Source organism: Centruroides vittatus, unplaced genomic scaffold (assembly GCF_030686945.1).
Source record: "Centruroides vittatus isolate TY-2023 unplaced genomic scaffold, ASM3068694v2 scaffold_1478, whole genome shotgun sequence".
In the NCBI taxonomy this organism is placed as follows: Eukaryota; Metazoa; Arthropoda; class Arachnida; order Scorpiones; family Buthidae; genus Centruroides; species Centruroides vittatus.
In genome coordinates, this window is record NW_027122680.1 from 314,593 (window position 1) to 386,681 (window position 72,089).

The 72,089-nt window shown below is 32.6% G+C and overlaps 3 protein-coding genes and 1 non-coding gene across 5 annotated transcripts in view; 2 read left to right on the top strand and 2 right to left on the bottom strand.

The window, feature by feature from the left end:
* The first annotated feature begins 11,407 nt into the window (after positions 1–11,407).
* Positions 11,408–42,103, top strand: LOC136987175 (legumain-like). The gene is made up of 13 exons (XM_067284864.1): positions 11,408–11,590; positions 21,831–21,928; positions 24,535–24,616; positions 27,910–27,995; positions 28,134–28,233; positions 28,323–28,388; positions 28,736–28,802; positions 32,051–32,169; positions 34,107–34,196; positions 37,468–37,542; positions 38,164–38,280; positions 38,408–38,572; positions 41,884–42,103. The coding sequence occupies exons 1-13, from the start codon at positions 11,435–11,437 to the stop codon at positions 42,007–42,009; spliced, it is 1,347 nt and encodes a 448-aa protein (XP_067140965.1). The 5' UTR covers positions 11,408–11,434; the 3' UTR covers positions 42,010–42,103.
* Positions 42,104–42,414: 311 nt separating this feature from the next.
* TRNAL-UAA (transfer RNA leucine (anticodon UAA)) lies at positions 42,415–42,498 on the top strand. The gene has a single exon. It is a non-coding gene; the product is annotated as a tRNA-Leu (tRNA).
* A 4,000-nt stretch (positions 42,499–46,498) lies between these two features.
* On the bottom strand, positions 46,499–53,528 carry LOC136987140 (cubilin-like). 2 transcript variants are annotated; one of them, XM_067284815.1, is made up of 16 exons: positions 53,412–53,528; positions 51,427–51,451; positions 51,105–51,356; positions 50,788–51,039; positions 50,474–50,716; positions 50,236–50,385; positions 49,930–50,166; positions 49,375–49,503; positions 49,068–49,298; positions 48,822–48,956; positions 48,512–48,754; positions 48,055–48,177; positions 47,730–47,975; positions 47,531–47,662; positions 47,222–47,458; positions 46,499–47,144 (listed from the first exon to the last, which is right to left on the bottom strand). In XM_067284815.1, the coding sequence occupies exons 1-16, from the start codon at positions 53,502–53,504 to the stop codon at positions 47,041–47,043; spliced, it is 2,832 nt and encodes a 943-aa protein (XP_067140916.1). In that variant the 5' UTR covers positions 53,505–53,528; the 3' UTR covers positions 46,499–47,040. The 2 variants fall into 2 exon arrangements, with proteins under 2 accessions (XP_067140916.1, XP_067140915.1); XM_067284814.1 differs by having other exon boundaries at positions 50,788–51,051.
* Positions 53,529–66,213: 12,685 nt separating this feature from the next.
* LOC136987142 (nose resistant to fluoxetine protein 6-like) overlaps positions 66,214–72,089 on the bottom strand; it is a 6,472-nt gene continuing 596 nt past the window's right edge. The window contains exons 2-15 of the mRNA XM_067284818.1: positions 71,443–71,609; positions 71,263–71,374; positions 69,942–70,038; positions 69,691–69,869; positions 69,433–69,609; positions 69,237–69,330; positions 68,605–68,694; positions 68,372–68,540; positions 67,306–67,385; positions 67,099–67,215; positions 66,890–67,022; positions 66,629–66,815; positions 66,410–66,552; positions 66,214–66,335 (exon numbers count right to left, since the gene is read on the bottom strand). Of these exons, the coding sequence (XP_067140919.1) occupies positions 66,219–66,335; positions 66,410–66,552; positions 66,629–66,815; positions 66,890–67,022; positions 67,099–67,215; positions 67,306–67,385; positions 68,372–68,540; positions 68,605–68,694; positions 69,237–69,330; positions 69,433–69,609; positions 69,691–69,869; positions 69,942–70,038; positions 71,263–71,374; positions 71,443–71,609 (1,862 nt within the window). The 3' untranslated portion in view covers positions 66,214–66,218. The remainder of the gene's footprint in view (positions 66,336–66,409; positions 66,553–66,628; positions 66,816–66,889; positions 67,023–67,098; positions 67,216–67,305; positions 67,386–68,371; positions 68,541–68,604; positions 68,695–69,236; positions 69,331–69,432; positions 69,610–69,690; positions 69,870–69,941; positions 70,039–71,262; positions 71,375–71,442; positions 71,610–72,089) is intronic.

The following is a 72,089-nucleotide window of genomic DNA, read 5'->3' on the forward strand; positions in this document are numbered from 1 at the left end:
AATTCGAGGAAAAATGTAAACTGGGTATAAATTTACGTAAGAAAAATATTCGGCGAGGACATAAAAGACTTCACAATGGCGGATAAAAGTTACGTTGCCATCACTAAATTGAACAACAACAACTATCACATTTGGAAATATATGATGGAATTGCTGTTGAAAAGACGAGTTATGGGACGTAATACAAAAAGAAATACCCTCGGATCCTGACTCAACTTGGTTAATAACAAAGGACGGAAAGGCGCGCGCCATGATAGGCCTCTTGATAGGCCCCCACCGTATTTGTGTCCACGGGCCTCTGATTGTTAAATCCGGCCCTGGTCATTTAACAGGTAACCCAGTGAGAACTGCTTGCCTATCATGCTAGTTCAAAGCACAAGAAGTTTTATATTAAAATGATAGGCAAGCAATTCTGTTAAGAGCACTCGCACGGAACGTTTTGCTTCATGCCGTCTATTTTGCAACTTTTTTAAAATAATGTCAATCCTTTTACAACTGACAAGATTATCTTTCAAATTATAAACAGACTCGATCCCAAGCGGTCTTTTGATGGTCGGACATACAAAGAGAATGAACAGATGGCGCCTAACTCAAGCGCGGTTTGCAATAACGAATATGATTAATCTTAACATTTTCATCTTAAAACATCTTAACAAAATTCTACATCCATCGCAAACCAGATGGCTTTCAGTTCATGATGTAGTAATTCGAATCTTAGAACAGTATGCTGCTCTAAAACTATATTTTACTGATGCTGTCAACAGTTATGGTGTCCTTGCTGCCAATAATATATTGCAAATATTGAATGATCCGGTTTCAAAATTATTTCTAGAATTTTTGGATTATGTGTTGCCTCTATTCAATCATCTAAATGTAGAAATGCAATCCGAGTCCACAAAATTGCATGTTTTGTATGACAATGTTTGCTTCGTTTTGAAAACAATTTATGATTGCTTCCTTCAAAGAAATTATATACCAACCACTCCAATCGAAAATATTGATTTTAAAAATCCAAGAAATTATTTAGCTATAGAAAACATGTATTTTGGAGCAAAAGTCGTCGCTTCAATGACGCAACTGAACCTTACAGATGAACGGATTAAATTTTTTCGACTACGTTGTTTGGATTTTTACATTGAAGGCTGCACCCAAATTACTGTTAGATTTCCTCTTAAAAACAACTCTATAAAAAAATGTAGTTGTTTGAACCCAACCGTTGTTAAAAGTGGGACTATACATACAATTACAGATGTTGCTTTGTTATTTCCTAATCTCATAACTGATCGCGAGCTTCAAAGTTTAGATTCCGAATGGAGACTATTAAGAAATAATCAAGAAATACAGTCGTTTAGCAATGATGTTCAAGTTTTCTGGCGAAGTATTAAAACTATTACTCTGGGCGATGAAACTCTTGCTTTTCCAGTGTTGTCTCGTTTTGTTGAGAATATCTTGTGTCTGCCTCATTATTCAGCTAATGTGGAAAGAATATTTTCGTCAATAAATATGTTGAAAACAAAGAAATAAACTGAGCTCTGAAACAATCACTGCCTTACTTCTCACTAAACAATTAGTTTGAAAAAATTACTGTTACGATTTTCCTGTGAAAGTTAATTTAATTTCAAAAATAACAAACAGAGTGTCAATTAAAAATAAAAATAACAAAAAACTTAGTTAATTTACAAAAAACGCGCGTGTAGGTAAAAGCTACATAGGCCCGAAATGCATTTGTAATTTCCGATAAAGGAGTACCTAACCTGATAGCTGTAAGGAAGTCTACCGGATTTATTCATTCGGATTAAAGAGACAAACATTCACATTAGTAAATTATTATTTTTTTACGTAAGTGTTCTGTGTTAGTTTTTTGTTTTTTATTGTTTTATAGTTTATAATAGAATAAATGACAAAAAAACACGTCATTGTTTATGCGCAGCCCTTTTTCTGCCACAAAAAGTCGATCTACCGAAAATTACCGAAAATTGCCTAAGGAATCTACCGATGGAAAGCTAATCGGCCTGGCAACAGTGATCTAGACGCTAGTGTATTTTCATTGGCTGAACTAAAGATTCGCCACAACTTCACGAATGTTCAGCTGATTTTGTACTAAACTAGTTAAGTAACGCTACATCAGCGTGTAGTCGGAACGAAGCTGCTCGCACCTTTATTTTCTAGATTATGAGGAAAAAAGAAACAAAGAATCATTCGTTCTCAACAATATATATGATTTCTATTGGATCATTTAAAGGTACAAATATAAGGTCAGAATAAGCCATTAATTAATTGCTATGCCAATGTCTCATGAAATTCTGTCTATCACTATAGGCCTTGGACTTACAGATTGACTCGTTGCGATCTTTATTGTAACTCTTTAAAAATACTATGTCAGTTATTTTTTCACTGTACTCAATGTAACACAGATAAGACCGATAGCTGTCTCTTTTTTCCCTATATCTGTTTTGATTTTTGGAAGAGTTAATCCCTCTGATTTATGTATAGTCATCGAGTATGCTAAGGTAAGGGGAAACTGTCTACGAGATGGCAATATACTGCCATCGTTCGAAGTGCGTGTTATGGGGATTATTGGAAACAGATTTCCAATGTTAACTCAGGATATCATTTCTTCTAAATATGAAGTTAAGACTATTTACAAAAATTTTTACATTTTCGAGTCTATTTTTTAATCCTTTATTCTACTCCAGAAGTAACAGTCACTATGGTTAAAGAACGAACTTCTTTTACAAAGGTAAAAATAGGTATATATTTACCTATTTTTACCTTTGTAAAAGAAGTTCGTTCTTTAACCATAGGAAACAGATTATCATAGATGAAAGGTCCCTGACAGCTATCGAATTCCACTAAAATAAACAGAGGAAGAGCTGATGGGCGAGCATTAGAAACATATATAATGTCGCGTACAGTTCCTAGTGAACCATTGACGAGACCTCCTTGCACTCATAAGTTGACTCTCAGCATGATTCTGGCATTAACTGAGAGATTCAAAAACTTGGAGGGACCGAGAGACCAAGAGCTTGAGTCATCTTTGGACGAAGGCAGGGCAATATCTGGAGTGTTTTCAGATGATATATAACAGGCATGGGCAAGTGCGGCTCTTTTTGAGCTACACGCGGCTCTTGCTGAAAGTGCTATCCTTTCCGGCCTTACCATACTATCCACCACGATAGTACAGAACTGCGGCTCCCATGCATTTTGCAAAACCTACATTTCGGCTCCCACTGAACTCTTGCTTGCCCACCCCTGCTATATAAGCAAAAGGGCATCCAGTTGACTGCAAGTAGTCTTCATTGCTTTGTTTAACTTGCTCGTTTGTTGGATATAGCTCTACTGCCGTTTGGAACTGATCGAGTTCATTTCTGGACAAATAGGCTCGATTTCTTGTCGTCAGAATGTTCAGATCTGTATCAGAGAAATCACCCGAAGCTAGATGTTGTAAGACATCTGTGAAGGAACTATCTGCGCTATTTTGTCTATGAGAATTACTAAGTTCAATGAACTTCTCAAAAGAATCAAATGCGAATCTACCTTGTTGGGACATTACATCGTAAAAACACTCGAGTAGAGAGGAGTATCTTTAACAGGAGGAAGCTGACGAAAATCACCAAACAAATAGATAAAGAATCCACCAAAAGGCTCATCTTTCTCGGGGTTTATCTCTCTCAATCTTCTCTCGATCATGTAAAGCATTCTTGCACCAATCATTGACATTTCATCAATGACGATGAATTTGAGCGACTTCATCTCAATCTGGAATCTCTGTGCAGCTTCTCCATTTAGAGATCGAAATTTCGTACTAACGATAAGAAGACGAAGGAGAGAATGGATCGTAAAGCCATCAATATTGACTGCTGCTGTTTCATGTTTTAAAAAGAATACTTTTTTAAACTTATTATTCTATAAAGATTCTTTATATTTGTTGTGTGTCCAGTTAGCGACAACGTTTACCTTTCAAAATTACCGTTTTAATGCTTGTCATATTTTCCGACCACCAGATGGCGCTTCTACACGTGCGTGCAGGAAGCGACTAACACTTGACTTCATGCATTCCTTGTCAACAAAATAACTCTAGAATGAGTTGTCCGATCTTGATGAAATTTTCCACGACGACTCAGCATCACTCAAGGATGAACTGATTAAAATTTAAACTCTCAAAAATGATCCATACTGAAAAAAACACCTATATCCAGTTCTACAAAAACGGATCATTTTTGAAAGTTGAAATTTTAATCATTTCATCCTTGAGTGATGCTGAGTCGTCGTAGAAAATTTCATCAAGATCGGACAACTCATTCCAGAGTTATTCTGCGGACAAGGAATGCACGAAGTCAAGTATTAGTCGTCACTACGTTCCGACAATTAAGCACATAAAAACTAACGGAATTATAGCACGACTTTCCTGGTGACATTAAGCATCAGTTTAATTAATTAATATTGAAGTTGCCGACTAAATAGTTATTCGGCGGGTGTGATTCATCGGGTCCACGTTACAATGCACGCGCAGTTCACCTTTCTTTTATAATTATATACAATCGTTTCTAGAAATGATAATTTAAGTGCCATTAAATAATCATCTCTCCCGATATTACGGTAAAAATATGGAGTTGTTCTTGTATTTTCGCCACGTATTTGCTTGAATTTCGTTTTATATTTCTGGTCTTGGTTAACGCGAAATGCTTATATTTACGTGTTCGTATTTCACGTGAGTAAGCACCACCACGTGCATTTATCGAACCGGCCCTATTCTAACTCCTAGCCCCACACCGGTGTGTCTTTTTAATCGTCGTTATACACGCGTGAGAATTTGAAATTATAATTTAAAAAAAAATCAAAAATTGTTGATAAAAATTCCCTTCTTCTCGGTTTAACGCGTAACAAACGAATCCAACAATTGAACTTGTTGTTGTTGCGTTTTGTTCTTGTTACGAAGAGTGCGTTTTGGAAAGCGATTCGAAGATGTTTTTTGATGGTGGAGAGTATCGATCCCTGCCCCATCCTCCTGGGTATGAGACTTTTTACATTTTATTATTATTTATTCGGATAAGAAATTCGTTTTAGAGATTAAAAGCTTTATAGAAAAACTTTCATCTACAATATATAATTAGGCCTAATTAAATGAAATGTAAAGATTCCGACTCTGGTTTATACCTGAAGTAGACTTTACGATTTTTGTGTCTTCCTGTAATACGGGGCTTTATAAGGCATAGCTTAGGGCTTTTCAATATACAGTTATTTGAACGAGTAATCGGGCCTCTTTTATATTACAGATCGTGTCTAACTCTGGTACGGAATATGACGAAATTTACTAAAATTTTAATCCGAATTCCGTTTAATAAATATAAACTATAACTTTTTAAATTTTAATATGCGTTGTATTAAAAGAACAGAAAAAAGATTTAAACTAGTCGAGTCTTAAGCTACAATTCGTAAAAGGCTGATCCCCTGTCGCGAATAAATTTAAAAGCACCAGGATCTAAACTCTAGTTTGAGAGTAGAATTAAATAGTTATTGTCTTTGTATATTTAGGGAGGGATCGGATAAACATGTGGATGTGAGAAGATTCGTCAGTCCACACAATTTGGATGATTTTAAATTTCGAGGCAGCAAGATGAAGAAAGGCTTCTTGAAGCAGTTCGAACCGTCGACGGGTGCTTTCGAAGGTTTGGACGTTTTTGAAAATAACATCAAGCCTGCTTATAGACAAGTTTTGATGAGGGTTCGACCAATCTGTCAGACGGCTTGCCAACGTTTTAACAGGTAAATTACATTACTGTTTGTACTGTACATAATAAAGTTATGTATATTATAACATAAAACGGGTACGAGCTGCTTAACGTTCTGAGATACACGGCGTAAAGGAATCATCATAGAGTGTAGTTATGCAAATTTTATATAGTTTCATTTGTGTAGGGCTTTACGTACACGTTAGCCATACGTAACGCAGTGATAATAGGTAGTTGTGTATCTACTCACATCTAAACGTAGAAATGCTGCCAATTTTTTGGTTCCGTTGTAATCCTCCATCACGATCTTGTTGGATTCGTATGTAAGCGGCGCATACTCGTATATATAATCAAACTTCGTTACTTTGTGCGAATGGCATTAAATCGAATGTTTTCCAAGTGCTATAATTTCTCTTTAACATTTTTTAAATATTCATGGTTAAAGTTTCGTAATTCAATTTCAAGATTATATATTTATTGTATTACAAGTTCTTTTTTTCTTATTTAGTGAGAGATTGGTCGAGGATGTGGAGGATGAAGAAGTGGACAATAGAGAGAGCGCGGTTGCTCCACGAAACGAAGACCCGGCAGAGCACGAAGATTGCGTGCAAGATAATCCTGGCCGTGAATATCGGGATAGAAATACATTGAAGAAGGTCGGGTCGTTCTTTAAGAGCATGTGGAAACCCGTTAAGAGGTGAGATTTTGTACGCGATTTAGCCTGTTCTGAAATTGGCAGTAAATCGAGTGCGGTGCTCAGCACAAGTATCGATTACACCAAAAATGTTTATAGTATTAAAATCTGAATACAAATTCGAGTTAGAAATGTTTGAGAATCGCATAACTTTGCCGTGTTGTACGGCGCTGTATCGAAAATTGGCGGTGTATTCGTCTGCCACGCCCTTGCCATTACTAATGTAATGAAAAGTTAAGATAAAATTGAAAAATTAAGCTATTTTCAATGAAAAATTGAATTCTAAACATCACCGAACCAAGGAATTAGTAGATTTCATTATCACTCATTGTAGGCTAATCGATAGAAATACGGCGGAACCTCGACATAGCGCCGCAATATCTTTTAATGAAATTCAAATCGAGTTAGACGTTTTCCATGAATAATTATACTTGATTTTCTACATTTAGATCCGTGCAGAGAGTGTGTAAAATGGCCAAAGGTGGAGAATGCGAGTACGTTCAGTTCGAGTGAGGATCTCTTGGTTTCCATCTTTCCATCGAGAATAAGATCTGCTCTATAATTTGCTATAAATTATTTGCTGGATTTGGGCCGAGTTGGCTTTGGGTAAGTGTCTATGGCAACTTTATTGTGTTTTACACCAAACACTTAGGAAATTTTACGGTCTCAGATTATAAATTAACACGATTTCATACTAACACGCAATTAATGGCGGACAACAGGAAATCATTTATCATTTCTACAATCATTTATACTATTGCTTTCTCTGTGTCTGGAGACACAGAGAAAGCAATAGTATAAATAATTGTAGAAATTAAATTATCCAGTAATCTTACGTGATTACGAGGACGAGAACATGCTAAAATAATCGAATTAACAATGACATATTTGATATAAGTTAGAAAGAAATAAAGTTATTAATGTAAAAATTAATTAAATATTAAATTAATTAATTAAATAAATATTCATGTTGAATATTTTATTAGAAAATCTTGATTATTTTCTTTTTATTTTCACAGAATTCGGAAGAAATTTAGAGATTTTCGTCTCTATTTTCTTAAATTTATAAGTAAAAATTAAAGTATTGGTTCTCCATTCACATTTGGATATACAGTAGTCCTTTGTGAAAATCATCGATGACTCGAATTCCTCTTCTGATTTTGACATCTCGATTGCGTCAATATTAATTTCGATTATGACTTCCCGATTTTGACTTCGTCCCGGCTGTGTCTTATTATTATCTTCTAATGAATTACCATTTTTCCAAATTGGACTCTCGAATTATGTCTACCCTAGAATTTGACTTCTGAATCGTGTCTACACACGAATTTGGACTCTCCTGAATAATGTCTACCCTGGGATTTGACTCCGGAATCGTGTCTGTACTCGAATTTGGACTCTCTTGAATTTGTTGGTGCTTAAATTTGTCTCCTGAGATGTGTTATTTCTCGAATTTGGACTTTTTAAATCGTGTTTCTTGGAATTGTATGCATTGCTTACTTCGTCATATTAACGCTTCCAGGATCGTAAAGTTTAATGAAGATGAATTTGGAGAATTCCATAGAATTGTGATTTACATAAAACAGATTCTGACCTAATCGAATTAAACCCGGAAGCAACACAGTCGCAGAAGAATTCAAATTAATTTAGGATTTCTACAAGATATTCTGTGGCAAAGCTTGGTGTTGGATCAATTCGAGAATTTCTAAATTTATCGTTTCCGTATGAAGATTAATTGGTGAATAATATAAATGTAATTACCAAGAAACGTCGTAACAATTGAATTGTTACTGTAAACTATTTTATCTCTGTAATAAAGTCCTTCGTTTGAATTGGCATCGAGTTATTTCAAAATCACTAGAAATTGCCACCTTTTAAATTGTGCCCAACTGGCAGACCGGATTAACCTACTTTGGAGCCCTAGACATTTTCTTATCACCGGACCCCCTCCCTCTCCCACAAGAAATAGAGCACACAAAAAATATAAAACAATAAATAAAGAAACCGAGCCCTAGACATTTGTCTCATTCGTCTATGCCAGTGATTCTTAACAGGGGGCCGCGGCCCCCTGGGATCCATAAGAAGTTTGCCTTGGGGCCGCTAAATTATGCAAAATTTCCTTCAGAATATAATAAAGTTATGATTTACATTTATTATATAAAAAAATTAAGCAATAATAAAAATATCAATTTATTATAGATAATTTAACAAATATAAATTATTATTTAAAAAATGGGGGTTACAAAAAATTATGAAATATTTGGTGGGCCGCGAGTATAAAAAGGTTAAGAACCACTGGTCTATGCGATGCTCCGGCCCTGCCTGAACCTGTTGGATCGCTGCAATTTTATCCGGTGTGGGTCGAATGCCCTGAGCATCTATCAAATATCCTAAAAATTTAGGTTGATTTGTCTTGAATAGGCATTTGCTTTCGTTCAGTTTTAGTACAGCTTCTGAAATCCGGTTAAGAATTTTCCTCAACTTTTGATGTATGGCTTCTTCATTGAGTCCCATGACAAGTATATCAGCTATCATCACAATTGTCCCTGGAATACCTCATATGATTTTTTCCATCTCTCTCTGGCAAATAACTGGACAACTACTCACTTCAAATGGTAATCTTTTTGATCTATATAAACACTTGCATGTGTTGATAGTCAGTATCTCAGATGATTCCTGGTCCACGGGAAATTAGAAGTAAGCCTCCTTGAAATCAAGCTTGGCAAATACCTTTCACCAGATTTCGAAGCAAGTATATCGTTAATGGCCGGCAATGGGTATATATCTACTTTTATTGCCTCTCTGTTTACAGTGCAGCGGTAATCTCCACATAAACGTAAACTTCCATCTGGTTTTGCAACGGGTACCACAGGAGTAGCCCGCTTAGAAGTTCTAACTGGTTCTATAACTCCTAACTGATGAAGTCAATTCAATTCTTGTTCTACCTTTGTTCTCAATGCAAAAGGAACCTGTCTAGCACCGCATAAAAATAGGTTTAGTTTCTTTATTTATCGCTAAACTGACTGCCTCGCCTCTAAATAGACCCATTTCTGAATTATTGAATAAATGCTGGAATTCTTGTATCGGATCGTCTGCATCATGCTATCCTGATTCCTAATGGTTCAAACCAATTTCTTCCAACAAGTCCTGGTCCATTTCCTTTAATCACTAACAATGGCAGATTCATAACTTTTCCTTTAAATTGTACCCTCACCATTGTAGTGCCCACTACCTCCAGATTCTGATCCGCCCATGTCTGTAATTTGACTTCTTCCGGTTCTAATTTGTCTCGATTTGTCTGGATTTTAATTTCTTTTAAGGTCCGTTCGCTCACTGTGGTGTATCCAGCCCCAGAAGCAATTTCCATTATGACTCGTATATTTTCAATATTGAATAAAATTTTTAAGGGTGTTATCCTACTTCCACGTATTTTGAATAGAGATGTATATTCCTTTACCTGATTCAATGCCAAATTTTTGTTTCTCAATTCGGTGTACTTTGGCTCTCCGACTGGATACCTTTTTCCGTTGTGCCCCAATTTTGTTTCTTCCCTGATTTGGAATTTTTCTTCGTCCACTCGTTTGTTTCGTGATACATGCTTTTCTTCTCACTATGTGCCCCTTGTTTCCGCAGAATTTACAAATTACCTGAGCAAATCGGCAATTATTCGGGTTAAGACTTCCGGTGCACCGAAAACAGCGTAATATGGCCGGCTGATTCTTTCTTTTGTAGTCCGGACTGCCTTTAAGTTATACACTTCGGTGTTGTTTCCGTCTGACTCAAGCTGGCTAACATCTTTATATGTTAGCCAGCTTAGATGCTGCCTCTGCTGCCAATGCTGCATCAAAATGGTTTTATAAGTAGTGTCCGTTTATGCCAATAACACGTGTTGTATTACTTTATCCCTTGAACCAGCCACTAGCCTTTCTCTTAACATACGCTCTGGCGAGGCACCGAAGTTGCAATTCATTGCAATTTTCCGTAGTTCTGCGACACAGTCGTCGATACTCTCTCTTGGTTTCTGCAACCTCTGGTTAAATTTAAACGATTCGACGATTTCACTAGGTTTCGGGTTAAATGGCTATCAAGAGCGTTAAGTACTTCATTGAAGTTAGCTTGTGTCGTTTCTTTCGGGGCTATGAGTGTCACTACAAGTTCATATAGAGTTTCACTGCACACAGTAAAAAATAAAGCACACTTATATTGGACATTTTCAATCTGGTTTACCTTCAAGCAAAAATTAAAGCAGCCCTTGTAAGTTTTCCACTGGCTGTCCATCTTGAATGGTTCGAAACGAACTCCACTGGTTGATGTTCCTGGGTTCGACATTTCTGGCTTTTTATCTCGAATTGTAATTTTCACTGGCAAGTCTCTATTTTAATCCTCGTCGCCAATTTTATATCGATTTTGTTTTCGACATTGTTTCACATAAAAACACGTAGTTAATTAACAATTAATTTTATTCACTCTCGGATACAACTGACTGGAATGACAACTACTCAAAGACTCTCTCTCACTTGTCAGACAAACGAAAGTATGTAGGAATTTCCACCTTTGACTTGACATTCAGATCAAGTTACACAGACCCGTTATAACAATCGTCATTTTACATTCTCCCTAATAGTTTTATTCGATTCCTAAGTATTGTTCCTTGTATTGCCGATCATTCGATAGAAAAATATATTTGACCTTTTATATTTAGCTTATAAGAAATTTGTAGATAAAAATCTTCTATACAAGATCTTGTATAGAATATTTTTATTTGTTTACTCTTCCTACTCAACATGTGATTGATACAATTGTGTTAAATATAGCATGACTTATAACTGATAATTTGCCTGCTCATAATCACATGAGAAACTAATTCATCTGAGGTAAATATTGATTAATAACAAAATGTTATTGGCTGTAGGCTCTTGACCAATGATTTTATCTACTTAAACAACTTATATATAAACCGATTGTACATTATGATTAGTAGAGTTATTCTTTTGAGAACAAAAGAAAAATGATGCGATCTCTGTTCTTTATTCTATTGATTAAAGTCGTTGTTTCTTTGACACCCGAAGAAGTAAGAAGTTTCGCATCTTCTGTCCCCGAGGGTGGAAAATTATGGGCTCTTCTTGTGGCTGGCTCCAATACTTGGTTCAATTATAGACATCAAGTGAGTTTATTGTAGTTATGTTAAATGCGCTTTATATAAAGATATAGTTAAATACTTATTATTTATTATCATTTGTTTATTGATAGTTGTATAAAATAGATATTAAACTAAAATTTCTTACAGAACAAGACAAAATTAATCACTTGCTTACGTACAGTAATATATAAAAAAATCTACTCCTACACAAATGATCTCATTTATACATAATATAATCTTAGATATTAAATATTTTATTTTTACTTTAAAATCAATAACTTTTAGCTGTTTTTAAAGGCCATCATTAGGTTCCTCCATATTAGTTTATGCTAAAAATACTTTAAATATTTAAAGGTCTACATTATATCAATGACAATGATGTAAATTTGTTCTGTAAGAAATTTTAGTTTAATTTCTTAAAGTTCAAAATACAAACCTTTTATTATAGATTATAATTGTCTATCTTCCACCCAAAAACACAAGAGAACATTGACTGATTATAACTCAAAACTAAGGCATCAAGAGGGGTGAAGGCAGGAATTTTTCCCTAGAGCACCAACAGTGGTTCCAGGGAACACCCCTATACAAAATTAATGTTATTTTTACTAACAAAAAATAAAATCTTCAAAACTGCTCAGAATCAGATTAATTTGTTTATATTCATATCTAAAAATCCAACCACACTGTTTGTAAGATGACACTATACCATGTGTTTATATTGTATCTAAAGCAGTTAATTCTTATCTTATTTTGTTTTCTGGTGCTTGTACTTTGAATAGTTTTATTCGTATAATAGCGAAGTAAGTTTATTTCAAAATCCATCTTTATATTATCAGTTATACTAATAATGTTGTAATTCAAAAATGTAAAAGGAATACCTAAATAAAAGTCTCTTAGTATACAGTATATTAATTAACCTTGAGTTATCGTGAAAAACGGTAGTTTTTGATTTACAGAACAAGAGAGATTTTTTTAAATTCTCACATTTTCTTAAATTAAACCTAACAGTTTTCAAGATATTGGCGAGTTTTATCTAAGAAATTGATTTCTCTCTTTGCCCAAAGTTTCTATTGTAGGAAGTTTATCGGTTTTCATTCATAATCTTATCAAACAGTTGAACAAACAGGCTTTGAATAAACTGAATTGTTACTTTTTCACAGGCATGAGTGTCTTTTGAAATGATCTTTCCCACTTTTGTGTATTTACTTGTTTCCTCTGTTTTCGTGAAAATGAGTTATTTGTATGGAGAAGCATTTGATACGTTTCTTCATTTGAATTGCTCTATAGGTTCATGTCACCTGGATATTCCTGTACATACTGTATACAGTAGTGTTGTGATAACCGCCAGCGAATGAAAAGTTAATAGTTTCGTTTTTCGCGAACAAAACGAAGATTAACAAACACTTCCTTGTTAAATTTACAAACTATTCTTTAATTCGCTAATATTTTACCAGGTTCTTTATACATTGGATCCCAACATGTAGGCGGCGAGGATACAAAATTCGGTATACATAGAACAACTCGATTATTATTATAAGTGCCTATATCTATACTTGACCTACTTACACACTGTAAGAAGGAAGGAAAGGAATGATACAAGGATAGAATAGGAGGAAGGTGGAAATACCCGGGTTTTACTCTCGATGCTCCGTGATACTGGACGGGGTTACTGTTGTCTCTGATCATTTACTCCTATCGTCGAGGCTTTTCTTGGCTCTTTTTTCTCTCTTTTAATAAATCTCTCCCGTTCACTTCGTCGATAATCCACTTTCCTCAATATCGTCGGTGTCGAATCCGTCCAATAAAATTGACAGTCCAGTAGGAAGTTCTTGGCTTCCTTTAACGGACCGGATGGCTTCTTCTCCTCGACCTCCATCGTCGAGTTTCACTTTTCAACCTTTTCGTTTCAATTCAGAGCTCGTTTCCCTCTTGACCTTTCCCGTCGAGAGCCCAGATCCTTCTCCCTGACTTTTCTCTCTTCTTCTCCCCCTTTTTTTTATTACTCTGCTTTTTATAACATTGTTTTTCTTGTCGGAGGCATCACTCCCAACCAGATAGTAAAGCAATTAAGAAGGAAGTCTTTTTCTTAGTCAACAGGAAAGGGGGAGAGACAAAGGAAACCTTAAGCATAACTTAAATTTATAGAATTATAGAATTATAAATACAATAATGTGGCCAACGGCCACAGTGTCTCGTACTTCGAATTTAATTCATTCCAGAAAGCCGTTTGGACTGAACCGTTCGAAATCCGAATCAATTTTAGTAACGACTAATGTACTAATAATAAATTAAAACACAAAAACAATGAATAAAATATGTAAAAACCGTATAATTAAAATAAAAACTGGTCGCAAACCGTCGACTTCTGCATCATAAACAATGGCCGCCAGATCCACACGTGGGCCGTATTTAAGATCTCGTGATTCATGATTAATTTATTTTTCGTCTCAAAGGTCGATATTACAAACTTCCTCTCAGACCACGTTGCTTTCACACACCTCTCGAATGCTTAATTGTGATCCTAAAGATACACGCCACTCCTTTATCTCCCCACTTCTTGATCTTTAATCACCAAAATTTAATAGCATCAATCCCCTAATTCACATATCTCCCTGCAAAACTTCAGAAATTTTCGACAAAAAGCACAGGAGTTATTAAGTTTCAAATAGATCCGTATAATATAACGGATGAGTCAGATGTGTCAAAATTCATTTAGAACCACATTTCGTTTTATGCGGTGTACTGCAGACATGTTTCACAACGTCTTTGTATTTGGCCTTGAGTGGTAGGGAGTAGTTGTATGCTAGCAGATGCTTCTTTAGTCTCAAAGAGGTCCCATCTTAGGGAATAAACATCCTCGCCGTTTTAGACGTGGCCAGTGTAACTCTGTGTAAATGTTTCCTTTGTCAATTTGGGCCTTTCATAAGTGAAAATTTTGTATTTGGTATTAAAACCTTTCCCTTATCATGTAAAGTTTTCTTAAAAAGTTTCAAATAGTCAACAATGCCCGCTTTTCACTGCGTAAAATAGGTAAGTTACTACGTTAAACGCGTGATTTTTATTCCTCGGCACACAATTACTTATACAATACCTTGATATCTTCACTAAGAAAGAAGGTAATTTAATGGTGTAAGGAACCGAATGATTTGTTGGGTGACTTTTTTCTATCGATTCATCGTAAACATAAAAGACTTCTCTGATAAGACACTGAGGTTATAGAATCAATACCGTCTCTTGCAAAATTCGTCACCCGATGTCACTTTGGGCAATGACATATTTTGTTGATAATCAAAACACATCATTTCAACGTCATGATTTCCTTCAGCTAATGCTTTCTTGTCATTTGGTGTTGTCAAAGAATGACTACACCTTAGCTCGATGTAGTAGTTTCTTCATGACATCCAACTTCTTGCTTCTCTCCTCAGAAATGGCCGGGAAGCGAAGTCTTTTTTCAAGATTGTCGCACTTTCGTGATTTATCCGACTTAGGGTGATTTAATAAGAGGTTGAAATTCATCTTGAAATACCGGAAGAAGAAATCACATGAAACGGGAGATTCTGGGTCCTTTTTCAGATACAGATGATGCATTTTAGTTATATTTAGATCAGCAAGCAAATACTTTCTTTCAACATTGTCTTTCTGGCTGAAATGAAATTCTCTTGTTGGAAAGCTGTCAATGTGGTCATGAATATTTTCCATTGTTTCTTTGGGTCAATTTGGTTGAGAATTGTTTTTTCTCGATCATCCGGGTTCGATATGACAGTTTTATTGTGAGAAGTATGATTTGCAATGTTTGCAATCTCTTTGCAGGAAATGCCTCGCAGAGAGACAAATACAGTCAAACCTGTTTTTATGCGGGGGATAGGGACCGCATTAAAAAAAACGCATTAAAAAAAATCTCACGAAACTTCACGAATGGCTGTAAATAATAGTTTTCGCGACACAATTAAAAAATATTTTTTTTATGCGGTCAACAGGGACCGCATAAAAAAAGTCTCACATAGAGAATAACTCAAAACCGTACGAAATAGAATTTATTGACAACAGATGTCAGCACTTGACTGCATCGTCTGGTCTATCGTCTGTTTTACATATTTTTGTCCAGGTGGTGTTTTGTTGACTTAAAAAGTAAATTATTTCATTTTTCGCATATTCATGCAATAATATTACTATAATAAGTGCATTTATGCTATAATAAGTTTATTTAGCTATAATAAGTCAACGTAAGACATGACGAATCGCACGAGACTAGTCGCCAACTATACCGCACAAATTAAAAATTCGCATTAAAAAAATCGCACAAATTAAAAATTCGCACTAAAAAATCGCACAAATAAAAATCGCACATAAAAAGAGCGCATAAAAACAGGTTTGACTGTACTTGTTTGCAAACTCATACTTTTTTTTACTGACCCGAACACCATACATACTTGAAAATGCCCAAGCTTTTCCTTGTGTTTTTTTTTTTTTTTTTTAAATCTGAACTGGATTAATAGTTAGGCCTATAAGCCACCAAATACACATCTTGAGCTGGCTTACATCCCCGTTTATTAAAAGGATCAAATAGCCTAGATGTACAGTACAGTACCTTCCAGTGGCGTGCCGTCATTGGAAGCGATGGAAGCGCCGATTCCACCTTCCAATGACCTTCCCTTGTATTTTATAAAATATAAATTTTCATATTTTAACGTACTTTGCATTAATTAAAATTAATATTTTATTATAACTGCATTATGTATCTTTTACAAATTTCTATACTACATGTGAAAAAAACGATAAGATTGCTATTGTATATTCGAATGATTCGGTGGCGGAAGGAGTGTCGAAACCGGGTCAGTTTCCAATTAGCCAGATTATATAGGCATTGTCACATGCGGTTTACAGAGCACCAACCTCACCCGGTTTAGCTGGTAGAAGCGACACACGCGTAAAGAGTCCGACTTTATATCCCGGAGCGGTTGTGGGCTGTTAGCCGCCTGCTAGATATTCGGCCGCCCTCCCCTAATTATGTGAATCATGAGCAGACTAGATCAACGGCGGACAACCCCCGGCCCGCGGGCCAGCTACGGCTGGCGAAAAGTTTCTATCCGGCCCGCGAGATCTTTAATAGATTATTAAATTGGAAAAATAACTAATTAATAGTTATTTTTCCAATTCTTTGTAATTTTCGAAAACGATAAGAGAAATAAATGTAGTAATTAACTTTTTATTTATTTATTTCATATTTGCAGACTAAAAAAATTACGAGTCACAAGAAAGCGTCAATTAACTACTACGGCCCGCGGAAAAAAAACAAAATTTATTCTGGCCCACGTTATAAAAAAGGTTACCCACCGTAGACTAGATTTATAACTTAACCCAACCGATAGGAGTTTACTGGCATGTTTTTTATTTTATGATAGTTCTGTATAGTTGACAGGAGTTTTAAAAAAAATCCATTAAAATATTTGATACATTTATTCCGCGTTTATTCCGCTCTTCCATCTTATATTACTTACGGATTTCAATGTTAAACCGGTGATATTACGATTTAGTATGTCCCATCTGTAAGGGGATGCAGAAAAAACGTGTACAATTCTAGTACAGTGTTAAAAAATTAACTGTTACTTTGGCAGCATCATTTACAACCAAATTTAATGAATGAGACGTACAATGGTACAAAAAAAGCTGTAGAATTTATTTTCCTCAAATTTACGATTTATGTATCTGTTGTCATAAAAATTTCTTTCCACTTCTTTCCCAAGACTACAGATATTCGAGTACAAAGTAACCGGTTTCGACTTATTTCTATTTAAGAAGTAGTTAAATAATTAAGCGATTAGGGAATTAGAAACATAAATAAAACCCCGATGAAAGAGCCGAAATTTTACTTAAACAGAAGCTTAACCGAACCAATCTCTTGCCGAGTACAGTGGGGTCTGATCTCTTCGTAATATTAGATGTAATAAAGACAGAAATTTCTCCAGTTCAATGAGAGTGACCGAAAAGTTGTAAATTTTGGAAATTTCCGTGAACACTCGATCCTAAAACGAATTAGTTAGAAAACGAACGACGGACAATCTGTTAAGTTTAACATATTTAGATTCTTACAGCTATGGTGAGAAACGTTTAAAATCTACAACAACGCTGTCGCGTCCTTTGATATATACTAGTGACGCGACAAAAGAGGCACTTGACATTGACCGGTATCGGCACCCTCGGGATTTGGCACGGACACACCTACCTGGACCGTCTCCGATTCCATTCATTAGCCACTCGTAGGGAGCTATTTCACTAAGTGGATTGTTTTAAGATTTAAAAAGTAAAGAATATTTTGTTATTTTTATGTACGTTTCTTCACAAAGTTATATTTAATTATAAGTTTCATTAGAAGTATATTCATACAATTGAAGAATTTTTTTTACTAGGTATGTATATTCGTCACACATTTTGTTTTACCAAGTAAGTTTTTCTGATAATTTTAATTTTAGCCCTTATATCGTGGCTAGTGATTCAAAAATTTATTTAAAAAAAGTTTTGGCTCAAGACCATATAATGAAAAAGAAAACATTATTAAAAGAGAAAGACCAATGCCTAAATTAAATATAAATACGTCGACAAAAAATTTTGACATTTTGACGATAAAATTTATGACGAATGACGATTCTTTCGTAAAATTTAAGCAATTTGGAAATCAAAATAGAATAGAATTTAACATTGGTAGACAATATAAAATAAATATTGAAAATTATAAGGAGATAATTACGATTAATAGATATATCTAAATTAATAGATGTTATATGTTTTTTCTCAAAGCGAGAATTGGCATTTAGAGGGCGTAGGGAATTTATTGAATCTAATAACGGAGGTAATTATATTGAACTTTTATTTATTAAGTACGTCAGATAATCTATTAAAAATACATTTAAAGAAGTATACGGTTTTTACTGGCTTATCGAACAAACGAATAAGAACGGGCCCTGACGCGCAATTAATCGATTGCCCCTGAAAGTCGGCTTCTTACAGAAACACAGCTTCCCTATCATCAAATGTCACGGCACGCCACTGGTACCTTCTCATCATCATCACATTTACCAAAGCATTTACTATTACGGTCAGTAACTCTTTTCCACTTGCAATTTTGTTGAAATGAATGGTTGAAGGTAATTCAACCATTCATTTTTTTACTTTTCGTTTCCATTCACACTTAAACGAAATTTTTCTGTTGTTTTTTCTGAACAGGAACACGATTATTGTTTACATAATCTACACTGGAATTACTTTCCTCTCCTTCAGAGTTATACAGATCAGAGGAAACCGAACTAAACACCTTTTCAGAATAATTTGTGGTTAATATAGTTTACTATATAAATTATTTCTAAAATTAATTATCTATACTAAAATCAGTATGATACAGTAATATACATGCTTTTCTCTTAACACAGTAATTAACGCAATACAATACAATAAACACAATAACATAAAATAATAAGTGGTTTCTAACCAGGGGTTAGAAACCACTGTTCCAGACTGTAACATTCGTGTCAATACACTATCTCAGTCATTTAGCGTAAAGAGGCTCCTGGGGCAAGAAAGACAGTCAGTCCCATCTGTTGGATAACTCGGGAACTAATGCTTGAGGATACCTCCTTGCTCCAATTCAGAGTTTTTTTCTTTGCTCAAAATAGGATGTATGACTCAAAACACAAAAACTGGAGCTACCTTCTGTTTGCAGCAATCTTTCAATTCTTATAATATTAAATGACTGATAACAATATCTGTGATTACAATAAGTGATCGCTACTCTCCACTGTGTATGTATATACTGTAGAATTATATAATAATAATAATTATTATTGTTGTTTTTTTGAATAACAAATTTTAATATAGAGGTATGTCCAGTGGCACATTATCCACAATTTCCCTGTATTGGCAAAATGGCAATTGCCTGGGACTACAGCTAACAAGCCAAGCACAAATCAATCTTTTATAAGAAAATATTTTCCCTAAAACATTCTTCCGAAGAAAATTGCCCAAAGTCAGCGCCGTACATGGGGGCACCCTAATTCACATTCACCTGGGTCCCACGAAGCTATAATGCACCACTGGGCATGTCAGTATGATGATGATTACAAGTTTATTATTGATATAATTGTAATTATTAACAACTGCAACAGATAACTATAACATTTTATACTAAACAGTTTTATAACAATTTCTAAGAAGTCTTTTAAATCTTGGAAAATTTATTGTCGGAACGAAGTGACGACTAATACTTGACTTCATGCATTCCTTGTCAACATAACTCTGGAATGAGTTGTCCGATCTTGATGAAATTTTCTAGGACGACTCATCATCACTCAAGGATGAACTGATTAAAATTTCAACTCTCAAAAATGATCCAGTTTTGTAGAACTGGAGTTAGGGGTCAAAACGAAGATCGCGTTTTTCTTCAGTATGGATCATTTTTGAAAGTTGAAATTTTAATCAGTTCATCCTTGAGTGACGATGAGTCGTCCTAGAAAATTTCATCACGGTCGGACAACTCATTCTAGAGTTACAATGTTGACAAGGAATGCGTGAAGTCGAGTATTAGTCGCTTCCTGCACGCTCGTGTAGAAGTGTCATCTAGTGGTCGGAAAATATGACAAGCATTAAAACGGTAATTTTGAAAGGTAAATGTTATCGTTAACTGGATACACAACAACAAATATAAAGAATCTTTATAGAATAATAAGTTTTAAAAAGTATTCTTTTTAAAACATGGAACAGCAGCAGTCACTATTGATGGCTTTACGATCCATTGTCTTTTTCGTCTTCCTATCGTTAGTACGAAATTTCGATCTCTAAATGGAGAAGCTGCACAGAGATTCCAGATTGAGATGAAGTCGCTAAAATTCGTCATCATCGATGAAATGTCAATGATTGGTGCAAGAATGCTTTACATGATTGAGAGACGATTGAGGGAGATAAACCCCGAGAAAGATGAGCCGTTTGGTGGATTCTTTATCTATTTGTTTGGTGATTTTCGTCAGCTTCCTCCTGTTAAAGATACTCCTCGCTACTCGAGTGTTTTTTACAATGTAATGTTCCAACAAGATAGGGAGCTTGTTGAGACATTACATTTGCATTTGATTCTTTTGAGAAGTTCATTGAACTTAGTAATTCTCATAGACAAAATAGCGCAGATAGTTCCTTCACAGATGTCTTACAACATCTAGCTTCGGGTGATTTCTCTGATACAGATCTGAACATTCTGACGACAAGAAATCGAGCCTATGTGTCCAGAAATGAACTCGATCAGTTCTAAACGGTAGTAGAGCTATATCCAACAAATGAGCGAGTTAAACAAAGCAACGAAGACTACTTGCAGTCAACTGGATGCCCTCTTGCTTATATAGCATCTGAAAACACTCCAGATATTGCCTTGCTTTCGTCCAAAGATGATTCAGCTCTTGGTCTCTTCAAGTATTCAGTTAATGGCAGAACCATGCTAAGAGTCAACTTATGGGTGCAAGGAGGACTTGTCAATGGTTCACTAGAAACTATACGCTACATTATATATGCTTGTAATGCTCGCTCTCCAGCTCTTCCTCTGTTTATTTTAGTGGAATTTGATAACTATCGGGGACCTTTCATCTATGGTAATCTGTTTTCAATAATCCCATAACACGCTCTTCAAATGATGGCAGTATATTGCCATCTCGTGGACAGTTTCTCCTTACCTTAGCATACTCGATGACTGTACATAAATAACAGGGATTAACTCTTCCAAAAATCAAAATAGATATAGGGAAAAAAGTCGGGCTTACCCATGTTACATTGAGTCGAGTGAAAAAAAATAACTGACTCTGTATTTTTAGAGTTACAATAAAGATCGCTACGAGTCAATCTGTAAGTCCAAGGCCCATAGTGATAGACAGAATGTCGTGAGACGTTGGCATAGCAATTAATTAATGGCTTATTCTGACCTTATATTTGTACCTTTAAATGATCCAATAGAAATCAAATATATTGTTGAGAACGAATGATTCTTTGTTTCTTTTTTCCCTCATAATCTAGAAAATAACGGTGCAAGCAGCTTTGTTCCGACTACACGCTGATACAGCGTTACTTAACTAGTTTATTTTATTATTATTTTTTTTTTGGTATACTGTAATTCTAGATTTATTTTTTTGTGAAAAAACGTGTTTATTTATAAATAAATATATCAATGTTTAAAATTTAAAATAATTATTCCATTTTCTTTCTTTAATATAATAAAAATTATCTTTAATGATTCCAGGCAGATGTTTGTCATGCGTATCATGTTTTACATAATCATGGTATCCCTGATGAACAGATTGTTGTCATGATGTATAATGACATAGCATACAATCCACTGTAAGTTGTAATCTTTTTAATCAATATATAAAATTATAACAAAGTCTATGCATTGTGGCCATCAGCCATATTTTAGTTTTATATAGTTCATAAGTTCTTTATTTCTTTTTTATTTTTTTCTTTCGTTTCTACTTTCTCACTTCCTTTCCATTGTCTCCAAGCAAGTTCTAAGTAAGCCATTACTGCCTGAGGGGGTTACCCTTTCTAAGAACCAAGAGTTGAACAAAGGAGAAGGAGATTAAGACTCCCCCGAATTTGGGGAAACAGAAAAAGGGAGGAAGAGCCCAAGGCAATATGAGAGACGGGTAGTAGGTCACTTTTTGGCTGGACTTCTGAGGGAACAGATGTTGTAAGCAGTGCTCCGGACTCGAGAGAAGGTGGAAGAAAGGGGACTGCGGCCGAGAGAGAGAGAACCTACCAAGACCAGAGAAAGAAAGAGGTACAAGGGTCTATAGGACACTGGGAGATTTGGAGGACTCTGGACATTGAACTGCTGGTTAATATAGAGACTGAGATGAAATCACGATTGTAAGAGCCCTTATCATTAAGGATATCAACTAAACGACTTGGACCTGGGTACTTTCTACCTGCCTTTCTAGCTTGTCTTTACTTTCCTAAGTCTATCCGTTTCCTTTCCTTATTAGTTTTAAGATAGCTATAAGATTAGTTTTAAGTTAGTCACTAAGTCTTTCTTTTGTCTTGTGTTACGTGCACATGTAGTATATACTTGTAAAGTAATAGGAAGTGATACACATCCCTGTGTAGATATTAAAGTGAAAATCTGTCGAGTTGGGATCCATGCCATGTAATAAAAGAACTGTGTTCAGAGAGAATTAAAGTTATATTTTTCGTGTTCAATTTGTTTCTGTGTTGTTATTTGTAACGTTACTCACAGCCTTACAAATCTCTCTTTCTGAATAACCATAGCGTACTAGTTTGAAGTTATCTGCATGCTCTACATTAGAGGCACTCATGCATTGGGGCATTTGGGGTACATGCTCTCCTTTCCTTAATCCTCAAGGGAGCTCTAAGGTTTCATTTTATTTTTAAATTAGTTATCATAGAAAACTTTTTATAGATGACAAAATTTAAATAAAAGTATTTGTTACTAGCGGATCCAGCCACGCGTTGCTGTGGCTCAAAATGTATCTATTATAAATGTACAGTCAAACCTGCTTTTATGAGATGGATAGGGACCGCATAAAAAAACGCATAAAAAAAATCGCACGAAACTTCACGAATGGCTGTAAAAAATAGTTTTCGCAACACAATTAAAAAATATTTTTTTTATGCGGTCAACAGGGACCGCATAAAAAAAAGTCTCACATAGAAAATAACTCAAAACCGTACGAAATAGAATTTATTGACAACAGATGTCAGCACTTGACTGCATCGTCTGGTCTATCGTCTGTTTTACATATTTTTGTCCAGGTGGTGTTTTGTTGACTTAAAAAGTAAATTATTTCATTTTTCGCATATTCATGCAATAATATTACTATAATTATGCTATAATAAGTTTATTTAGCTATAATAAGTCAACGTGAGACATGACAAATCGCACGAGACTAGTCGCCAACTATACCGCACAAATAAAAAATCGCACAAAAAAGACCGCATAAAAACAGGTTTGACTGTATAACGCTTCCTCCGTGAGGGAGGAATTTCGAAAAATGCCTTCTCGGTGTACATTCTCTTGATGTATCCTATTAAAACGCATAAAACCGTATGTAAAATAGTATAATAGAAGCCGAGTTCTTCACGGTAAGCCTTAATGTTGTCCCTCTCTCCTGCAGGGGCAAATTTTGACATCTATATTATAAAAAACGCGCGTATTCGAATGCAACGTTGTGTCAAAATTTCAAATCAATCGGTGAAGAACTTTCGGAGAATACCTGTTAGGCACAAATGAACATTACATTTTTATTTATATAGATTAGCCGAATATTTGTTCTAATGGGTCATGAAAACTTTTTTATGGATTACAAAATTAAAATATTTGTTCTAATAGGTCATGATTGTTCAGTCAAGTATGAAATACAACTGAATTTGATTAATGCTATTTTGATATAAATGGTAGCATGAATGAAGAGTGAATATGCTATTCATCCATAAAATATTGAAAATCTTAAGAAAAAAATTTATCATGCAATCAGTGTCATACCTGAGAATATGTCATTCAGTTTTATGCATGAGTCATGCATAGAATTGCATGACATATTCTCATGTATGTCATTCTAATTATGTCACACAGCATGATATACTTTGAAAATTTGTAGAGTGTCTGCCCATGAATGAGGATCACTTGTGCAATGTCATATTTAAAATTTGTGCCCATGGATGAGGGTCATTTGTGCAATGTCATCTTTAAAAAGAGTCTAAAAAAGGTGCCATTTTAGCATATAATGCTGGAATGGCACCTTTTTTGGACTCTTAAACTGCATACATTTTTCCTAAATAGATGTGCTAATTGAATTAAAGACTTATTTTTATTTATAGATTTTTTTATGATTGTGTTTTAAAACTTTACATTTTATTAAATATCTAAGTAACATATTAAAAACTAATTCCTTTAGCAAACATTTATTTTAAAAGTTATTCTGTTTTAGCAATTTGAATCATGGAGTTATAATAAATCACCTTAATGGACCAAATGTTTACAAAGGTGTACCATTGGATTATACAAAAGATGTAAGTTTTTACAAATCAATAAAAATTTAATTATTTAATTTAAATAATAAAATAGAACCAGAAAATAAAACCAGAAAATTTGTATGAATGTTTCCAGGCTATAAAAATACCCAGGATGTTTTATTGAATATTTCATTAAAAAACACAAGTTTATGCAGGCTGTATAAATACAACAATAGCATAGTATTGTTTTGTTGCAATTTAACCGTCTAGGACAGTTTGTTACTATTTCAGTGCATGATACTGACAGTGATAATGACACCACATTGGTACTGTACGTAGACAATTTTATAAAAGGAAGAGTTATTGGAGAGCTAGAAGTAGGTCAATTGCATAGAGACATAGGGATGTCTCCATAATTCTGAATATGCTGTACAGCATGATATCCAGGCTGAGAATTTTGGCCGGATTTCAAAGTACATCAAATGTTGGATGTAAACTAGGAAGTGGATCCAAGAGCTATAACTCAATTATTTGATGTTAACAGGATGTTGTAATAGAAGAATGTTTGATAGACAATTGTCTGTTTCCATTGGTGTTAGAATTTCACACTGTGTTCCTCTCAACAGCCAAAGGGCATTTTTTTTTCTTCTGTGCACTCTTCCTGTTTTGTAGAACTGTAAGCTCGCCGAAATGGGGGGAGTTTTTATTCCCAACTGTCAGGATGACTAAGGTCTATACGTATGTGGGTGGCGGTTTTGAGGAGGCAGAAAAGACGTGTTTCAAAAAGAAACCGTTTATTTTTGTTGAAAGATGCTTACATATAATTGACCAGGTTCTTAAAGGCACCATCCAGTCCGTTAGATGTCTTCAGATGTTTTCTTTTGTCCAGAGATGGCAGATCCTGAGGTGGCGGCGAATTAAAGTTCGGCACAGATAAGTAACACAAGACAGTGACAAGCAGAAGCACAGAGAGAAGATGGCAACGATCCCAAAGGATATATTATGGAGAAAGTCTTTCAGCAAGGAAGCTCTCTTCTGTCCTTGAAGTCGGGGTTTTTATAAGTTTTTCAAACTTGACTTGGAGCTAATTGGACAGATTATTCTTCTGGTCTTATTATTAGATTATTCTTCAGCTTCCTAATTGGTCTCCCATCTGTCTCCAGGTGTAAACGGAGCTCCGTTTAGGGCACGGGAAAGGTTGGCTAGAGATGGTTTACCCAACATCGTCTTTTAGACTCTGCTTGCATTTAATTGTTGACTATGATACCTACACTCATTTTGAAATTTTTTTCTGGTTTCGTTTTGCTTTCCAAACTGCGTCTTAAATTTTTCATATTTTCCTTTTTAAATTTTCTTTACCTAAAATTTTGTTTTTCCCGTTATTCTTTATGAGTGTTGACATCAAAGTTCGGTGTCACCAACTCAACACTTATATAATTTATTACCTTAAGGTTTAACTTAACAAAATTGTACATATCCTTTTTTGGGGGGCTATTTCCAGGCCTCATAGAACAGAAGGCTTATGCTGTCCTTCCTATATTTGTTCCTATATTAAACACAGTGTTTTGGTAGAGCAATGTACATTGTATAATCTTTCTTTACTTTTAACAGGTTATGGACTCAGAGCTTTCATTAAGTTTCTTAAATTTCATCTAGTATAACTTTATTTAGTCTAATAGTTAAAAATAATGAGAGTTGCAACAGTTGTGCTAGAATTAGAAGGAAATAATTTCAACAACTAAAAGTTTACAGTTTTATCTAGTCTAGAAAGAGAACAGTGTGAGGACATGATTTATAGTGATCCACCAGATGTGGAAGCTGAAAAGAAAATCCCATTAAGAAAATAACTCATACCTGGAAAACAACAAAGTTTCAAGGCAAACAGCAGAGGCTGCTGCTACATATCTAAGAGTAAATCATATTTTCAGGCACAATGCCTAATGCATTTTCATTACAGGCCAGGACAAAGAATACGATTTGGAGTTCAAAGTAACAAACGACAAATCTGTGGTAAAGAGAAGCAAATTTCACTATATGCAGTAAACATCTGTAACCAGAAATGCAATTCTAGTAGTATTATCTTTGTTCTGGATTCAGGAATAAGTAATCATATTGTAAAACAAGAATTAGAACATTTTGCCATTGGATAATGAAGTGACTATTTATGTTGCTAATGGCGAAGTTTTAAAGGCAATCAAAAGTGATGAGTTGCGGGCAAAGTGTCAAGGACATACTATAACCATTGAGGCACTCATAGTTTCCAATATGAAGTACAGCTCACTGTCAGTCTCAAAAGTGATCTCAAAAGGACATTGAATTGTGGTGGAGAAGGAATACACAACAATTTGTGGAAATAATTTCATGTTGGAATGTAATAGAGTGCATTGGTTCTATATTTTGGAAGTGGAATGTTTTTGATCTTTTCAAGAGATCATCATCAGTTTGACATTCTAAAATAGAGTGCAAGGAATAGGAACAATTATGAAATTTGAAGAAAGAATTGCAATACAAAATATGAATTAGTATAAGGCATTAATACAAATAAAATGAAATAAAAGTACACAATGATTTACAGTAATAATACATGTAAAAATCTGTTAATGAGTAACAATTTCATAACACTCTGAGCTGGTGTAAGATTGGACAGATCTTAATTGAATATTTTGAAGTGCATGCATCTTGCCCTTGGTTGTCACGTAGAGGTTGCCAAGCATGTAGGATAAATGTTAATTCTTTGAAATCCTTTTTTATTACATTTGAATATCTTGAGGGCCTTCTAATGTGGTCATATTGTTGAGAACATCTGATAAGGGTAGTCTTGTTGAGTTGGATTATATACTGTACATTATTCTCAGAGTGCTAGGACTAGGACAATAGAGTGTTTTTTTATCAATATCGTGTTTTTCTTCAGCAAGTCTAATTCAGAGGGATTGTGTGGTGGAACCAATGCACTCCCAAGTCATAACTGAAACAGTTGTCTTTCACTGTTTTCCTGTATATCCTTGAAACTGTGTCTGCTAATGTTGTCTTTTCCATTCCCGAGTATCTTATAGATAGTAGGATAGTGTTTGAAAATTAACAGTTTCCGTTAGACAGGCTCATGTTGTGATTATAATCTACAATGATATGCTAAGGGTTGCATGTGTTGGTTGATATGGTTTTTATCAGATGTTCCACTGTTGTTAGGGTAAGAATCTTGTATACTTCTATTGGAACAGCTGTGCATGTTAGATACAAGTACACACTTTACTTGTGTTAAAATTGTACTGGAATTGTTTATAGTTCCTAGTGTGTTATTATTATTGTACTTTATTATTTGATTATAATTTTGGTTTTTTACATTTTTAAAGGATGTTCTACCAAAAAATTTTTTCAACATTTTATGGGGAAATGAAACCGCTTTGAAAAATGTCGGTTCGGGAAAGGTTATTAAAAGGTATTTCAATTTTATATGAATTGGAAAAAAATTTAATTTACAGATCATCAAAATAATGAATTTTACTTGAAATAAAGCAATAATTTTTATTGTTACATATCTAAAAAGTTATACATAAATAGTTTGAATACATTTCAGTAATCCTAATGACCATGTATTTATTTATTTTGCTGATCATGGAGGATATGGTTTAATTTGTTTTCCTGGTTATGATGGAGAAAATGACTATGACAATGGGGTAAGTTATTTAGAAAATTATTTCACAAATTAATTTTTTAACTTTTGTAAATCAATTTTCAAATCAAATTAATTTTTGACATTTTTCAGGAGATTACAAATGATCAATTAGTTTCATTTTTAAAAAAGTATAATGCTGCTAAAAAATTTTCAAAGGTGAGATTTTGTATAATAAAATCAATTAAAAATTAATTGTTTGCTAAGAATGATTCATTATATTTGAATCCAAATAATTTATTAAATAAGCTACTCAATTTTAAACCTAAATTGTTTTTTATAATTCTAGGAAAAATGCATGATATCACTTCATTTTGTATACATAATAACTTAATTATTGTGTATTATGAATATTGTGAACTTGCTTTTTATTTAATGGATATAATTAAAACAAAGTATTTGTTGTTATCATTTAATTAACTAATGCATTTAATCTTTTTGAAAGTTATTTTGTTAAAACCAATTTATAAAAAGTAAAGTTTAAATTGTTTGTACATTGATTTTAGATGGTGCTTTACATAGAAGCTTGTGAATCAGGGTCAATGTTTATTGATTTACCTAAAGATATTAATGGTGAGCATAAAAATAAACATATTAATCACCTCTGCACATTATTAGTTTGAACATTAATCATTATTGAGGTTGACGCCAATGTTTTCAATGCGAAAACGTGTATGTTGGACATTCAGCACCACCTTCCTGTAAGCATCAAAGTTTGACAATGGCATTTGAAACATCAAGCATGATTCCACTGACATTCCAAATGCCATTGTCAAATTTCTAGGCTTACAGGAAGGCAGCGCTGAACGTCCGACGTTCACGTTTTTTCGTTGAAAACATCGGCCTCAACCTTGTTATGAAAACAGAAATTTTGCTTCGGTTTTAACATGATTATTAATCAATGTAAGAAAATATCCAGGTGATATCTATTAATACCTGTTCAGAAAGCTTTTTAAATTATTTTGAAGACAATTTTAACACAAAGAATCAGCCAGGTTAATTAAACATCATTAACTTAACACCAGAGTATATTAACAAATTCTTCAAACCTGTTATCGGTGCGTTCTCCCACATCTACAAAACCACAACAAACGTAAATAGTTAATTACTAAAGTTTACGAACCAAAACAAAGGTTTTTCTTCAGGTAACTTTGAGTCTCTGATGGAATGCCAAATGAAGAAAACCAAATTAGAAATTTGAATGCACGCTTCACAATTACATCTTCTTAGGCATGCGCAATCAAGTGCACGACAGCGATCATAGATTACTGTTCGTAATTGCCTGCCACGCTACTGATAGCGTTATCTCATCTTTATGATTGATGCAGTTATTACCACTAAGGCTAGCTAAGTATATGCTGGCAGCCTCTAACCACCTGATGTGTTGTATGTGCTGTGTGGTGCAGATAATTCTGGCTTTCTTAAAATCCAGCTCTATGTCCACATAAATTGCCAGAGCAGTGGTGTTCCTTTGATTTTGTATATCCGCTGTGTGTTCTTTCAATCTAACTCCTAAGGATCGTTTTGTACAGCCTACATAGACAAAGTTTCTATTGCATCTGTGATGTTTAATCAGTATGTTGTACACCCTGGGTAGTCTTTCCCGTTCAGGCTCATCCGTTCCGTTACTTAGGATGTTAAATACCGAAGCACATCTTCTGTACGCGATGCGGATGTGGTTCTTTTTAGCTCTTTCAGAATATAGCGATCTGAGATAAGGGTTATAAGTGACCAGAATGATTTTATCCATCTTGTGTCATTCTTTGCCTTGGGGAAGGACTTGAGCTAGATTTTGGTATCGGTGGAACTTGTCAATCAACCTGCATGTGAGCTTGCAGTATCCATGTTCATAGGCTATGTGATGTGTAAGCCTTAGCTCAGTCTGGAGAGCTTGCTGCATGGATGAGTGTGTGTGTGCTCTCTTAATTAAGGTTTTAAAGGCTGCAACTTTATACTGTGGTGGGTCACATGACCCCACAGGTATGTAGATGCCCTTTGATCTTGATTTACCGTACACCCTGTATGGATTGTCGTTCTTTCAATCTTGATGTCAATATCAAGGAAATGTACCTTCGTCTGGTACGCTTGCTTTATTTCAATGGTCAATCCATATGTGTTATCATTTACGGAGTCAACAAAGGCAAAGATGTGCGGAATTTCTTTTCACAATATGATAATGTCATCGACGTACCTCTTATATAAAATGATGTTGTGAAGGTGGTGTGGGAGGACTTTGGATTCCAGTTGCCTAATCACCATCTCACATGTCTCCAGAGACGGGACTGCCCATAGGGACTCCTCTTCCTTGCATGTGCACCGTACCCTTGAATTGGAAAAAGAATTATAACACAATAGATGCACCATCTCCAGGAACTTGCTGGTGTAACGTGTTATCATTAATGTCACTAGTTATTGATTCACAGTAGTTCTTGAACAAAGTAAAAAAAAAAGGAAATGTCTACTAAAAATATAATTAATGTAATGGAAACGAAACGAACCTAACCAAACTGCTGCCATCTTGGCACCAAGGGTAACATTAACCAAAGATATGTAATGTAATTACAGTTACATGTAAATTACATTATATTATCTTCAGTTTCACTTGGAAATTTTATACTATCTCTGAGAGTATTTATATAATCCTGTATTTCTTCTGATATTATTTTTGATGCATTGTAAAATGTTGTGTAATCATTTACATTATCCTCATACAATTCCATTAATTCTTAATATCTGTTTATCAATATTACATATTTCATCAAGTTTTAGTTCAATTGCTGATTCCATTGCAACTCATACAAAAAGAAATTGCTTTTACGAACAAAATTCATTTAGAATTTCATTAACACTATTTCAATTCAACTTTTTCATTATATTTGAGTGGAATGTGGATTGATACATACTACATCTAGACACATTTAATGTAGTATGACAATCAATTGGGATGTCAGTTAAGTTTTTTTAATTCATTCATCTGAATTTTTAGTACTATATTCTTAATTATCTAGTCCATCAAATTTTTTAATATAATTTAAAGGTTATATATCAATAAGACAGAATTTGTAAAATCATGCAGGAGTGACATTTCCTCTCAGTTTGTGTCTTTTATACCTAATTTAAGACTTCCATTTATCCATTCATTTTTATAGATTCTAATTCTTTTAATATTAAAACAATTTTCTATTTTATTACATTTCATAGTTCATCTAAATTATCAATTATGTTATTTTTTATGAAACTTTTTCCCATCTCTTTACTTGGTAATACAAGTATTTAAATTTGGAATACAATCATAGGTTTTTTTGTATCTATGAGAAATGTTTGGGCTTTAAATTTATTATAAGCAGTTAAATTAGTGTTTTTTGATTTAATAAATCAAGTCTTTATATGTCAAGCAATTGGTTTAGTATTATTATATTCTAGTGCATATCAATAATATCAGTTTTGGCTAAATTCTAAAAAAATGTTGGTCTGAGTAAAGATATTCATTTGTTTTTAGAAAAATAAAATTAAGCATATAAATTATCAATAATTTAATAGTCAACTGAAGATTGTAAAAAGTACTGATTGACTTTTAAAACTCTAATAAAATTATTTGAATGATTATTTTAATAACAAATATATATTAATCATCTGATTATTATTCTTAAATGCAGCTATGTAACTCAGAAACAAAATACAATTTGGCAAATTAATTTTATTTATAAGATTGAATTTCCTGCATTTTTTACATATACTGTATGTTTTCACATATTTCACACTTATTCTTGTAATTATAAAAATATATTAATGCTTAAACATTAAAATATTTCATTTTTCAGTCTTTGCTACAACTGCAGCGAATAAAGATGAACCTTCACATTCTTGTTATTATGATGATAAACTAGTAACTTTTTTAGGTGATGTGTATAGTGTTAATTGGATGGAAGATTCAGACAAAGTAAGATTTAATAATTGTATTGTTGAATATACTGTATATACTTCTTGTACATATATACATGATACAACGTTAAAAGAGAATCATTCTGATTCCATTTTAACATTCTTATAAATGGGTTACCACTGCGAAACACATTTTTCTAATTTCTTCAGAGATTAAAGAAGTGTTAGTAACAAATGTAAATTCATTACACAAAATGTAAATTTTCAAATATATTCAAAAGTATTTATAAATTCTTGTCTTTCCAGCATATTATTTATAGCTCTCTCCAAAAATTCAGAACTAGTTCATACAACATTTAATTTTTCATAAATAGTGTAAATAAAACTTTATTATGTAAGGAATTCAAAGCTATTTTTACCTTGTATTCTTTACTATATTTTTAAAAGTTATAAATGAAAGAAATTGGAAGATACTTTTGCATCTTGCATACATACTTATTTTTTGATTTAAGTTTGTATAATACACACACACACACACACACACACACACACACACACCACACACACATATATATATATATATATATATATATATTTAATATCAACACACTGAAAAAGTATAACGAAAAATATAAATCATTTTCTTTATAAAAAAGATTTAAAATTAAAAAATATATAAATTTAATTTTTAAAAAATTAACTAGGACATTGTATGAGTTTGTTGTATTATGATAGAATTTAGGCCCAGCTGGAAAGAAAGAGCCAATTGTTGCACTTGCTGCCAAGAACAGACTATTCATGCACCTGCCAGCAATGGAGAAGTGATCCTTGCACTCGCCATCATAAAAGAGGGGATCCTTGCAATTGCCAACATAGAAGAGGAGTATGTTGGACTTTCTGACATGGAGAGACAATTCAAGAACAAAGCAATTGGCATTGATTGCTTTGTTCCTGTGTTTTATTTGTTTTTTGTGTCTATTTTCCATTAAACATACTGAATGCTGTTTTTTTATATTTTTGTCCCTAAATTCCATTAGGCATGCTCAATTATATCAGGAAGCATGGACATTGTCATTGTATCTCAAAAACAAAGTCATGGATCCCATTTTTTATTACATTTTTGAGAACAAACTCAATTCTACTGTATAAGATACTTAGAAGACAACCTTGGGACATCACATGACAAAATTTGCATGATTTGCATGATATTACTTTCATGAATCCCATTTTTATTACTTTTTTGACTCCTCGTTGCATTTAATGGAAAATGACAAAGTTTTATCAGAATGAATCGATCATATTTTGAGAATGAAGGCAATTCTGTAAGCCACATAGAAGAGGCTTTGCTAACACTCCACTTCAAAAATTTCAAGTCTTCAATGATGAAAAAAATTTTATACTGCATATATTAAGTAGTCATTCATAAATTGTTTTAATTTTAAACAATAATAAAAATTTTATATCAAAAGAAAAATAATAATTAATATTTTAATAGCCCATACTTGAAAATGTAAAGTAAAACAGTCTATGATATATAATACATGTTACAATATGTTTGTTTATAGTATTTAAAATTATAAGGCTTTAATATAATTATTTCATAAATTTGACTTCTTATTACATAGAAAAATGCAAAAAAATTGTACTTAGTTTCCCTAATTTTGTAAATTATTTCTGTAATAAGGAATATTAATTCATTTGACAATACATTGTCAAAATCTCTTTATTTTAACAAAGCAAGTGTATGGATTGATATTTGGTCTCACACAATAATGTCAAAACAGCAATATATTGCAGTTCTGAAATACAAGTTTTTCTAATTTCAAAATTGTTACAAAATTATAATATTTATATAATATAAATACCATATATAAAAAAACATATTATTGACTAAAATTGTCGTTTTTACAGAAGATTGTATGAAATTATTACATAAGAGTTTATACAAGTGCTTTTTACAACAGACTTACCACTAGATATTGTTTATATTTTCAGGAAGTTCTTTTAAAAGAATCTTTAGAGAAACAGTTTAGAATTGTCAAAGAAGAAACAAATACGAGTCATGTACAACAGTTTGGAGATCTTGTAAGTAATATAATTATCTTTTTAGAGAAATGATCTATTATAATAAATCACATTCATAATTACATATATATATATATATATATAAGATGTTAAAACATTACTATATATATAGCAATGTTTTAGCAGCTTTTGAGATACTTGATTAATTTATGCTTACAAATTTTGCAGAGTTTAGCCATTGTACATATAATGTTGCAGTATTGTTAATTATTTTAATGTTCTACACCAGCGGTTTCCAACCAGTAGACCGCGGACCACCAATGGTTTCCAAGAGCTAAAATATGATCCGCGAAAGATTTAAAACTTTTATTCATTTTAAATTATTCCCAGATCAGGGCCGGATTATCGAATAGGCAAAGTAGATAAATGTCTAGGGCCCGTAATTCGGAGGGGCCCAGCTTCAGTGCAGAATATTTCTCTGTTTCAAAACGAGTTAAAAATTTTTTAAGAAATTCGATAGGACAGAAAAGGCTGTATTTAACAATTCCTACTAAGCTCCGCTCGACTAGCCATTACCTAAAAAAAAAATAAAGGTCAACAGCCACCCGTGCGTCAGAAATAATGTACGCCACGGGATCTCTCGCACCATCTAAAAATATTCCTAGGACCGCCTCTCGTGGTAGTACTGATGTATGGTTATGATTTATTTTCTAAATCTAAACTTATACGTCGCGACATCGCATATTCGATATAGCGTTCAAGTTGCTCGAGTGCGAAGATATTACAATTCAATAGTGTTTTATAAAAGAGTTAAAAAGGGTGACACTACGGTGTGACTTGGGGTGACACCACAATATCCGCACTGGGTGTCACCCATGCTAGCTACGCTAATGTCACATTATATAAGATTTGTTTAGAAGCAACTTATTTAAATGGGGCCCCAATTTAAATTTTGTCTAGGGCCCGCTAGAGGCTTAATCTGGCGCTGTCCCAGATTGATACAAACTGAATTTAATTTTTACTAAAAATGTTATGTTTTATATTATAATAGTACTGTTAAAGCATGTTACTCTTGAGTTTAACGATTACTTATGTTAAAAGTTTTGATTAAAGTTTATATTTAGATTGGCACAATTTATTTTTCTTAAACCTTGTGGTCCCTGCTAACAACAATGAAATCAAAGTGGTCCCTGGTCAAAAAAACTGCTGTTCTACACAAACTTGTAACTGGTGCATGACGCATATATGTAGTATATCACGGTTGACAAACATTTTCAAAAGCAGTTGCTTTGCTCGAAAACGTCAACTGGTTAAGGAATTTTCTGGACGGAGTGTATGCTGTTTGGTGGAATCAGGTGTCATTTCGACGAAGTGGGTCCTTCCTGACATGCTTGGTTGTGCGTTGGAGGAAGTAGTTGCGGGTTGGCATCCAACAGAGATTGCCAGGCCAGAGATAGAGTCAGCTCCTCCTTCCGGTTGATGTACGTGGTTACTTGGCCTGCTTTGTAGATGGCCGTGGCCTCTAGCCACCTGAGATATTCCTGGTGGGGTGTGTTAATGATAACAGTGGCTTCCTCAAATCGTGCCTTAATCTCGGGATCTGATGCATACATGGCAAGGGCTGTGGTTAGTCTCCCGTGTCGGATATCCACTTGGTGTTCCCGTAAACGAGTATTTAAGGAATGCTTGGTCAAACCAATGTACAATAAGTCTTCGTTCCATCTATTGCCTTTGATTGGGCTAGTATAGACTCCGGGGAGTCTGGAGCAATCGGAGGAGGAGGTCTTTTTCATTCCGTTGGATACGAAAATCATAGGACATCTTCTATATGCAATCTATATCTCGTGTTCACTGGCTATCTTCTTATGTATTGTTTTGAGGTATGGGTTGAATGTGACAGGACTCGTGTAGAACCGTCAGGCTGTGAGTCGGCATTAATATTTGCAGCAGAGGCATGTTTCAGGCGTTGGTACCGTTCAACCAAGTGGATTGTCATGGTCGGGAATCCATGCTCAGTTGCTACTTTTTTAATGTGGGCTAATTCGGTTGCCAGGGATTGTTTAGTTGATGAGTGTAAGAACGCCCTTCTAACTAGAGCATTAAAGGTGGCCACCTTGTATGACAATGGGTCGCAAGAATCTGCTGGTATGTATATGGGGGTGGCAGAGGGTTTGTGGTAAACGGATGTGTGGATGCTGTGTCCTACTATTTTTATTCCAATGTCGAGAAAATGGACCTCTTCTGCGCTAGCTTGCTCCATTTCAACTGTCAGAGTGAAGGGACTGTTGTTGATAGTTTGCACGAAGGATGCCATGTCAGGGGCTATCCTCCATATGATAAGAATGTCGTCTATGTATCTTTTATATATCAGGATGTGAAATGAGAGAAGGTGCTGAAGTGAGAGAAGTTTCTGTGTTTATTTTAATGTTATTCCAGTTTATAAGATTGGTTAAAACTAGCAAATGTAGATGGTTATGTACACTGGAACCTCGCTTAACGAGCACCTCTCACAATGAGGATTTTGCATAATGAGCAAAACAAATTGTAAAAATTTGCCTCGCTTAACGAGTGATGTTTTGCATTACGAGTGACGAGGAGAGGGGAAGTCCCAAATTGTGCATATGCTCCATCAGTCTGTGTTTAGCATTCGTTCTGCTAGCATCTTAGTGTCGCTTGTGATCACCTATTTTTCCAAACTTGATTTTTTTTGTGTTCATTACAAAAAAATTCACAGATGTGATTTTTTTTGTCTTCTGCAAGTTGAATTCTCATTCTAGATTGGTTCATTTCACACTAGAAGAAAAGATGATGATTCACGCTCCTTAACAATGTTTATTGTATAAATTTGTTTGAATAAACATTATACATAAAGCACTTAAATATTTTTTTTGGCGTAGAACGCATTATCGTATTTTACATGAATTTCTATGGTAAAAATTGTTTCACTTAACGAGTGTTTCGCATTAAGAGTACAACTCTGGAACGAATTATGCTCATTAACCGAGGTTCCACTGTATCTGTTCTTTCAATAGTAACATTGTTTTGATAGTCAGAAAGTCTAATTTTAATGGTTTTGAAGTGCATCGATGAGAAATATTCTAAATAATTCATTTTTCATTTTAATTCACAGAATCTTTACTAATTTTTAACATATAAATACTTGGTTTTTGTTTTTTATTATTAATAATTTTGGCTGTATTGAATGAAGAAAACTTTATTCATATTGTTATAAGATACAGCTTATTTAAAAAAAGAAAATTAATTTAATAATGATCTAGTTTTATATAGTACTAAAAAGTTATTATTAATTGAATAGTTTTATATATTTTAGACAATTTCAAAGATGCCTGTTAGTGAATTCCAAGGTAGAAAGCAAGCTAAACCAATTACATATCCAAAAATTCCTGTAAGTATTCCTTTATAAATTATACAAATGTATTAATTTGGATTTAATATATTTTAAATATAATTTCATTTTATAACTGATAAAAAGAAATAATTTATGCAAAAATAAAAAATTTTTTTCTTATAATAATTTTCTTTTGATTTATTTACAAGATCGAACAGCCTGTCTTACAATAAACTAATAAATCTAACAATAAGAAGTGTGAATGAAATATAATACGACCATTCAAAACTGGGTATACTTGAATTAAAAATTCTAAAACCTATAATTCGGCAATTTTTCAAAATACGTGCAAATGTTTTTGACGACATCAGATACGCACGTTTTAAGTGAGAACGAAAATTTCTGATTGTGTTAGTCATATCAAACAGTATGAATCCCAATTAGATTTGATTTTAAATCTTCAAAAAACAGTTGATATTAATATAATAATTCAGTATTCTTGAGTCAAAAGCAAATCAAGTTTACATCATATATATGATGTAAACTTCATTTGCTTATAACTCAACTAGATCCACAGTAAGGTTGGCTGGCTTTAGCAAAGAATGGAGAAGAAAATTTGTTTTATGTAATAATAATCAGCTTTTGATTTTAAATTCTCAGAAATTTTTTTACGTTTAGTTTGATGCAGTTCCAAGCAATGAAGTTCCAGTGGAAATTCTAAAAAGGAAAATAGAAAGAACAAATTCAATAAGAGAAAAACATGAACTGAAGAAACAGCTTTACAAATTACTTAAAGTAAATACTTAATGTTTTTTGTTAATTACAGTTAAACATTTCATTTTGGGCATAACTTTTTATGTAATTAAACAAACATATTTATTTGTCATAAGATGAAAATTATAAAATATGATATCTTCCGTAGAATCGAAGATTTGCCGACAACGTGGTGAAAGAAATTGTCTGGTATCTTTCTTTTGGTGATGAGGACACGTACAATCGAATGCATTTGAGACCAAATGGAATCAAACATAACTGTTATAACGAAGCAATTAAATATTTTAGAAAACAATGCTTTAATATTAATAAGGTAAGATATTCATTAATTATATGATTATGATCTTTGATTTTTGCAATTTCTTTTTTAGATAATTATGGAATGCCTAGCTATATGTTTTTTAACTTTCAAAGTATGGTAGTTTATCACATTTGACATCCTATACCCAGAACTGGTTCTTATAGGTGTGCAGTGTGTGCATGCACGTAGGCGGCCAAATTATTAGGGTGACCGATAGTGCACTTTAAAATATAAAATTCAAATATAATTTAATATTTCAATCTAATGGTTGATGATGAAACAGATTGATGTTTGCATGATAACTGATGATTTAAAGTTAGTATAGCTGTGCAGTTAATGCATATAAGTAATGCTGAAGCATGTTAAATGTTTTGCATCAGAAAACTTAAAAGTGAAAGCAACAGGTGATGAAGTATTTATCCATTGAATCGGAGAAAAATTCATTCATATTTAAATTAATTTTTGTACACGCGTTCATAGTATATTGTATTTATATACTAAATAAGAATAATTTCTTTAAATTAATTTCATTTTAATTTGTAAATTCTATTTTATGGCAGTGCTAAAATGTAATTTTGAACAAAGGTACCCTTTATCTACAGGTGTCTTGATTTGAATAAAACGAAAATAAATATAACTTATGTCAAATATTTTAATAGAATCTTTTTACCCCTGTCAACTATATGATTTCATTGTAGGATTTCATTGGTTGGGTTAGGTCAGCAATTCCCAATTCCCAACTTATCACGTACCCCCAGCGTACTCCTGGGGGTACGTGATAAGTTGTTTAGGGGTACAGAAAAAAGTTAGTTATTATGGTAGAAAAAATAATATATTATGTATCACAAATTAATAGTATTAAAAAATTACTAGGTAAAAAATGTTCCTTGCAACAATCATAGACTTTATTATACATTTCAAAATGCAAAAATAGAAATAAAAACTTATGCTGTGAATTGTACAATGCAACAGATCAATAAACATTGTGCAGTCAGTCTGTCATTTTTTGTCAGAACGCACAAGAGATGAGGATATTTTTAATGCTAGTGATTTTACGTCAAAGAAAAGGGGATTGATTGGTCTAACTGCTATGGATTATGTACAGTACCGATGGTGCCAAGACTATGTCAGGTATTTACTCCGGTCTTCGTAGTCGTGTAATGAAAGTAGCCCCGGACATAAATTGGAGCCATTGCTGCATCCGTAGACAAAATTTAGCTTCTAAAAGCCTTCCTCACGAATTGAAACTTGTTCTTGATGAAGCTGTCCAAGTGATTAATTTTATAAAATCGAGGCCCACAAACTCAAGAATTTTCAAAGCTCTATGTGATGACATGATGAGTCTTCATTCTACATTGCTCCTTCATACAGAAGTGATATGACTATCTCGTGGTAAAGTTCTTACCAGACTATTTGAGCTTAGCATGAGGTACAAGTTTTTTTTGAAAACAATTCTTTCAAGCTCTCATCCAAGTTTCATGATGATAAATGGCTTCAGGCTCTCACATATTTATCAGATATTTTTTTTGCATATACATAAGTTAAATTTGGCACTTCAAGATAAACAATGATATTTAGTGTATCTGACAAAATTGAATCTATAATTAAAGAATTTTATTTTTGAAAGTCATGTATTAAAACTAGTCAACCTGAAGTATTTGAAACATTGCACAGTTTCTTATCTGAAAACAAATTACGATTTCTCCGGAATTAAATCAACAAATAATTGAACATTTACAAGGATTAAAATCAGATTTCCAGAAATACTTTCCAAAACTTGACAACACAAACTATTGGATTCTAAATCCATTTGAAGAGGAATACTTTCAGCTAGCTAAATTGTCAAGTAAGGAAAAAGAGAATTTGATTGAAATTTCAACCGATTCAATTTTTTAAAATTGAAATTGGCATTGGCATTGGCATTTAAATTGGCATTAAAATTCCAATTTAAATCAAAATGTCTTTTTAACTTCTGGGCAGACATTAACAAAGAATTTGAGCTACTTTCTGATAAAGCACTTCAATTTGCCATTTACAAGCACTGTGCTTGTGGAAAGAGCTTTTTCTTCCTATCTATATATTAAAAATAAGTATCACAATAAGCTGAAGGCAGCTCCAGATTTGAGATTATACCTCGCATCAGTTGAACCTGACATAAAAAATAATGCGAGAAAAAACAAGAACAAGGCTCACCTTTAATACAAAATTAAATACTTTTGAGTTAGTTTTTTCGTGCAATTTTATTTTTATTATAATTTTTATATATTTTTTAATATTTCTATTGTAAATGTATTTATTTTTACATGTATGAACGTAAATATATTCTCTTTATCAACATTATAAATTAGCTTTTTTTTCTTTAATTTAAAGTGACAACATGTAAAATTAACAATATGGTTACTCACTAAATTTCTTAAATGAGGGGTACAATCTAGAGAAATGACATGTAATGGGGTACGCTAATGATAAAAGGTTTGGAACTGCTGGGTTAGGTTATGAATTTACTTGCAATCAGCATTGATAGGGCAGCCAAATATCTGTAGCCTGCTGGTGACTAACAGTCCAAAATCAACCCTGCCTATACCTATTCTGTTTGTTATATCTGTGTGTTTAGAAATTTCTCTACTTCTTTTATTTCCCTATTTCTAATAACTAATTTGTACTCTCTCTCCCCTTATAAAGTTTATGAATGCTGTTTTTTACTCTGCTAATCTTTAATCCTCTCTAATCTATCTCTAACATTTTATAATTCCTCTAAAGGCTTTTTTATCTTCTCTAGCTAGGACTATATCATCCACAAATAACATGCACCATGGTTCTGCATATTAAAAAAGAAATAAAATAATGAATATAACTCCAGTTTCTTAAATTAATAACAGAAAATTGCCTTGTTAGAGCTCATTTACATTAAAAAATAACAGTTTTTTGAGGCAATTTGGGCAATCAAGTTCATCGGCAGATACAAAAGTGAACTAGTGACGGGGCTTTCTCAGGATGATGCACTTAATTGCCAGCTTTTTTATTTTAGTATCATGAAACATTTGTTATTAGGTTTATCATAAAGAGCATATTCAATACTTGAATGAGGAGCCATAAATATATGTTTTCAATATTTATTTTCTATATTACTTTGAGAAATAATTATCTAGTTCTTTCTACACAACTTTGTGTCTGATTACCCACATATTTTATTGTAAATAATCTTTTATAAACAAAATAAAAAGGCAAAACTAATTACCATTAAAATGTAAATTTAATATGGAATATTATTTGTCGTTTCCTATGTAAAAGATATAATTTTGATAAATATTTATTTTATATAGAATGAATACCTTTTACGTCATCTCTACAAACTGGCAAATATCTGTAATGAAGGAGTGCCCCTTAGTAAAATTGAAGAAGCAATGGATGTGGTATGCACTCATCCCCCTGTATGTGGAATAAAATAAAAGAAAATGCAAGAAAAAGTCATCTGTAATGCATAATGTAGATTTTATGATTTCTATTTTTCTATAAATAAAAATGGCTGAAAAAGATGGTAAATGTATGTTTTGATAAATATAATCTTTCGGTTTAGCTCTAAAATACAATTATTGGTCGAGGGGTTTTACACGAGGGGTTATTGTCTAAAATACAAAAGGGAAAGAGATGCAAACCTAAACGATTTAATCCGATACGTGTAATCGGTAATGTTTTGCCCCTGTAAATCATACTTTACCTGTAGAAACAATCATGCCGGTCATCCATCTAATTGCTTTCAAGGGAAGTATTTGAATTGAAACTCGTAGACAGGATTGATAACAACGATCGCTTTTCGATTTGATAATAAGGCAATTGGGATATTGTTACATCGTGTCAGAATGGCCGAGTGGTCTAAGGCGCCAGACTTAAGATCTGGTCCTCGTATGAGGGCGTGGGTTCGAACCCCACTTCTGACATATTGTTTTTGCTGGAGTGAACATTTATAGGGGTTCAACCTTATCGTCCGATTTGCATTCGGGGTGTTGTACGTTTGCGGTTATTTGGAATATCGTCGGAATGTGCTTTTAGAGTTTAGATGAAAAAATTACCTAACAGAATTTTTGTGTACTTTCAAAACAGTTTTAATTAAAAAACTCAAGCAAGGAGTTGTGTAACTTTCTCGGCAAGAGTTAAAAATTGTGTGCGGTGCCATCTGTTGTAAGATTTTATTTCTAAAAAGTTTTTATATTATAAAAAGTTTTATAATAACCCAGCTATTGCACGCGATAACTACGTCACAACACCAACAAACAAAATGGAAGTTGGTAATGAAGATGTGTTACTGTTAGGACTATATGCAGCAAAGTTATAGAACAGTTATATTTCACTTGCAGTCAAATTCTTTATTTTTGTTTGGCTTTGCGTAAGTCATATACTTTTTCTTGCTATATATCTAACAATAGCCAGATCTCGTTGTTTTATCAAATATCTGTTTTATTACTCTGTTGATAGCCCGACACATGTTCCGCAGCCATCTTGTTTCTTCTTTGGAAATTGTAACCGGTATTACTAGTAATTGTCGGTAGTTACCGAGGCGTTTAGAAAATGTGATCTAAATAACCAACCGCATTTAAAAATCACTGTTATAACGTCACCGGTTGTCCCGCGGTACTTACCGAACAAACCACGGTGACAAGGCGGTTACAGCGCTTCTATTGACTTACAGCGTAGCGGACACATCGTGTCGTGTGACGAATGTGGCCGTAATTTTAAAAATTTAAAAAAAATACATTTCGTTTCCGCCACACAAAGCGACCAAGATTAAAAAGCCGTGCCGTCCCAAATTTCAGATCAGGCAAGACAGCATGGAAAATGGCCAGCAAATGCTACGAAATTATTTTCACAGTATAAACTAAACGAAGATAAATTTTTCTCCGATACTTGTTAAAAAAATTCTACAAGTTCATTTTCATCTTTTGGCGAACTTGTCGAATCATCGTCGTCATACGATTCTGAATCGATACTCGAGAGCAATGATAGAATTAATATCACCTCTTGTCGACTTTCCGCCATGTCGAACACCACACGAAATAAAACTTAGAGAAAATGAGCTGCCAAAAGGTACACAAATTAAAAAGGATTTGGAATCGCTGATTTAGTAAAAGCTTTAGAACGAGATGAACCAAACATATCTTCTGTTTGCTTATGATTATAGCCAATTTCACATTATTAGCAATCAAACGAGCAATTATTAATTGTGACATCGTCACAATGCTGGGCTACAAATTTTTTATCTAATTTTTATTAATTTAATTTATAAAATATATGCTCTCCAACTCAAATTAGTAGTGGCTTGCCCCTGTACATCATACTTTTCCTTTAACAATAGAGTCGTACTGGTCATCCGTCTAATACCTCTCGGAGGAAAATATTTAAATTGAAACATGACTCCCAATTTTCATCGAAAGTTTGTAGGCAGGTGGGGCAGAATGAGGACGTCAAGGTTTTAAAAGTCAGCCACTTTAATGAGAACAATATTTTTTTTTGTTCTCGGCAACTATAACATTTGGTAATATATAATACAAAATTTAATTTTTGATAAACTTTCTAAAAACAAGAAAATTTAATATATGTAAATGCGCCATCTTGCCCCACCCATGGGATAAGATGGGGATATTATTTTTATATAGAAGAAAGACAAATTAAAATGGTTAAACTCGTTTTCTTCAATATTGGCACAAGAACAGTGTGCCCATTTATCACAACGGCTACATTTATTATTATTTTCCGAATAAATAAATAAATAAGTTTGAACTTACTCGTATTTACTTTACCAGACGATACTGTACTTCGCGCATGCTCAGTTTCTCTATTTTGTAAGCAGACGATATTTTTTTCGTGGAAAAAAGTTTTTATTTTGATTGTTATTTCACATTTTATTTCTTGTTAAGAAAGTATTTAAATTAAAAAAATGTTTTCATAAATAAAATAAAACGTAAAAACATAAATAATAAAGTAATACAGCATATACTGTATAAATTTATTACAGTTAGATATGATTTAAAAGTGGAATATTTTATTTTCTATAAAAAGATCATTTTTAAATTTATTATTTTATATATTCGAAAAGGTGATATAGAATTATCAATGGCAACGAATTTAAAGCTAGTTCACTGCACTATATTGCAGTGCCTCTACCCAACTTGCCCCAACGTGCACTTTCATACTGACTGCAAACACGGGTCAACTTTATTTCAAACTAAACAATTTCAGTCTTTAAGGTTACTTCGAATACCATAATATCTTCATTTAAAAGGTAATGTAAAACTTCACAATAATACTTATTTTGTAGAAACTTTGTAGCGGGCGTAAAATTAGATGAAGTATTGCTGAAACATGGAAAACTGTCCTACTTCCAAACAAAGAGAGCGATTCGGACGTTCTCTCGTCCCGTGATCCCTTTTGAGGTTGACATTTAGTTCCTTAAATAACAACTAGTGAAAACACGTTAACCACGAATAAACAGACGTCCCCGTCTTACCCCATGGCTCCATCTTGCACCACCTTCCCCTATATAGTTAATCGGGGTCTCCTGCCCCTAATGTTTCCATATCTCGTCTCATCTTTTGTCTGTGTAATTTCGTTATCAAGATTAAGGAAGACAGACGGACAGACAGACGAACGGAAAACAGTGGGGGAATTTTCAGGTCTACAATTTTTCGGTCTACAAGGTCTACGTTATTTGTGTGTAGTGGTGACGGTACACTTTGCCTTTAATACCGTATATACACAGATAAAAATTATTAAAAATGATATAAAATCTAAAAATAAATCTGTATATCTGTATTGTGTCTGTATACAGGAATAAACAAAGGTTATATTCAAAGATCATACTTAAAGAATACTTGCTACGAGAGCAAACGAAGTCGTCTCTTCAATTCCAAGTCTGATTCAAAAGTGAACTCTTTTTGTGTCTTCTACTCATACGCAAAGAACTTTGTTAATTTAATGTTTTTTAAAAACACTGAAACATAACTATTGAAGGCCGTCATGAAGAAAGTTAGTTTTTAGTCAGGGATTTTCAAAACAAATTTATCAGTTTCATCGAGAAGGAATTTCTTTTCAAAACTTTTGAAAGACAAGAAAGACGTGTTCTAGATATCACATGTTACAAAACTTATTTATTATCAATGTTACGAACTCTATCATATACTAAACCAAGTAACACTGTAGAAATAAATCGAGACTAGGTATCCTAAATAGTTTCCTTAATACGTGCACTTGAATCTTGAAAAGATAGAACATAGTTGCATAATAACCATTCAACATAATACATATAACTATAACGAATTCTATTTTTTTTCTCGTACACAATACAGTGCAATTTAACGATCACTTGGCATCCTTTCATCTTTATTCTAGTTGATCAACTAGAATAAAGATGAAAGGATGCCAAATGATCGTTAAGTTGCACTGTGCTGTGTATGAGAAACAATAGAAACAGAACACGACACGGTTGGCCGAGTGGTATAACTTTACTGAACATTCTCATCTCAGTAGTTCCTCAATAGCAGTGACGTAGCTAGGGGGGTGGGGTAGGTGCGGTCCGCACCGGACCCCTGGAAAGCGATAGAGCCCATGGGGCCCCAAAATCACAAGAAAAAGACCGAAAAAATTTTTTCGGAGGCCCACAAATCTGGTTCCGCAGCGGGCCCGGAGAACCGTAGCTACGCCACTGCTCAATAGATCGCCCATATTGCGATGCCTTATTACTTCAGTTCATTTAACTCCATCCCTCTTGTTATTCATACAAGAAATGCTAAGAAGATTTTCTCTGACATCAAAAAGAAAAATTGTCCATACAATTGACCATAAAAGACAATAATAATAACATCGCAATCAAAACATAATCCTAAAGTTATAACTTTTATAACAGTAATAAACAAAATTTGAATTATTTCAAAGTATAAAAGAAACTGGAATTATTTTAGTTTATTGTAACAAAGAACATTTTCAATTTTAATATACAGTATAATATTAACATTATAAAATGAAATATAAACATCACATTTTATACATGATAAACGAGTATAAAAATCAATTGCTGCATAAAAATGTTACCTATTGACATATTAAAAGAAAGATTAATGTTACCTATGGTTCCAAAATGGCGGCTCGTCTCTGATTCCAGCAAACAGAAGAAAGAAAACAGTGGGGATGCACGTTCTAACCTAACCTAATCTAACCTATTCTAATAATTTGGTTGGTAATAATTATGGTAATTTATTAGAATAGGTTAGGTTAAGTTAGAACGTGCGTCCACACTGTTTCCTTTCTTCTGTTTGCTGGAATCAGAGACGAGCCGCCATTTTGGAACCATAGGTAGCATTAACCAAAAGGAATATATATATATCGATTTAATTATGTTTTATATTCAAAATTTATTTATAAAAATTGATTAGCACACGGTGGCATACATAATTGTTAGCATTTTATATTTACAAAGACAAATTCGTCTTTTAACATTTTATTTGTGTACCAGACAGGAAAAACCCAGCACTATTTCGATGGCTATCCGAATGGAATTGCAAAGTTAATTCGTCTTCTAGAAACTCGTAAGTACCTAAATAATAATAGTAATAATTAAATATTATTTTAGGCGATTTCTTTTTGAATTATAAGCCTATTTAATACACTTACGAATCGAATCGTAGGCTAATTTTCCACATAATTTTACATCACCGATCTGAAAATAATCTTTCTTACAATCTTCCGATTCTTCTAAGTCGAATATATAATATTTAATTTCTAAAGCACAGACGTCGTAGGAAGACTTCTTAACTAAGTATTTACAATCCAAATTAGCTTTATACGTTCCACTTTGGTAACCTGGGCTAACAATTTGGAATGTTTCGCTCGTATACGTTCCACCGCATTCTAAAAAAAGGAAATATTTAATTTATTTTCTTTTTAATTTTGAATATTTATTATATTAAAGAATAACTGTACCGTCATCTGCTGCTTTCTCGCATCCTTCTGTAATCTGGCTAACTTCAATACGAAATCCTGATCTCTCTCTATATGCATCAGTGGAGAATCTCAAAGAAATATCATTTTTGTCCGAAGGAAAACCAACCACAACTAAAAGAATAATTAGGAAAGAGCATTATTAAGTTTCTTACGCAGAATACGAGATAATAATACTAACCATTTTCTCCTCTCCTGACACCACAATAGCGTGTTCCTTGGATTTCTAAGTAGTCTTCGACACACGTGGCATCGTTTTCTGAACCGACAACGAAGTCTGAGAAGTGTAGATTAGCTTGGCAAACTGCACTGTTATATTTAATGATTTGATAATAACAATCTGTTTCTGGGTTATACGGTAGAGGATAATTATCGCTAGTAAATGTACCAGTTTTTTCTGTTATAGTAGCGCAAATTTTTGGATCCTCTGAAAGTTATTTTTGTATTCGATAATTATATAATTAGAAAAGTTAAAATAGATATAAATTAAACAAATTCTCACTCACCTACGGGTCTATAACAAGAATTTGCTAGTTGAACCATTTTAATTTGAAAACCAGATCTTGTAGTTTGACCATCAGACTTGAAAACCAGTTCAAGAGTATCAGAACCAGTTGGAAATGTAACGGCTGCGAGATTATAATTAACAAAAATAAGCAATAATAAAACAGAAATTTCTATACCACTTATTAAAATGGGTTAAATTTACCTATGGTGATCAAAATGGCGGCTCGTCTCTGATTCAAGCAAACAGAAGAAAGGAAACAGTGGGGACGAACGTTCTAACCTAACCTAACCTATTCTAATACATAATTGGTTGGCAACTAATTATGGTAATTAGAATAGGTTAGGTTAGGTTAGAACGTTCGTCCCCACTGTTTCCTTTCTTCTGTTTGCTTGAATCAGAGACGAGCCGCCATTGTGGTCACCATAGGTAAATTTAACCTTAAAATGAAATTTTACTTTTAGTAGCCGGTTTTTTGGCTCCACAGAATCGCTCTCCAGTTGAAGTAATTTCTAAGTAATCAGCCACGCAGCTTGAACTGTGCTCTATATCGAAATCGAGAAATTCCAAGCGCACTCTACACGTTGTTAGAGAAAAACTATGAATCTTGTAAGAACACTTAACATTTCTCGGATAATCGGCTGGATAACCCGGCGAAGTAATTATCTCCGTTTCGGATTTTATTGCTTGGTCGCATGATGCTGAATACAAATTGCGCGAATTATTTTATTATATTAATTTTATAACACTTAACATTACTCAACTTACACGGATGAGGAGGTTTCTTGCAAGAATTCGCTAACTGTCGGATATCTATGTCAAAGCCTCTTCCACTACCAGCTCTATTAGTGATGAAATACATAACAAGAGTCTGAGTGTGTTCGTCGGGATATTCTATTGTTTCTGGAAATAATCATTATCAATCAGTTACACTTCGTCTTTAATGAAATAATAAAGTGATAACTGACTGCTAAAATTAGCTTATTTATTTAGAAAATATTTCATTCTAATTACTTGTCTGAATGTATGAACCGCATACTCTAGAACGATCGGGCAATTCTAAGTAATCCTGAACACAGTTGATGCTATAAGATACGTCAAAAACACGAAATAGCAGCTGAACTTTGCAAGTCGAATAATCTGGCCTGTGTATTGTGTATCTGCATCTAAGAGAAGGGCCATATCTTCTGGGAAAACCGGGCGATGTCATTCTTCCATAAGGGCCACGAATTTCATAACTACAATCTAAAAAGATCCAAACAGATAACAAATTTTATAAAATGTGATAAACAGTTAGGACAATTAATTGGACAAATCATACCTTTTGGGCTAGTGGGACACGAATTTGGTTTCTGCAACACACGAATATCAAAACCCCTTCCAGAACTATAAGCATTACTGGAAAATCTTAGTATTAGACTCTTTTCTGCTCCTTCATATTTTATTTGCCCTTCATTAAAAATTATACAATTTAATCATATAAAAATTGAGTTTTATATAAGTATACACATACAATAGAAACTCGATTATCCGGAACGGTTTAAACGTGTAGCGTTGTACTGTACATATATCACAGAATACACGCAGAGATCTCTATGTAACTGGAAATTAACATACTACATCTATTGATTGTAGCGCCGCGAAACTAGGTCATATACGAAACATTACGTTACATTTTGAATAAATTAATTTACTTTCAAATACAGTTAGTATTTATGGTTCGTAAAACTTTACAAGGACATTGCTTAACTATGTATTAAAAACACGAATACAAAAGAGTTTCTAAGATCCATGGTCACACCAAGTTCGGATAATCGAGTTTCCTCTGTACACAAGTACGATATAGACTATATATTTTACAGTATTTAGGTCTTACTTGTTCCAGAAATTCTTCCGCATAATCGAGTTTTATCAGGAAGTTCTAAATAATCGCGAGAACAAACTGATCCGCCGTATTCTACATCGAACACTTTAAATTCAAGTTCGACAACGCATACTTCAACATTTGGTCGTCTTATTGTATAAATGCAATATTCATTAGCACCGTAGTAAGCAGGGAAATTAGGTGAAGTAAATCTTCCACTATAACCGATAACTTCTTGATCACAGCGACCTAAATTGTAAACAATATAGCATTAAAACTTTACACTTAAAATGTTATTTATGTGTAGATGATTTTTACCTGGACGAGGTGTAACAGGAATATGTGGTGGATATATACAGGAATCCGGAATTTGCGTTACTTCGATATCAAATCCACGTCCCGATCCGTAATAATCGCTCATAAATTTCAATGCGAGAATATCATTTCCGGGTGAAAATTCGAATATTTCTTTAAAAAGTTAATGAAAATTTAAATTAGAGGAGGTTAAATTTATTATTTATCTGGCTAATTAATTCAAAAAAAAAAAAAAATTTACTTCTAGGAGCGTAGTGACCGCATAATCTGCTTCTATCTGGTAATTCCAGATAATCTTTTGTACATCCACTGCCACTCGGCTCAATATGAAAAGTTTTAAATATTAATTGTATTTTGCATACTCTATAATTCACACGTCGAATTATGTATTTGCAAATTTGACCGGGTGGATATCCACTGGGAAAATTTGGCGAAGTAATTCGACCGCTAAATGTATCTATAAATTTGTCACAACTCGGTTTTCCTAAAAAAATAAAATAAATCATCTGTTAATTAATAATCCACGTTGATTTATTTCCATAAATAAATAATTACCATCAGGTTTATCACCACCTGAAGGACCTGGTCTATGTCCTCCGTCGGGATAAGTAGGTCTATGTCCACCCGAAGGATTAGGATAAGAAGGTTTATGCCCATCCGAAGGATTTGGATAAATAGGTTTATGTACATCGTAACACGAATCCTTCGTTTGTTTCAGATGTAACATGAATCCTTTGAAGGTCAAATCTGAATCACTTTGAAATCTCAAGGTGATTGTACTGACACCAGGAGGGAAAAATAAAGTTTCTGTAGGGAAAGCTTTATATTAAACGTTTTATATTACAGAATTTTAAATATTCAATAAACATTACTTTTGGTTCCTGTTGCTAACGATCCGCATAATCTTTGAGTTTGGCGTCCATCTTGAATCTCCAAATAATCCTTGAAGCATCCGTCATCGTCTTGTAGATCGAAATCGATAACGGTCATCTCGACTTTACATACGTCACTAGATGCACGCTCGATTACGTATATGCACGTCCGATAATTATCGTAATCGGACGGATAATTAGGAGTATATATCCATCCCTCTACATTCTTGACAGTAGTATCACATTGAGAAGCTAACAATAACACTCTTAAGTATTGTAGTAATGTAAATTAATAAACTATAAAACTATTTAAAATACTTACAACTTCTTTTTAATAACTTTTCTTCCTGAAAGATTATAATTTATAATAAGAAATTATTATATTATTATTTTTTTTTTAGTAGGAAAACTATTACTATTCTTAAATTAAATAATTATCCAGACTTTATCTTGAAGGGAGATCCTCCAAATCTTTATGATAATTCTAGTAATAAAGAATAACGAATTGTAACGTAGGATACCATTGAAAAATCTTGAATGTTTGACCTCCGTTAGTTCTATTTAAATAGAATTTTATTCTTCGCCCATTAAAAAAATATTTATATAACGACATTCTTACGTTCTTATCGTCTAAATATATACTATTTTCTTTCTCTTTACATATAAATTTCTTTCTACTTATACATTATTTTATGAATTACTTATGATTATCGAAATTGTTAGTGTTATTTATGCCTTTTTTTTTCTGTCGAAATATTCGTTTTCCTATTTAATACCTTTAATTTAATAATCTCTATAACCTATAAAGGAGTTTCGATTTTATGATACAGTATTATAAAGGTGATTTCACTTATGTTATACGCAAGAGTGATTTATCGTGAAGGAACTTATTGAATCAAATTTTAAAACAAAGTCTTATAGAGAAAGAAAAATGCAGATACCCTCGAACGAGTCTCGGTAGGCGGATGCCCATAACAGTTGTTGACAGAAAGACATTCTTGCGACATGGTGATGGTTCGTGTCATGGAAAAAGTCCGACGAAAATGAAAGAAAGTGTGACACTCTTGTATCGAGGACATGTTCTCACAACCATGACAAACAATCGCTATATTAACGGATACGCCCGTCACATGTGTAAACTTTAAAAAATTTTTTTGCTTATCTTGGGCGTCAGTATCTTCGAAAAAAATTGCAGTTATTTAACTTCTATTTTAAGGACTTTACGAGAAAAGTCGTAAAATTGAAGACGCAATTTCGAGGTTATACGAGTAGAGTTTTAGGAATTCTGTTTGTCATCTGTCTAATGTAGAAGTGCTTAAGTGGAAAAGTAAATTACATATTGTTTTCTACGTATATACAAACTTCAAAAGGGGTTAAACGAATAGATAACGTGAATATAATAAATAGAAAAAGGTATTTAAAATAGTGCTATGGTCTACTTTATACACAATTCGTATAAACAGAACAATTGACGTAGCTACTGTATAACTTAATGCTGTGTAATTCACACACACACAAAAAAAAAACAGAGGAAATACTAACTTATATTAATACTTTGATAGATAAATTATTATATTTTTAGATACTAAAGACAGTTTTTGTATATATACAAGTTTATTCCTATTCTTTTTTCGTAATTTTATCGCCTAAAATCTTGTTATTATTTTTTTTTTAAATTGGTAGGATAGATTAATTACGTTATAATTAATTGCAAATTATTAATATTAACAGAACTAGACTTATTTTTGTTTATTAACTTTATTAACTATTCAAATTATTCAAATTTTTAGCGGATGATCCCGTAAGAAGAGCCTGTATTCAAGACAGAATGGTGACACTCGACTGGTCTAAGAACAATACGCGAGTCAAGGTTGTAAATAACAATACTGTTTTTCTCGATATTTATTTAATTCAGTTGTTTTTCCTCATTTTCAGATTTTTATCGATTTTTCTTTATTTTCAATTATCCTTAAAGTTTCGTGTAATATTCTAAATATTAGTTTAATAATTAAAAAATTAAATTTTCTAACGTATCGTCTTACTTTACACGAAATATATATCGATATATTAAAATCTCTATAAATTTTATATAAAATTCTATATAAAAATTCTTTATGTGTTCAACAGACATCAAACACTGGAAGGTACTCAACTTTCTTTACATCATTTGAAATTAAAATGAAGTTCGATATAAAGAATATTATATTGTATTTAAATTATATAAATTATCAATTAAAGTAAATTTCATATATATATATTTTTTATCATTACGCTTTTACTATATAATTTCAATATTAAAACACCTACCGGAAATAAAACTCTGACCACCGGCTTCCATCTAGTGTCTTGAGCTGATGCATAATTGTTTAAAAGTATTAGAGCTAGCATCACAGAAAACATCTTCGAAGAAATTAAACTTCTTACTTTCAAGCACGTGATATGCGTGACGTTTAAATATAAATGCAACGTGTGACGTCACAAAGCCACCTATAGGTATAATAGGCGTTGCAATTGTTAGTTATAAGGGAGGATTGACAAATTTTAAAAATGGGGCAACCGAATCGTCTTTAAAAAGCGATAAATATATAAATAAAGAAAAGATAAAGCTGTGTGTATATTAAGTAATAATACAAATAATATAAATCAATTTAAAAGTGTGATAATAGTAGTGTTTATTTAACTTATTTTACACATTTTTTTTATACGTTTTAAGCTTGGTGTGAATATTTAGTGTTTATTTAATCAATATTTACTTTAATTTAACTCGATATGATATTAATATAACCATAAATAAGAGTTAAATATGTATATATAGGGTTGGTTTATTAAGGAAATTACAAGGAATTTGACCAAGTGACACAAAAATCTTTCATAAAATTTGTACTCAATTAAAAAACGTAAAAGAATGAGAATATTTGATTTATAGGACTAGTATTAAAGCTTGTCGCAATAGGAAATACAGATCAGAGATTTTCTACAAGGTCTCATCCATAGAATGTTACTGATCCAAAACGACCTTCAGGTTATTCTTTCTTATTCCAAAGGGTGATTTCAAGTAATCCGAATCAAAAAATAAATAAAAATCAGATAAATTCTAGAAATATAATCTGCATTTTTTTTTAAAAGACAACCTTATAATTCACCCGATGAATGGTCTTAATGAATATATTCAAATTGGGAAAGAATAAAAATATAGTTTTAAATCATCTCCATTAGTAAGATAATTGAAAAATTTGCATTTTTCTTTGTTAGTAACGTAGTTAATAATGGAAAAGGTAATCTTTTATATTAATAACAATAAGGGTAGACGGGTTAAGAACACTTTCTTATTATTTAAGGAGGACGATGCAGAAACTCTTAATAAGTAACACTTTCTCCAATAACCTTTTAAAAAAAAACGAAAGTTAATATTGTTAAGTATAAAAATATCTTAATACTTTAACAATTTATTAAAATAAATTGAAAATTATTGCTACATCGAAACGATTTTTTATGCAATATTACATTTGTTGGTACTCAATTTTTTAAAAAATGTTTTAAAGTTACGTTATTATTAATAAATTCTAAATTTAATTTTAATTTAATCTTAGCAAATGTATAGTACTTTTATATAAAAAGTCTAAAAATCATTAGTGTTTTTTGTAATATCTTTATTCCGTAAAGAACATACCGTGTTTCTTCTGTTCAATTGAATTTCTCACAGGTAATTGAATATTCAATTTTTAGTATTTTTCTTCCTCCATGTCTTTATATAATAGTTTTATTACGTAATACGTCGGTAACAATCGAAAATTACATACAATTGAAAACTGTAGATTCTATTAACCACATGCAAAACTTGTATTATCAAATACTTTTGGATTTAAATGAATTTTTATTATTTTATTTATTCTATTTAACATTTATATATACGTATATATATACATATATATATAAATTATATTATACGCATTTTTCTTTAATATTATAGATAAAATTAACGTTTTTGCGTAGGGGAAGGTGGTGCAAGATGGGACCATGAGGTAAGACGGGGACGTTTGTTTATTCGTGGTTAACGTGCTTTCATCTAGCTATTATTTGGGGAACTAAATGTCAATCTCAAAAGGGGTCACAGGACGAGAGAACGTCCGAATCGCTCTCTTTGTTTGGAAGTAAGACAGTTTTCCATGTTTCAACAATACTTCATCTAAATTTACGCCCGCTACAAAGTTTCTACAAAATAGGTATTATTGTGTAGTCTTACATTACCTTTTAGATGAAGATATTATGGTATTCGAAGTAACCTTAAAGACTGAAATTGTTTAGTTTTGAAATAAAGCTGACCCGTGTTTGCAGTCAGTATGAAAGTGCACGTTGGGGCAAGTTGGCTAGAGGCACTGCAATATAGTGCAGTGAACTAGCTTTAAATTCGTTGTCATTGATAATTCTATATAACCGTTTCGAATATATAAAATAATAAATTTAAAAATGATATTTTTATAGAAAATGAAATACAGTGGTGCCTCGTATAACGTACGCCTCGAATAACGGACGCTGCGAACAACGGACTTTCTGTTTGGCCGTTACGTGAGGCGATCAACGGACTTTCTGCGATCAAGTGCGAATGATTTTGCCACTCTTTTGCCGTTGCCATTGACAATCTAGTATTTTTAGATGTTTTCCCCTTCTTGGCTTTCCAGAATAACTTCTAGATGTAGGTATTTTGAAAGACAAGTGTTGAAGAAGAGAGAGAAACAGACCACCTTGGACATGTTTTTCAAGAAGCCAGCTGCCAAAAAACAAAGGATCGAATAAGAGGAGTTGACCTTGCAAGCCCCGGTAGCCTCTCCTGAATCTGACTCCGATTAAAAAACAATAAAGAGACCACTATAATACAACACCTTAATTTTGCTGAGAATTAGATATTTTAATCACAAACGCTTTCAACCTGATTAACAGGCCATCTTCAGGTCTAAAAAACGATAATGGAACAGAAACGTTCCATGTATAGAATATAAATAAAAAAAATTATATTTTTTTATATTCTATACATGGAACGTTTCTGTTCCATTATCGTTTTTTAGACCTGAAGATGGCCTGTTAATCAGGTTGAAAGCGTTTGTGATTAAAATATCTAATTCTCAGCAAAATTAAGGTGTTGTATTATAGTGGTTTACTTGCTGAGCACTTTTACTGTTATAATAAAGAGACCCGCTGCAATGTGTAAAAAGTGTGTCTCTGTATGAATGTGTGAAGAAAGTATTCCTTCACTTCCTCCTCACATCTGACTACCCAGCATAATTGGTGACTGCTCCATTTTTATTTTTTTAATGATACAGTACGATTATTTTATGCTGCGGAACGAATTAGATGTTTTAACATGTATTTCTATAGGAAAATGCGTTTCGTATAACGGACTTTTCACTTAACGGACGTGCACCTGAAACGGATTAAGTACGTTATATGAGGCACCACTGTATTCCGCTTTTAAATCATACCTATCTTTTTTTTAACTCTTAGTGCCCACAGGGCGGAAAGAGTTTAAAAAAAAAAAAAAAAAAAAAAGAGCGGTAGGCTGCCACCTTGACCGCTCGGCCATTCGGCCGTCTAATCATACCTATCTGTAATCAATTTATACAGTATATACTGTATTACTTTATTATTTATGTTTTTACGCTTTACTTTATTTATGAAAACATTTTTTTAATTTAAATACTTTCTTAACAAGAAATAAAATGTGAGATAACAATCAAAATAAAAATTTTTTCCACGAAAAAAATATCGTCTGCTTACAAAATAGCGAAACTGAGCATGCGCGAAGTGACAGTATCGTCTGGTAAAGTAAATACGAGTAAGTTCAAACTTTTATATTTATTTATTCAGAAAATAATAATAAATGTAGCCGTTGTGATAAATGGGCACACTGTTCTTGTGCCAATATCGAAGAAAACGACAGTTTAACCGTTTTAATTTGTTTTTCTATATAAAAATAATATCCCCATCGTATCCCACGGGTGGGGCAATATGGCGCATTTACATATATTAAATTTTCTTGTTTTTAGAAAGTTTTCGAAAATTAAATTTTGTATTATATATTACCAAATGTAGTTGCCAGAATAAAAAAATTACTGTTCTCATTAAAGTGGTTGCCATCTAATGACAAATAAAAATGAATAACGAACCTACTGGAACTGGTATAATAAAGAGAAAACAACACCTTTCTTAAATTCCAGCAAACGTTTAACTATATAAGAACGTTTTCAACTGATTTCATCAGTCTTCTTCAGTTACTCGAACAAAAAAACAAAAAGAAGAAAGAACCAAATTCAAATTTACAAAATCACGAGAATGGAAAGAATTCTCGTGATTGCGCAGACTATGCAAAAACGATGTACCGATAAACGGTAAAAAATGCAAGTTCTTGACAAAAAATGCAGATTCTTGACAAACTATATATAATATCACAATCTTACGTTATCCAATGAATGATTTCCAAGCAGACGATAGCCCATCTGCGTCCCTGTGGTTGATGCAATGGGATGTTAATTGTGCCCTATATATTTCTAATTTCTCCAAATGTCTAACGGCCTGTTTAGATCTAGTGGCTTTTATGATGGAAGCACTATCCCAGTGTACCGTGATCTCCTGTTGCTTAGCAAATGCTGCTAGGACTGTGCTGTCAACTGTCCTCTTAACTGATTGTTTATGCTCTTTTATTCTTTGCTGTAAACCACGCAAGGTGGCCCCAATGTACACTAGATCGGATTTAAAACGTTGGTCCCTGATTGGAATTGAGTACACTCCTGTTAGCTCATTTGGTTTCTCTTTCCTCTTATCATTCCTTAACAGACGGTATACTGTCGGGTTGCGCCTATATACTATGCGTAAGTTCCTTTCTTTGGATACCTTCTTAACAATACTTTTAATAAACGGAATATAGTCCATGACCACTGTTTTTTTCTGTTCAGTTCTGTGTTGTTGATGTTTACGTCTCTGTATATCCGTAATTAGACGGTTCACTACCCTTCTCTGATAGCCAAACTGTGTTGCTACGCTTCTTACGTACTCCAACTCCTTGTACGTGTCGCAAATACTTGAGCAATGTGTGTAAGCTCGTTGTATCCATGCTCGTAAAGCCGCTAACTTAAACTGTTCAGGATTTTTTACCGTTTATCGGTACATCGTTTTTGCATAGTCTGCGCAATCACGAGAATTCTTTCCATTCTCGTGATTTTGTAAATTTGAATTTGGTTCTTTCTTCTTTTTGTTTTTTTGTTCGAGTAACTGAAGAAGACTGATGAAATCAGTTGAAAACGTTCTTATATAGTTAAACGTTTGCTGGAATTTAAGAAAGGTGTTGTTTTCTCTTTATCATCTAATGACTTTTCAAACCTTAACGTCCTCATCCTGCCCCATCTTCCCCTATTTGAATTACAATATTAAGCTTTTGAGCTTAAGCACCCTTCTCGAATTTTGCTATCTGAATACAATAATCATAAATATCTACTTAAAAAATAATTAATGAAAATGCTTAAAAGGAATGCCACTGCCAGATTAACTACTGTATTATTTTAATAATTAGTGATGAACTGATAGCATTCAAACCGTGCATTTTTTGTATACCTGCCTATTTTAAGTTATATTCTCTCCTTGTAAACAGAAAAAAGTTTCTGACTGACATTTTTACTTCTGTTTTGTGATTATTCTTGTGCTTATGTATTCGATGAAGATGGATTTATTCGATTAGGACAACACGACACATAGAAATGCCTCCCGGGAGGTCTTTTATGGAAAACTGACCCCTATTTATGTGTTACTGACGTGAAGAAAACACAGAAAATTCCACGCGGCTAGGCGCGAACCCACAACCGTTTGAGTTATTATTAAGGTTAGAACATCATTTAGTTTTTATTTTTATTTGTATTAGAACTATGAATAGACAGAAAACGTTTCAGTTATTATAAATTTAAAAGTTTATTTTATAAATCTGCAATGTCAAACAAAAACTCTGATGAGAGAGTAACACTATTGTTTATTTTTCTTTTATATTGTTGCGAATGATAGTGTATGTCTTCTTGTATATTCGTACTACTCCAGAAGTATTTGTTAATTACTTTGGTAATTTGGTAATTTGTTAAGAGAAAGAAATGTTGCAACGGGCAGGGAAGGGAGTTCAATGTGTGTTTAAAAAAAGAAAACATTAAAGATTTTCACTGATTTTTTGGCTATTTATAAAATATAAAATATCTATACAATATACAATATATGTCGATATTTCTTCCACGAAATTCCAGCTTTTCTGCCATAAATTATCATAAGAATCAATTTCAAAATATCAAACTATTACTGCTAAATGGTATGTGCTTAATAGAATCTTTATAAAACTGTACGAATGTTTGTAATCAAACAAGGAAGGTGATTTTCTGATATTCTGTTGATAAATTATCATTTCTTGGGATAAGTATGTTTATATAACTTATAAGCACAGTATATTTTAAGGAAACAAACAGAAAATTATCGATTTTCTATGAACTCTAAATGCATTTCAGAGGAATTACAACCACTTTTGAATTACAAACTCTTTTGAATTAAATGTCATCTGTATTTTAGCAAATTACTCCACAAGTGTTTCGTTTCTTATATTTCGAAAGGACCCGTGTGAAGAACAGATTATCTTCTTCCTGCTCTCTCCAATTTGAATCAATGCAGAAAGGACAGAATAGAAGCTGCTGACAACCTGAAAATAAAGTCAAATAGAGAATTTGATATTAATATAACAGCCGGGAAAGTAAAAATTGTCTTGTGTTAATGTATATGATGAAGTATAAGCATCATGGTATTACCTTAATGGGAAATTTCTTTTTAATGTAAAAGAATCCTCCAATGGATATTCCAATGGGCGTTTTGCCAAATCTTTTCATAAAATTAAGCATCTGTACGAAGAATTAAAATATGTTACTTAATTTATATCACGCTAAACAATATTTTCTACGAAAAACATACAAAATATAATTTAACCTTTAATTTGTATTCGAGAGAAAACTCTTTCAATGAAAATCGATTCATTTCATTAAAATTTTTGTACAGCTAGAAATATAAATAGCATTAATTAAAAAATAATTATGTTATATAAACATGTATAACGGAATCATATCTTACAGTTGATGTAAATTTTGATAATCCGAAAGAAACTACAACGACAGTAATTACGGTTATTAGCGAAATGAGTGAAAAGATCAAGACGTAGACAGAAGGAAAGTCTAAAAACATGGCTCCAGCAATAAGAAAACATGAGAAATATATGAAAAAACCATACACAACAGCGAACACCATATCATATGACTGATTCATACACTCGATGCAATACCACAGTTCAGTATGTTTCTGTATAATGGCTTCGATGCACACACTGGTTTCAGAGTGAATGTGAGTAAACTCTTGTGATGTTTTACTTAATCTAGAAGATAACATAACATAAGTAATAATAAAAAGAGTAAAAATGGAAAATAATTGTCCTATCAATAGTACAGGTAACAGATGGAAATCAACGTAACAAAAAATAACTTCGAAATCAGATGTATTTTTTTTAGAACATTATACAAGAAAAAATCGAAGAAAAACACAAATAATAATTGTATTATGAAAAAAGTTATTAGAAAAGAAGCGGAAATCAATTCTATAGAATTTATTATTGTTTCTTCGCCTTTATAAGTTGAAATGTTATTGGGTATGACATACTTTGTACGTTTCAACACGCTAAATTGTGATATCAAAACAACGATGGAAACAAGAAGTATGGAGTATGCGAAATATTCCTTGTCTGGAAACATTTGAATCCACGTTCCACAGATAATGTCGTCTCTAATCAGCATCAGAACGAAGAGAATAACGTTATAATAGAGAAATGATTCGATCAAATATGAATAGAATTCAATTAATTTGCAGTATTCTCTTTGAAGGTTTTCCATATTCCTCTTCGTTCCGTATCCAAATATTTTATTACAGTTTATAATGGGCTGAAGAATTCCCAGAGAAATGGAGCAATCTTCGTATTGCACTGACGACGACATTTTGATTTTATTGTTGTAAAAACTTTATTCAACACTAGTCTTTTGTTTTCGTAAACTGCTTTTGAGGTTAACACTTATCTGCATTTGTACAGTAAAGAATAATATACCTTTTCTGTAAACGTCGAGGGTTGCAGAATTATTTGAATGTATTACGTCATACCAAACAGGAACCAGTGGATAAATCCGTTTAACATTACGTGCGATTATATGGATCCATTTCAAATATGTCTCACCTTTCACGTGCACATCTATTGGTAGAAAGACGGATAAAAACCACGAATTGTGGGTCTTTTTGGTCAAAATTCCTAACTTCAACATTTACTTAGTCTGAATAGCCTCTTAGAAGCTACAACACTAATCATATCTCCTCTTATTTTTTACTGACTGTTACTGAGATTGCATCATAGATTATTAACATATTTTTAAAATATGCAATTAATCTAAGGAATTTTAAGAAAATTAGATTAATTTCATGTAAGAAAATTGTATATAAACCGATCATGACGGAAATTCATTATTCAAATATTATTAATAATGTAAAAATTAATTAAATTTCATTGATTATATTTAAGCTGAGATAAAAGCTTCGGTTCTCACGAATTTCTTTGTTTAAGTAAACGGGGGTTACAATACATTAGCATATATTCTCAGAAATTCGTAGAAATTGGCTAAAAATTGAATGTTTTCTCTAAAAATAATGAAAGACAATATAGAAATTTATCTTCCATTTATCTAATTCCGTTCTCGAGATTGAGAAAACACAGCCTAGCCTAGCCTAACCTAACCTAATCTATAATAGTCTATATAATAGGGTTCCTCTACTGTACACAGTTTAAAGGATTTTTAAAATGTCACTCGGGGTGATAAACTCTTATGTAAGATAACTTTTGTAATTATAAATCAAATATTATAATATAAAAAGTCGAATTTAACGCTAGCATTCCGTCCATAAAGCCCTGGTGTGGCTTCCAACACCCTGCTTATCAAGGCCATTTCTTAAGAATCTGTTTACAGAATGACAACAATATCGTATAACATTTATGGCGCTGAGTTCGCTTTAAAGTCTCCGCTAATACAGCGCTAGAAACGGGAAAGTCCCGATACTGTATCAGTAAAAGGATGTAGGCGAGGTAGTGCCGTAGTGTTGTGTTCGGCACGGAGCCTTATCTTAATCGTCTGTATTCTCACGAATGTGAGAAAATTAAAAGCACGAACCTATCAAAGAATGGAGGATACAACAGAAAATAAGTTCGAGTTAAAAGTACAGACAATTTTTCGACTTTATGTGGCCGTAATATATAGAAAACCCTATATATCGTTCCCGGAACTTGTAGACCTTAGCTTCGAGTTAACGCGGTTCGACTTAGCGAGGTTTTGCTATAGTACCTGCTATAGTATAATCATATTTATAACACTGGATTACTAAATTCTCGAATTAAAATGAATCATACTTTTCGTTTAACAATAGAGTCCTGCCGGTTATCTATTTAATGACAATTTTACTCGTTATCATCATTTAAATTTTCTTTATAAAATTCATTCGTACCCTCGAAATTAAGCTTTTGTGATTTTATAATAGTTAAAAATATAAAAAGTTTTTAAAATAAAATATCAAAAGATGGCGCCACTACAATTTTAAATTTTTTGCCGGGAAAGTTAGGCAACAACTCGTACTGATTTTTCTCTTTAGTTATCAGGATTAATATCTTTTATATACGGAATTATAAATTATTGTAATTAATTCGTTATTAAAACAATATTATATACGTGATAAATTATGAAAAATTGTCAGAAATTTTCAGAAAAAGTTTATTTTATTCTCAAAAGATGGCGCAAGATTCCAATGTAATTGTTGTCAGGTTCAATACTCTGAACTTGTGTATTGCGTTTTGTCCGTTACTCATGGAAATTGTGAAGTAAATTGCGGAAAAAAATATATATATGTATATATTTCAAACCTTAACTTAATAAACCTTCCATGTATTAGCGTAATTCCTTAAGAAATTGTTGCTATTGTTATATATAGAAGAAAGCATTGTTTAAGTAAAATACAAATAAATTATGGAAGTTTATGGAATTTTAAAAACTTTTTTATTGAGGAAAAAATTTTCTAATGTTTTTCTGGAAAAGTTTTATCCGTAATTCGTGAAATGTCTTTGAAATTTAAACGATCATATTGGAAAAAAGTCGAGACGAATTGCAGTATCCCAGAGAGGGACTTGTAAATAAGCTTGGCGAGTCTTTACAACATTAAGCTACAGTCTAATTTCTTACGCTTTTAAATGTATTATTTTAGATGAAAGAAAAGGCATTTTATATTTTTCAGCCGTAAATTTAAATGCGGCCTGCTCTACAGACCCGTAGCTAGAGGTGGGGTCAGCCATTTATAAAAAACTTTTGAACCACTCATACTTTTAAAATTAAAAAATATATGCGTTGATGTTGACGTTACAAAAATATCTCGACTATAAAAATAAACAAGTCATTGAATATTTGAAAAACAAGCGTATTATATAAAAATCGATATTTAATTCCACTTCCTTGTTGACGAATTATATAATAAAAATATTATTAAAAATATATAATGTTATTTTAAAGTGTTATCAATAGTTAAAGCAATGATTGATTGTCATTTTGATTGATACACAATTCAATGGTAACATACAACATGAAGTTATCACATGCACGTCTTGCATATTGTGATGGGTGTAATGAAGTTACGGTGTCACACTAATTACTATAGTAGTATACGTGGGCGTCCGAATAGGGAGAGAAAAGGGGCACTTGTGCCTCCCTGAATCGAGAAAAACTTTCAAACACCTTCGACCATTAGGCGCTTTGCCTTCTTATACTGTATTTCTCATTTCAAATACGTGTTATTCTGAACAATTCAGGAAATGCACTCGCTGTTTTCTTTTATCGACCACGTCCGCGCGAACAATGAAATTAAGATAAATTCTCGTTACGGCTGTTTAGTTTTGATACATTCTATAGTTTATAGAAGTAATTTTTCGTTCAAACTATTAGCTATAAACTGTCTTTTATAAGTGATTATCTGTAGTGTAAAATTTTAATTCAAACTTCTCCGTTTTCTAGAACAATAGTGGCCAAATACTGATAAAACTGATAAAAAGAAATTTATCATAATCGTTAAATCATACAACAATAAGCTTACTTACTGCATGGACATTGATCTGACTGACAAAATCAATCAAACTGTAATACTATCGTGACATTATTAAAAACAGATTATGACAGTAATGGACGATTTGGCAACATTACATTCACCCATTTCTTCGCTTAATGTTTAAAAATGTGCATATAATTCTATTATTATTAGTAAATAGAAAATGTAAATAGTTCGTGTAAATTATTTTCTAGGGTTGTAGTTTACGCTAATTTACATAATTTAAATTAAATGTGCTTAATCTAGATATAATAATCTATATATTTTAATATTCTTATGGTCAAAGGTGACTTTCTTTTTGCACAATTAAACCTTTTGATCTAGATTATAAAAACTAGAATAAAACAAACAGTCAGTTTTTGCAATGGGTATAATTTAACGTTACAATTACGTAAGTCAGCCAATCTTTAAATTTTTAATTAAATTATATATATATAAATTTATTAGTAAGTGTAAGTGTTGAGAAGAATGTTATATATTTAAATAGCAATAGAAGATATTTTAAACTAAGTTATTTCTCTAAACTAGAGAATTTCACTGTATATAAAAGGTTCTAAAAGGATAAGCAGTTTTAATGTGATGAATGTTAAAGGTTAGCCTATATTAATGTTTAGTGAAATCGTTCGCCTTCATCCATATAAGTTCTTTGAAATAGTCGAGAATTCGTTCTGCATGAATCAGCAACGGGTCACAGTCTTAAAAAATGTGCGCTCATTTCTTTTACCTGGGGAGGTTGAATGCGTTTACTTTACAGGAGTATTATTTGAACGTTATATGACCTAAAACCGAAAAGAATGTATTTAAATAGAATTGAACTTAGCCTAGAAACAGTAAAAGACTAGATGGAAGAATAGTTTTTAGAAATTAATAGTTTAAAATATGCAAAATCTAAGTCGAATTAGTAAAAGTGTCAGCATATCGATCTTAATACTACTTTTAATATAGAGTGCACAGCCTGATCGTGAAAAGAATAAATACATTATATGTATATATAAATTGGTAATTTATGGCACAATCATTATATTCTTATTCTGTTTACTTCCACAAATTTTTATTTCGTCTTGAGCACTTTATAAAGTGGGGAACAATGTAGCGTATCCAATGTGAAAAGGGCTCTTGTATTAGCCAATAAGTCAATAAATTTAAGGATTTTATATAGAGATTTATATTTTGGACTTATCTTTCTTTAAACTACACTACAAAGAAATATTACGGCGATTATGAAAATTTTATATCACGTTTTAATACTATTTTCATAAGCATAACGATTCTATCCTTTCATGCTTCTGTTTGATAACACTAGATGTCGCAAACAGCGTTAATTGTTGTAAAATCCTTAGAATTGCATATTGTGACTGTACTTTATTATATTTTTTGAATAATAATAGCAACTATATGATTTTATTCGGTTTATATTTAACGAAATGAATTAAAGCAAATGCTATACTGAATATGGCGGATTTGAAGACGACGTTTAAAAAAATAAGATCTAGATGCTGTATTTATTGAACATTACACGATACAAACGTTTATTTGCATCAATATTATCGTATTGGTTTTAATTAAAAATAATTACTAAGACAAGATGTGACAAAAATACCAAAAAAAAATTTAATTTTCAAATAGACAATCTATAACAAAATGCAAAATATAAATACTGATTTGGCAACATGTAAATCAAGTGAATTTTATTTTGTGCTATTAAAACATTTTATTTTATCGGTATGAACAGCGGCGTTTTAAATAAATTCTAAAGTATTCTCCATTTCTTTTTATAAAAACTAAAAAAAAAAATCACGTGTTCTTTGTTTCCAGAAAAAGTTGTCCGCTGACAGGCGACTAATGTTGTGATGATCTTGTGTTGGAGGAAGAAAACCATCATCGTGATCTGTGCAAAAATGTCTTCTCTAATCCTATGATCGGCGATTCGAATACAATTGACAAGAAGAATGACAAAAAGTAAGTGAAGACTAGATTTCCAATTACAATATAAATCTGTTAAAATTAGAAAAAAATTGTTTTATGGAACATAAACAATTTATAGCACTTTAATAAGTTATAGACTTTACCATAAAAGATACTGTAAAATCAAATGTAGTCTCTCTTGTGCTGTAAAATATCACCATTAATACGGGATGTATAAGATAGGCGGAATAGGTCAGGCGACTGAATGGTATCAATGCTTTCCACGATAAAAGGGAATTTACGAAACCTGAAATTAAAACATTTATTATTGTAAAAATAAAGCACGAAACCGAATAGTATATACAGTGACACAAATAATCTACCTCCGTATCCTGTCATGCAGGCAAATGTTATCCATGCTATACCAATTCCCCATATCGTTCTCGCCAAGGCACCATACGCGGATGCTTCGTCCACCGTTGGTAAAATTCCCCTATTAGCAGGCCACATGGCGTAGATGATAAATAGCATCGTAGCTAACGTGACTAACCATCCGGTCATTACCCAATGCTGAACATGATGACGATGATGATAATGTATTTCAAATAAGAGGAAATTTGAAATCGTTATTATAAAGTATTTACCTTTGCTATTGTTATTGGTTCGTGTAAATCGTATAACATGTATCCGAGAAGAATCCCAACTAAATAAGGACCCATTCTACAATAAGGTTTTATATACACAGCTGCAAAATACTCGTTCATCAAATCTGTAGGACTAAATTTATATTTTTAAGTGTTATAGAAAATTATGAATAAAAGGGGGGAATAAAGACAATATTTACAGTACTTACACAATATTAGAAACATAGGGAATTGCTGGATAATTATGAGCCGCTGTTAAATACGCTGTCAGCCCTATTGTTACTGCGAAGAGTAGCGATATAACAGGTAATCCGTATTTCTTCCCTCTAAAAAATTATATATTTTCGTCCAACGTTTACCTTTTCTTGGATCTATATAATTCGCATTCAAATACAACCGCATAAATTTTTTCTTACCTGTGTAAGCTATATATTATGATAGGTGATATGATGAATAGTTGCATATCTACAGCCGAATACCATGTGTGTGAAAGGCACTGAAAAGAAGTAATTTAAAAAAGCTTTACTTAAAGAAAAAAAGTAAAAATATTAAAACTAAAATTTGTTTAATATAAATGCAAAAATTGGTGTAATTAACTTTAAAAAAGGACTTTGTTTAAATGGCTAATTGTCCTAATTTTTACTAAATTTAAAATTACTTGTCTCGTATGAAGAGAAAGGAATCGGTTCAAAGTAGCGTGAAATATTATTATTATTATTTGAGGTTAAACAAGACTATTTTCCTGAAAACAATGGTTTAAAATAGAACATTTCATAGCAGGAAATGTCAGTTTTTCCTGACGTCCAGTTTTGTTTTCATCTCATTGTGAACTGGATTAAAATTTCATTTGTTTTGACGAATAGTTAAGTGAAGTGTTAATCATTACTTTTTTTAAATGTATTAATTAAATGTATCAATGTAAAAATGCTTGAGTTTTATCACATATTGCAGGACCCGCAAGTATAACTGTTGGTGTCTCTGCAGCAGGAACTGATCGCGATCAATCAAGGAGTACGGCCAATAGCTTATAGAAAAATCAGTCTTCTACGATCTCCACGGACAAATGTGAACAGAAAATACTAAGCGAACTCTTTAAACGGCAAATAGAAATTTTATTATCATAATAAATTTGCAGTCGAATAGACTAAGAACTCAATAAGGGATGTAGTATTGAGGTTTTGAAATCGATCTACTGTCCGGTTAAGAGAGGTCGAAACAACAGTAGTGTCCATTTAAGAGAAGTCAATTAAATGAAAATATCACATACTTTTTTTTATACTGGACCAATGAAAACTATTATGGAGGGTTGTCCATTTTAGGAAATGGTGTTAGTTAAAACTCGAACTATAGCGAAACGTCTTAAAACATGCGGGGTTTTTCATAATAATGTACAGTATTAATTATGCGAATGTGTAGAAATATTTAGAAGCTTCCATTTAAAACAAGCAATGTATACATATTAATGATGTTGCGTGAACTCACCATATTTGTTGTATTGATGAAATTTTGCAAATAAATAAGATTCGTCCACCAATTTTCCTTGCACCACGTGTCGTAAACTGATGTATTTTCCAACCATCTCGGACCACTGGATACGTATCTCAATATACACGCGCAGAAACCAATAATCGCCATCATTAAAGGAGTCATTCTGTTGGAATACGAGGACTTAGATTTATAAAGTTAGGTTTGAATTTTAAAAAAAGTACACTCACCTTATGTATCTATGAAAATAAAAGAGAAACACATTAAATTTCCCTGTTTTCTTTATGTTCTTTAAAGTGCAGTAAGCCATAAGAAATCCGCTGAGAAGAGATAAAACACAAGTTGAAAATTATCATGTTTATTACTAGTACATTTGACTCAATGTTTCCGTTTAAAGTGCAACGAATAGTTTTAATAATTCAAATGGTTATTTAAAAATTATAGTCCAAAAATTATAATAGAAATAGGCTAAATAACAAATGTATCGTTTAGTTTAATTATTTACGTGCATGAAAATTCTCTTTCGATATAACTTTTTATGTTTACGGAATTTTACTACCACGTTGTACTTTGAAATGAATGTATTCCGCTTCAAAACACCTATCACAATGCATTGTCATCATATAAACGAACAGCTGTACAAGTGTTCGATTCACTATAGAAATAAGTAGTTATTTTGTCTAATGCATAAGTACATTTACAGGAAATTTGTACCTTAATCGGAACTATCAAAAACAGTGTATTAACTGGGTTACAGCCTTAACATTTGAAATAATTACTGTTTTACATAGTTATACGGTATCCAGGAATTAAACGGGATTAGATACAACACGCAGTTTCTCTCTAACAAATAAAAACTTACCTTAGAAATAAAAATGTGTCTACTGCAAATGTACCATTAGCAAATATCTGACTGAAGAAAGTAATATTAATTGCTGATTGACCGGGTAATTTTCCTAAAATTTTATTAATAAAAAAAAAAAAAAGAAAAAATTAGGAATTATTTAAAAATCGATTAAATTAAAGTGAGAAAAAGCATTTAAAAACTCATATCTTACGTAAGAATAGCCATTGCTCGGCGAATGAAAACGAATGGCCGAAGATGATCCATACCATGCTGATAAATCTTATCCCATGTAACGCATCGATGGAGCCTTTAACGTAATCAACTTCTAGAATTTTTTTCCCGTTTGTCTTCATCGAGAAGCATAGCAGTAGTTTCTCTATAAAAGAACCTACAATAATACATATTAATCAATATAAAAATATAGGAAATTATGATGATATAGATTCCATTTTTTTTAATGTCTCCTCACATCTTTTCTTTGGTTCTCTCCTCTCGCATAAGATTTCGGAAGAAGCCGTCGTTACAGGAATTGTATCGGTGGAAGTTGCGGATTTTTTTAACGTCGATTCGTTGTAAACAAGCAACGATTTTACAATTTCGTACAACGTACCGATAATAGCTAACAGTATCATAAAGCTAAGAATTGTTCTGAAAATAAAAATATATGATTAATACGTAAATACCTTTAAAATATTATTGTAAATGAATAAAAAAGCTTACGTCATGACGATTGCTGCTACGTCGTATCTGAACAGATTTTCATTCGTATAACACGTTGATAATGTGACATTTGCATCTTCTACAACTGTATGTGTGGCTAATTAAAAATAATTTTTTTTAAAAAAAAAGTAAGTTAAAAAATTCTACGATAGATAAAATCACCACTATATTGAACATCCATCTAAATCCAAGACTTGTTTTGAGCTTTATGTCCCTCTTCAATTGTTTCTTCAAATTTCCTGCAATCGGCATCTGTTCCCTGTGTTAAAATTCGGTTAAGGCTTCAGCCTATCGCTGTGAGGGGTCCAGGTTTAATCCGGATAGATGGAAAGACCCCAGGAATTTTTCGGGCGGATATGTCGGGCCCCATACTTCTCCAACCGATGTCCCATGCTAAGATGGGTTTTATTTTAAAAAGGTTCCCACAGGATGGAAAAATGTAAATAGAAAACGTTAGTAATAATCGTAATACCTAGTTTCCTTTTCGTTTAGCCTATGTAATAAACAGGTATTGTGTACAGTACATAGTATTCAATGTACAATCTTAATGCACAAGGCAGATTGGAGAAGACCAAGGAAAGTGTACCCTATCGATTTTTCGAAGATGATTATCTTATGATTAGATAAATAATGCAATTCTACTTGACTAAAGGTCTTATTTCTGTCCATCTTACGAGTCTTTAAAGCGACGTTTATTTTCGAAATTTTATTGTAACCATCCAGCAGAATACAATTCTTTATCAATTAAACAAATTATTAAGGACGAGTTAAAAAAACAAATTAATGAATTACTTCAGTAGAATTTATAGGAAATTTCCTATATTTACCGACCCTTATCGTCTTGAACCCAATTCTTATAAAGTGGGACAGTCTATTTTGATTTGTCATCATCATCTTCATCAACTATTATTTCTAAAATCATTATTAAAATAAATGCTTTTTGTAATTAACAAAATTTTTTAATTGTTACAACTGTATTATTTCTATAATCCTTACACTGACATCAATATACTGGATATACAAGATGGCCTGGCAAGGAAACACCGAAGAAAATCCTTTTGTAACATTTAATATGTACTTAATTTTTAAAATTCGTGAAAATATTTAAATGCTGTAAATCAAATTGTAATTTTAAAAAGGGCAACTGAAGAGGGGAGAAAGCTCGAAACGCATTTTGAACTTGCTTTCTAAGAAATAAACCTCAAAAATTAGGATTTTCTTAGAGAAATCTTAGTTTTTCAGGTATTGATCTTAGAACTTTTAGCCTGGGATCCACCCTTAATCTTATTTCTCAGTTGAAACAATTCTTTCTTGCCCTTACCGTATCTTATTGCCATTTCCACGTCCTTATCCGAACAAACGGAAGGAATGCAGATACCTACATAAGGCCTGGAATCTTTAACGATATTGAAAGGTTCATCGGAATTTTTTTTCTGGAAAAGAATAGTTTATTGTGAGTAATTAACAAATTATTTTAATGAATCCATCTTCGCTTACTTACCTTTAATTTATTTTCTGGAATAAATATCTCTGCAAGGCAGTATTTCCCTCCGAACGCAGAAGTTCGATTGGAAGATGTAAAGGTTTGGATACATTCGGTAAAAAAACCTGGCATGGTCGTACCAGATTCTAAAAATCCCGTGGACGGCTTCCCTGTGGCATCTATAACTGTTAAAAGAACACATAACTGATTATATTGTACAACGGAGATGCACTTCCTTAAGGAAGTGCATCTCCGTTGTACAATATAATCAGTGTGCATCTCCGTTGCACTTGTATGCAACGAAAAATACTTCATTTATAGCTTTAAAAGTTTAAATAAATTACTTAAGTATCCTTAATTGTCTGAAAAGAATTAAAAACACCTGTTGTACGATACTTAATATCAGTACCTATCGTTTCCATTCGACCTAAATTCTAACTAAAAAAAGAAAACCGTCCCCAGTTTTATAAAGACCTTGAATATAATTGAATTTATTATTAGAGATTAAATAAATTAACAAAGTTTAATTCCTTAATCAACAAATTTCACATTTCCGTTCTTGAGGTGTTAGAATTTTAGTGTGTTCCCACATCCCCCTCCTTTTTTTTCCTTCTTCAAGGATATTGTTGAGGAAATAAAACGATCTTCCTCAAGGACGATTCTCG

Bases quoted from the DNA above. Each gene is read 5' to 3' on its own strand.
- LOC136987140 (XM_067284814.1), bottom strand. From the start codon at position 53,504: ATGTTTTCTGTGATGCTAGCTCTAATACTTTTAAACAATTATGCATCA. The intron at 51,052-51,104 runs GTAATGTTTATT...TTTAATATAAAG, and splicing joins GTTAGCAACAGGAACCAAAA to CTTTCCCTACAGAAACTTTA. The intron at 50,167-50,235 runs GTAAAAATCATC...TTTACAATTTAG, and splicing joins TCCTGTTACACCTCGTCCAG to GTCGCTGTGATCAAGAAGTT.
- LOC136987175 (XM_067284864.1), top strand. From the start codon at position 11,435: ATGATGCGATCTCTGTTCTTTATTCTATTGATTAAAGTCGTTGTTTCT. The intron at 11,591-21,830 runs GTGAGTTTATTG...TAATGATTCCAG, and splicing joins GGTTCAATTATAGACATCAA to GCAGATGTTTGTCATGCGTA. The intron at 34,197-37,467 runs GTAAGTAATATA...TATATATTTTAG, and splicing joins TACAACAGTTTGGAGATCTT to ACAATTTCAAAGATGCCTGT.